This window comes from Salmo salar, chromosome ssa27 (assembly GCF_905237065.1).
Source record: "Salmo salar chromosome ssa27, Ssal_v3.1, whole genome shotgun sequence".
Lineage (NCBI taxonomy): Eukaryota > Metazoa > Chordata > Actinopteri > Salmoniformes > Salmonidae > Salmo > Salmo salar.
Window position 1 is genome coordinate 18,893,744 of NC_059468.1, and position 72,089 is coordinate 18,965,832.

At 43.8% G+C, this 72,089-nt stretch overlaps 2 protein-coding genes and 1 pseudogene across 2 annotated transcripts; all 3 read right to left on the reverse strand.

The window, feature by feature from the left end:
* Positions 1 to 9,814: 9,814 nt before the first annotated feature.
* LOC106588640 (endothelin-2) lies at positions 9,815 to 13,681 on the reverse strand. The gene is made up of 4 exons (XM_014177817.2): positions 13,460 to 13,681; positions 12,180 to 12,456; positions 11,421 to 11,525; positions 9,815 to 11,284 (listed from the first exon to the last, which is right to left on the reverse strand). Exons 1-4 carry the CDS (start codon positions 13,524 to 13,526, stop codon positions 11,191 to 11,193), a joined length of 543 nt encoding a protein of 180 aa, XP_014033292.1. The 5' UTR covers positions 13,527 to 13,681; the 3' UTR covers positions 9,815 to 11,190.
* Positions 13,682 to 27,777: 14,096 nt separating this feature from the next.
* LOC106588641 (transcription factor HIVEP3) lies at positions 27,778 to 47,794 on the reverse strand. Its single transcript, XM_014177818.2, has 7 exons — positions 47,386 to 47,794; positions 37,676 to 42,438; positions 37,144 to 37,343; positions 30,930 to 31,105; positions 30,593 to 30,676; positions 29,692 to 30,503; positions 27,778 to 29,020 (listed from the first exon to the last, which is right to left on the reverse strand). Exons 2-7 carry the CDS (start codon positions 41,978 to 41,980, stop codon positions 28,184 to 28,186), a joined length of 6,414 nt encoding a protein of 2,137 aa, XP_014033293.1. The 5' UTR covers positions 41,981 to 42,438; positions 47,386 to 47,794; the 3' UTR covers positions 27,778 to 28,183.
* Positions 47,795 to 66,409: 18,615 nt separating this feature from the next.
* Positions 66,410 to 72,089, reverse strand: part of LOC106588643 (serine incorporator 1-like) — a 12,355-nt pseudogene continuing 6,675 nt past the window's right edge.

A 72,089-nucleotide genomic window follows, 5' to 3' on the forward strand; every position in this document is an offset into this window, starting at 1 on the left:
TATGTGACAACTAAATTTGATTTGATTTGAGTATAGACCTCCAGCAGTCTGGAAGGAGATGGCCTGAGGCCTTGGTGGTGGTGACTGCTGATAGCTACATTACTGAGGGAAGTACTTACTATGGCTGTGATATGTGGTTGTCCCACCTAGCTGTCTTAAGATGAGTGCACTAACTGTAAGTCATTCTGGATAAGAGCGTCTACTAAATTACTAAAATGTAAATGTTGGCCTTATAGTCCATTCACATCTTCAATGAAAGCACCATTCATACTAAGCATTGTGATCTTGGTATTATTACTGGACCGTAGCTCAGTACAGTAACATAACACAGGGTTCACTGCACTGAAAGCATCCAACCAAAACCTCAGTGAAGTGAAATCATGACCACATAACCCAGTGTAGACAGATAATGGATGCCTCCCTGTTAATGATAGCACCTATCTATCTGCTGTATCTCCTCTGTGTTCCTCCCATCCGGGACCAGGGAATGTTCTCCTCTGCTCTCTGCTTCCTGCTGTGTACCAGCCTGCCTGCCTGCCTGCCTGCCTGCCTGCCTGCCTGCCTGCCTGCCTGCCTGCCTGCCTGCCTGCCTGCCAGGAGCTGTTCCTGGTGGACTTCAGACACAACACAAACACTACCACCTCCTGGCCTCATGTTAAGACAGAGAGTGTGTGGGGGGAGAGAAAAAGAAAGGGAGAGAGGGTTGGTGATAGAGGGGCTGTTGACTGTTGAAGTGTAGAAGGGTGTATCAAAGAGGGATGGAGAGGGCTACAGTAGTTCCTGGACACTGAGGAAACAGGCATTTCCTGTAATGGAGCCAGTGAATGGGGGATTCTGTCCTTTTGTCCCCACAGACATGTCTGGACTGAGACTACGTCAACACTCCGTACTGAAAATATGTATCACCTAACAATGACTACTGTTTGTTTCTTTTTATTTGTCCTTTCAATTTGACTTTAGGATTCTTTTTATCAAGATGTACAGAATGCTGCAACCCTGTTCAGTGCATCCATAATGTGATAATGAAAGTGATAGTGATAATGAAAAAGCTGTTAATAATTAAGGCAATTTCAGAGTTGTGAGGCTAGTTCTCTTCCTCTTCCATGCAACTCTACTGTTTCTTGGCAGCATCTCTACCTGCCTCTCCCTGCTCTGTAGATGGGAGTTCCATCCCTCGACTCAGAACATTAAAGTCAGGAAGCCTCTGGTGCCAGCCTTGTATTCTGAAGTCAGTCTGTCCTAAACAACACATATCATCATGGCCTTGCCGACCTTGTATTCTGAAGTCAGCCTGTCCTAAACAACACATATCATCATGGCCTTGCCGACCTTGTATTCTGAAGTCAGCCTGTCCTAAACAACACAGATCATCACGGCCTTGCCGACCTTGTATTCGGCAGTCAGCCTGTCCTAAACAACACATATCATCACGGCCTTGCCGGCCTTGTATTCTGAAGTCAGCCTGTCCTAAACAACAGATATCATCACGGCCTTGCCAGCCTTGTATTCTGAACTCAGCCTGTCCTAAACAACACATATCATCACGGCCTTGCCAGCCTTGTATTCTGAAGTCAGCCTGTCCTAAACAACACATATCATCATGGCCTTGCCGACCTTGTATTCTGAAGTCAGCCTGTCCTAAACAACACATATCATCACGGCCTTGCCAGCCTTGTATTCTGAAGTCAGCCTGTCCTAAACAACACAGACCATCACGGCCTTGCCGACCTTGTATTCGGCAGTCAGCCTGTCCTAAACAACACATATCATCACGGCCTTGCCGGCCTTGTATTCTGAAGTCAGCCTGTCCTAAACAACACATATCATCACGGCCTTGCCGGCCTTGTATTCTGAAGTCAGCCTGTCCTAAACAACACGTATCATCATGGCCTTGCCGGCCTTGTATTCTGAAGTCAGCCTGTCCTAAACAACACGTATCATCACGGCCTTGCCGACCTTGTATTCTGAAGTCAGCCTGTCCTAAACAACAGATATCATCACGGCCTTGCCAGCCTTGTATTCTGAAGTCAGCCTGTCCTAAACAACACATATCATCACGGCCTTGCCGGCCTTGTATTCTGAAGTCAGCCTGTCCTAAACAACACATATCATCACGGCCTTGCCGGCCTTGTATTCTGAAGTCAGCCTGTCCTAAACAACACATATCATCACGGCCTTGCCGGCCTTGTATTCTGAAGTCAGCCTGTCCTAAACAACACATATCATCACGGCCTTGCCGACCTTGTATTCTGAAGTCAGCCTGTCCTAAACAACAGATATCATCACGGCCTTGCCAGCCTTGTATTCTGAAGTCAGCCTGTCCTAAACAACACATATCATCACGGCCTTGCCAGCCTTGTATTCTGAAGTCAGCCTGTCCTAAACAACACATATCATCATGGCCTTGCCGACCTTGTATTCTGAAGTCAGCCTGTCCTAAACAACACATATCATCACGGCCTTGCCAGCCTTGTATTCTGAAGTCAGCCTGTCCTAAACAACACGTATCATCATGGCCTTGCCGACCTTGTATTCTGAAGTCAGCCTGTCCTAAACAACACGTATCATCATGGCCTTGCCAGCCTTGTATTCGGCAGTCAGCCTGTCCTAAACAACACGTATCATCACGGCCTTGCCGGCCTTGTATTCTGAAGTCAGCCTGTCCTAAACAACACATATCATCACGGCCTTGCCGGCCTTGTATTCTGAAGTCAGCCTGTCCTAAACAACACATATCATCATGGCCTTGCCGACCTTGTGTGAATCTGAGCACACATTTTTCTTGGAGGGAGTTTCAATGTTCTCTATCATTCTCCAAAGAAAGCACACGCCTGGTTCACTGTTTCACAGCCTTCCTCATTGACTCAATGTGAGTTTTGACAACTTTCCAGCCTCCAGCCTTCCAAAACCTACATCATTGGTCTGATAATGTCCCTAATTGACCTTGGATGGCAGTAAACACAAGTATGATGATTTCTACATTGTAAGCCACATCCAGGACATTACACACAGTAGCCTGTCTAGTAGTAGCACACAGCATGCAGATACATTACAGCATAAACATACAATGTACGTGTGTGGTCCTCATCCCAGGGATGTGTGTATGGTCTACACTGTCGCCATGGTGTGGTATGCGGGTATGGGTACTGGCCGGCCACCATCCCCCCTGCTCCCTGCGTCTGCAGTCTGCTGCTACATCCTCTGGTATGCTAGAGAGGACAGGAGCTGGCCATCATTCATACGTGTGAACGGGAAATGAAGATATCCATCTGTAGTCTGTGGGTGTACATCTGTGGTTATAGAGTGGAAGATGGTTGGATGTTTACAGAGTGTCTGGTTATTAACACTGGAGCACTGACATCAACACTATAAAATAACACAGATGGAATCATGTGGTAAACAAAAAAGTGTTAAACATATCAAAATATATTTTATATTTGAGATTCTTCAATGTAGTCACCCTTTGCCTTGATGACAGCTTTGCACATTCTTGGCATTTTCTCAACCAGCTTTACATGGAATGCTATTCCAACAGTCTTGAAGGAGTTCCCACATACACTGAGCACTTGTTGGCTGCTTTTCCTTCACTCTGCGGTCCAACTCATCCCAAACCATCTCAATTGGGTTGAGGTCGGGGCATGGTGGAGGCCAGGTCATCTGATGCAGCACTCCATCACTCTCCTTCTTGGTCAAATAGCCCTTACACAGCCTGGCGGTAGTGATAGTCCCACTAAGCGCAAACCAGATGGGATGGCAAATCGCTGCAGATTGCTATTGTAGCCATGCTGGTTAAGTGTGCCTTGAATTCTAAATAAATCACTGACAGTGTCACCAGCAAAGCACCTCACACCATCACATCTCCTCCTCCAAACTTCACAGTAGGAACCATACATGCGGAGATCATCCATTCACCTACTCTACGTCTAACATGGCGGTTGGAACCAAACTCTCAAACTTGGACTCATCAGACCAAAGGACAGATTTCCACCGTTCTAATGTCCATTGGTTGTGTTTCCTCGCCCAAGCAAGTCTCTTCTTATTACTGGTGTCCTTTAGTAGTGGTTTCTTTGTAGCAATTCAACCATGAAGGGCTGACTCACGGAGACTCCTCTGAACATTTGATTTTGAAATGAGTGTTACTTGAACACTGTGAAGCATTCATTTGGGGTGCAATTTCTGAGGCTGGTAACTCTAATGAATTTATATTCTGCAGCAGAGGTAACTCTGGATCTTCCTTTTCTGTGGCGGTCCTCATGAGAGCCAGTTTCATCAAAGCCCTTGATGTTTTTTGTGACTGTTCTGGATTGACTGACCTTCATGTCTTAAAGTGATGATGGACTTTCTCTTTGCTTATTTTAGCTGTTCTTGCCATAATATGGACGTGGTCATTTACCAAATAGGGCTATCTTCTGTATACCACCCCTACCTTGTTACAACACAACTGATTGGCTCAAACGCATTAATAAGGAAAGAAACTCCACAACTGATATTTTAATAAGGCACACCTCTTAATTGAAATGCATTCCTGGTGACTATCTCATGAAGCTGGTTGAGAGAATGCCAAGAGTGTGCAAAACTGTCATCAAGGCAAGGGTGGCTACTTTGAAGAATCTCAAATATAAAATATATTTTGATTTGTTTAACACTTTTTTGGTTACTACATTATTCCATATGTGTAATTTCATAGTTTTGATGTCTTCACTATTATTCTACAAATGATAAAATAGTAAAGATAAAGAAAAACTCTTGAATGAGTCGGTGTGTCCAAACTATTGACTGGTACTGTATGCCAGGACACAGTACAGAAACACAGATGGCTATTTAAACTATCAAGCAGGAATGCCATCCAGTACAGACGTTTCATTGACCGACAGTGTTTTATAAAAAGAACACATCGGGTTTATTGTCTTGTACGGATTAAGAAATGTTTGTTCTTGGTGGTCTGGGTTACTGTAAACTTGAATTACAATGACCAATTTCATACTGGCAAGTTACAGAAGATATACGATGGATAAGAATGTAACAAAAACTTGGACAAGAATAGAAAGCTTGGAATGTTGAGATCGTCGGCTAAGGAGGGCTCATTGTTTGACTGTGTGACTTCGTGAGTATGCATAGAGGAATGCAATACAGTACTCGTCACAAAAATGTCACCATGTTTGTTCTTTCTACTGTACTGGCGTTGTTTACCACAAAGAGGTTCCATTCCGCCTGCATGGCACGACAATCAGGCGGCTTTTATCCACTAAAACAACTTGACCTTTAACCTGATCCCTAACCCCTGTTTCCTTGTTGTGTTTCCTTGTTGCTCATCTCAGCTACTCTCAGCCCAGACACATAGCTGAGAAGTATCAGAAGAGACGGTGTCTGGCTCAAACAGCCGTGATAGCCCTGTCAGAATGTCCCCTCCGGTGCCTACCAGCCACCTACATTAAAGTCCCCTGGCTGAAACAAACCCAGGAAGTAAAGGAATGTTCAGATACCGGTCTGTTCTGGAACCACAGTCTGCAGTCTGGGTACTGCCGGACCTTAAGGCTGGAGTTGAATAACAGCAAACATTCAAACACTGAGGCAAACCAACATGCATATATACACACACACACACACACGCACACACACACACACACACAGACACACACACACACACGCACACGCACGCACACGCGCACACATGCACACACACGCACACACACGCACACACACACACACACACACACATACACTGAGTGTACAAAACATAAGGAACACAAGCTCTTTCCATGACATACTGTAGACTGACCAGGTGAATCCAGGATAAATCTATGATCCCTTATTGATATCACTGATAAACCCACTTCAATCAGTGTAGATGAAGGGGAAGAGACAGGTTATAGAAGGATTTTAAGCCTTGAGACAATTGAGACATGGATTGTGTATGTGTGCCATTCAGAGGGTGAATGGGCAAGACAAAAGATGTGTGTGCCTTTTGAACGGGGTATGGTAGTAGGTGCCAGGTGCACCGGTTTGTGTCAAGAACTGCAACGCTGCTGGGTTTTTCATGCTCAACAGTTTACCGTGTGTATCAAAAATGGACAACCACCCAAGGGACATACAGCCAACTTGACACAACTATGGGAAGCATTGGAGTCAACAATGGCCAGCATCCCAGTGGAATGGGATGCCCCTACGAATGAAGGCTGTAGAGGCATGGAGGGCAAAGTCAATATTAAGAAGGTGTTCTTAATGTTTTGTACACTCAGTGTATATGCAAAGAGAACAGACAAAAGCATGTATTCACACACAGGTATACTGTGGGTAAAATCCCACAACACATAATGTTCCCACAAAGATAAACAAATGAGAGGTGAATAAAAGAAAAGAAAACAATACAGCAATGTTATGACAACCAAGTGATTAACTGGGCCACAATCAGTCTCCATCCATATCAGCTGTGTATCAGTGACCCTGCCAGCACACATGCCCCGGTTTTTCCACTGTTTTTTCCCTCCTGTTCTCTTCTGTTCTCTCCTGCGCTAGAGGAATGTGTCGGGAAGTTTTCAGGAATGTAGGAAAAGCATCCTGTTTTGGTTTCTTACATTAAGTAATCTGTTTAACCACAGTTGGTAAAGCCTCGTTGGGGGACTGTAGTATCTATCATGAAGTCTGTGTGTAAATTCGAGAGGAAGAGAGGAAAGGAGGTGACTGGGTGAACTACGAATGCTGACCCAGGTGCAGTCAGAGAGTATTGTTTGTCACAGCGTAACCCTCTTCCCCTCACACACATAGCCACAGGTGGAAAGCAATGGAAGCTCTGACTGAACGCTTGTTTCCATCTATAATTCTGTAAGGCAACGAGGGTCTGAACGGTGTTAGCTTATCAAAATAACACCATCAATTGTATTTTAATACACAACAAATTGATGAGTTGAGTTGCCCAACGATATTGCATAATGCATGCAGTAAGTAAATCAATCGCAATCAGAGCATAATGGACGAGCTTGGCTATAATTCTGTTTGGACCTTGGCTGTCCTCCATATGACAATACTGGTCCTCATCCTATTTCTGAACTCAACTGCATGGCTCCTAGAACAGTCAACACATAGTCTATAATCTAGAGCAGGTATTCCCAAACTGGGGTATGCAATGCCGTCGGGGATAAGATAAATAAAAATGTGATTCACATTATATATTTTTTTAATCAAACAGTATGTTTGGGTGAGGTTTTTTTCTCACCTGAGTAGCCTCGTTTCACTGCCAAAAATAAAATTAAACCATCTAGTGTTCAGCGACATAACAACACAATGTCAAATACAGATAGCCTAGTCAAATAATTAACATCCAATCACATTAGCCGTTACTCTCTCGTGGGAAACCTTCACTCGTGCACAGACATTTTGAAACGAAACATGACAATTAGAAAAATAATCCACGGGAGTTTTTGGAGCGAGAATAAAGACGACTTTCGAGTGGTAAGACATGTATAAAAGCAACAGATACCATTAATAAGAAGGGGCTAGAAGCGTCTTATATGGTGAGCTACTGAGTGGCTAGGACAGGCAAGCCCCATACTATTGTGGAGGACTTAATTCTTCCAGCTGCCGCAGATATGGCTGGAACAATGCTGGGGGAAAAGGCCAAAGAAACTATACAGACAATGACTTCATCAAACAACACTGTTTCATGATGCATCAGTGACACGGCAAGAGATGTTTTGCAACAATTATTGCTTCGCATACAAGCCAGTGAATTCTATGCGTTACAGCTGGATGAGTAAACAGATGTGGCGGGCCTGGCACAGCTCCTGGTATATGTCCGTTACGTTTATGGGGGGTCAATTAAGGAAGACATCCTCTTCTGCAAACCACTGAAAACCAGAAGAGGATATTTTTAAAGTACTGGACAGCTTTGTGACATCAAATGGACTTTGGTGGTCAAGATGTGTTAGTATCTGTACTGATGGTGCAAAAGCCATGACCGGTAGACATAGTGGAGTGGTAACGCGCGTGCAAGCAGTTGCTCCCGATGCCAATTGGGTACACTGTATTATCCACCGAGAGGCTCTTGTTGCCAAGGGAATGCCTGACAGCTTGAAAGACGTTTTGGACACTACAGTGAAAATGGGTAACTTTGTTAAAGCAAGGCCCCTGAACTCTCGTGTATTTTCTGCATTATGCAATGATATGGGCAGTGGCCATGTAACACTTTTACTACATACAGAAGTGCGCTGGTTATCAAGGGGCAAAGTATTGACACGTTTATTTGAATCGAGAGACAAGCTTAAAGTTTTCTTTACTGAGCATAATTTTCACTTGTCTGACCGCTTACATGATGACGAGTTTCTCACATGACTGGCCTATGTGGGTAATGTTTTTTCTCATCTGAATGATCTGAATCTAGGATTACAGGGACTCTCCGCAACTACATTCAATGTGCGGGACAAAATTGAGGCTATGATTAAGAAGTTGGAGCTCTTTTCTGTCTGCATTAACAAGGACAACACACAGGTATTTCCATCATTGTATGATTTTTTTGTGTGCAAATGAACTCAAGCTTACGGACAATGTCAAATGTGATATGGTGAAGCACCTGAGTGAGCTGGGTGCGCAATTACGCAGGTACTTTCCCGAAAGGGATGACACAAACAACTGGATTCATTATCCCTTTCATGCTCTGCCTCCAGTCCACTTACCGATATCTGAACAAGAAAGCCTCATCAAAATTGCAACAAGCGGTTCTGGGAAAATGTATTTAATCAGAAGCCACTGCCAGATTTCTGGATAGGGCTGCGCTCAGTTTCTTGCCTTGGCAAATCGCGCTGTTAAGACACTGATGCCCGTTGCAACCACATTTCTATGTGAGAGTGGATTCTCGGCCCTCACTAGCATGAAAACTAAATACAGGCAGACTGTTTGTGGAAAATGATTTAAGACTGAGACTCTCCAATACAACCCAAAATTGCAGAGTTATGTGCATCCTTTCAAGCACACCCTTCTCATTAACCTGTGGTGAGTTATTCACAATTTCTGATGAACAAATAAGGTTTTATATGTATGATGGCTAAATAAAGAGCAAAAATATTGATTATTATTATATTATTATTTGTGCCAGGAGCTGGGTTGTGACAAAAACTCACACTCATTCTTATGTTTAATAAATGTATCGTGTAGTGTGTCTGTGGCAGGCTTACAATGATGGCAAAAAACAAATTTGAGAGTGCGCTGACCCTGGTGCTAGAGGGGGTACGCAGCTGGAGTTTGAATATTTGAAGGGGTACAGGACTATAAAACGTTTGGGGACCAGTGCTATAGATGAATACTGTAAACTTTTAATTATATTTGCTGACACCCTACAGTCAGATTTTGGCACCAGTAGAGTAGCTATCTAGCTATATAAACCACGTCCCTCTGCAAACATGCCTTCTCCGATATTGGTTACAAGGCAGTACTTATTTAAATTGGGTACAAAATATGATGTTACTTACCATTGGTGTTTTCAAATGTGAGTTATGGTGATGTCACCCTATCCCCTTGATAATCCCACCTCCTGAATCCAAGACTTTGACATGGGGGAGGGGATCAGTAACTTTATGATCAAACTTTATCAATGTAGAATCAACAGTCATTTTTCATACTTTGTCATAATTTAATCTGGTTTCATCCAAATATCATCCACGTTCATGAAAAATATGATGTTGACTGTTCATGACCTTTAAAAAATTGAGGTATCTGAGATTTGTGTTAAGGATTCTTTGAATTTAGCTTTCATTCAGTTTTTTTGTTACTGTACTAAACAAGAATCAATTATCATGGTTAGAAAATAATCAAACAAAGCAAGAGCATTCATTTTAGTATTTATTTCATCACACATTAAAAGTGATAAACTCACACAACACAAATATATAAATATATGCCAAAAATAAGTTAAATAAATAATTGTTGATAATAGATAATATGAATAGCTTGGAATAGAACAATTCGTAAGTAAACATTTCTTTCAACGTCCTATAGTGTATTTGACTGCTAAATAGACTATTGTGGGTGAATTGTCCTTCTAGAGACAACAACAGTACGTCAAACAAAAGCGCAGTCCAGCATTTTGATACACAAATTCCTAAACAAAACACAAACAAATAAATAAATAATCATATCATAAATATACAGCATTGTGATATTGGACTTGAACATCAGTGGAAGACTTGTTTTTCGATGTAGTGTTTCCAGTAAATGCCTTATGGTCAGTCCAATCCATCTAAAGTCTACTGGACATAAAAACACATTCCTTTGACGGCATTAGAACAGAAGTGCAGTGTCCTAATTTCCCAATGTGTAATAACATGGACATTAATGGATATTTGTTGAAAGCAGAAAAACAGTCACTGCATATTTGGCAAGGAGCAGACCCATTGAAATCTGCTGCCTTGGCTCCGTCTACAATCAAAACATTCAACAGTGGCTATGCAATAAATACTTCCGCCACCACAATAGACCTGCTTTTATCTGCTGCTACAGGAAGGCTGTGTGTGTGTAGTAATTCCCTGTCCCTTAAAGTAATGTCCCTCATGTGCCAAAAATATTTCAAGTATTTTAAATGCATGCATGGCAATCACTATAAACTGGCGATACATCTCTGATACAGAGGAACAATCTTCTTTTATGTTTTATTCTATGATATAGTAGATGTCGTGTGACAGGTAAAGTAAGGATAAAAATCCAAATGAGAATAGTGGTCAATATTTTCAAGGCACTAATGAAGTAAGCCTGTAAAGTAAACATAGACTAACATCACTCCAGAATGCCTTGGCTTGCATCCACCAATTTCAGGTGCTCAGACACAGAAAGTGTATTTATGTTTGGGACATGAAGACAACCCATGACCAGCAAACAGTCAGTAACCATCCTAGTCCAGACTGTCACAGTTCACAGAGGACACACTTGATCCTCCCTAGTCTTCCGAATCGGACTCTTTGCCAGATTAGTCCAAGACGCATATCCAGATAATGTCCATATCCAGTCTACTGGGTGTTATACAACAATCAGTGGGCAGCCAGTGTTCCATCTTTGCCCTCTTCTCAGGGTCTCTCCTCTTAGGAGACCCTCCTCTCTTCTATGTCTTCCCTGGGGAGGACTCCCTAGTTTCCTCCAGGGGGTCTTTGTTCGGATGCTCTGGAGCTCTTAAAGCTCCTCTTTCAGCTCCTCTTCCTCCCTCCTCATCTACCCGATGTTCAGTCTGTTGGCTCTGGACGCGTTCTTCCTCCTGGAGGGAGCAGCCTGCTCTATGGCAGCCATGTTGGATCGGACCGTGTTTCTGTAAAGGACAAAGAGAGAAACATCAGGTTAACGTCCTCAATGGAGACAGGAATAAGATTAATGGATACAGGAATAAGATTAATCTAGGCCTGGGAAACTGTCTGGTCCTTAATGATATTTTGTTTTTCTCTTACCTGAGAGAGGTCAGTAGGTCGTTGCTGGTTGTGTCTGGACTGCTAACAGTCTGTTCCAGGGTCTGGTCTGAGGGGCTTACCACTACGAACCTGGGGTTCTCTGAGCTGCAGACAGAAAGAACTACCATGTCAAAATGAGAGCAAACCAAGAACACATTATCTAGACTACTCCTAAAGGGCCATGAGACTGGATTCTACATTAGTACATCATTCTACAATGCTAGCAGTGAGAGACGGTTGGCTATGGACTTCAACCCAATAATGTCTGTACTGCATGCCCTACAGCCTGTTCTCAGTGACTTTTCACAGAGCAGGATAAATCCTTGTTGAGACACACAGACTAATCCTCAACCTTGGTATGTCATAACAGCAATAACTGTATTAATACAACAGACATTCCCGCTGGTAAAACATTCCAAAAATAGTGTCATGACTAATGGATCTGTCTGTAAGGGGGCTCTAAGCCTCCAGAACATGCAGGCTATTCCCCCATCCATCCATCCTCCCTCCCCCTCCTCTCTCCTCCCCCATCGCTAGTTACACATCTAAGCCATAAAAACAATACGCCTCCTCCCTGCATCTCCTTGACAAGCAGCCCTGATACAACCTGATACAGGCTGGTCACAGACGACTGACTGCCACAGATAGTCACTGGCTTGATACAATCTGGTATCTAACAAGGCAAGGAGGGGAAAGGGTAGGGTCGGATGAGGAAGGGAAGGAGGGTAGAAGTTCCTTGTCTCTTGAAGGTGAGCTCACCTGTTGTGGCAGAATCCAGAGCAGGTCCTGTCGGCTGGGTGGGCACATTCACATCGCCCGGTGGAGCGGCGACGTCGGGACAGGGGGCTGCCAAGACCGTAGGGGATGACCTTATTGGGAGTGTTGACCCAAATGATGTCCAGGTGACAGAAGTAGATGCATTCGTTGTCCAGCCAGTTACTGCAGGAGCATCGTTTAACCCTGGTGTGGTGTGGGCTGTTCTGGGAGGGTGACTGGGCAGGGAGCTCAGGCTGGCTGGATACAGGGAGCCCAAAACCTATAGAGACAGAAAGGATCATTGGTTAAGAGCCTGGTTATAACTCAGCAAAATCACTGGATGACTGTGCAATTTGACAATCAGCAACGAGCAAATACACGTCACCACATCCTAATCAAAAGCCCTTTTCACTAATACAGAGAAGTACATGTGGGCTACCCGCCATCCCGTTCTCCTATGTATCAGGTCTTGTTCAACACATTTGAACTTTGATTCATAACTCTGTTATGAAATGTTATCCAAGTCAAACAAAGACTGTGTTGGTTGCCAACTGGGGTTATTTCAAGTCAAATGCAGTGATAGGAGTTGAACCGTGCCTATATAATCTGCATCTTTTCAGAGAGAGTGTGATTGCATGTATGGCCTAGCAGGATCTCTCATTGTATTATATCTCTGTAGGGCGAACAGTGGGAGTAGGTCAAAGAGTCTGGCATCAGGCAGCATGTGTCATGCAGTAACTTCACAACATGGTCATTAGCCACCCACCCATTAGCAAACCTGCCAGAGCCGTGATTAACTGAGCTATCATTCAGAGAGTGAAACGAAGTAATGAGAAAACCAAACAATCATGCTGCAGCAGGAGTTTTAGCATCAGGGTGGCAGGTGTCCTAGAGGTTAGAGCGTGGAGCCAGTAACTGAATGATCCCTGGTTCGAATACTCGAGCTGACAAGGTGAAAAATGTCTTATTTTTTAAGGTGTTTCTCCATCTTTCATCGTAGGTTTTATCATGTTATTCTGATCTATCCCCACCACCTCAACCAACCCTGAGCTCCAATTCTACATCTCAACTGAACTATGACCCCTCATATTCAATTTAACAACCTAATGAAAAGAAAATGGAGCACTTGCATAATAAAACTTATACACACTCACTGTCAGTCATCTTTACGACTAAAGATTACAAATCCGCATTTTCATGTACCACCCATACACCTTAGAATACATTCTAAAAAAGTGATATAAATGTTGAATAAAAAGTCAGTATAAAGGATGAAAACTTACCCTCCTGCAGGAGCACACAGAGTGTTATGATGGTGAGAGACAGGATAGAGCTCAGTGAGAGAGCCATAGTTATTCTCTGGCAGAGTATCTCTGAAGACGTAGTCTGCAATAGTATCCAGAGTCCACAGGACAGTAGAGTACACGCACAGTAATAGTAGCTACAGCTTTACAGTCCTGAGTGACGCAGCTAGAGAGAGAGAGAGAGGCAACAGGTGCTTGGTGCTGTAGTGATCTCCATGACTTATACCCCTATTCTGTGATGTCACCTACCTAGCCACACCTACTATCCATGTTCTTACACAATGCTCACCGTTCAGCAGCTGCCTGCCTCCCTCTCACTCTCTACACATTCCAGATCAACAGGAAGAGATAGGGAAAAGGAATGAACTGCTATTGGGTAGTTGTTGTAACCCTTATGGAGTATGCAGGTCATTGTCACTGACAGAAACAGGAAATCACCAGAGAAGGCTTGGAATCTGGGAATGCTTTGGAGTTTTCCGAGACGTAAGGCAGGCAGGAGAAGGAAACCTGTAGGCAGAGGGAAGACCTGGTGTCATCAATAAAAGGAAAGGCTGTAAAGATAGTGTCTGATGATGGGGACTGTTGTTTTGCATGCTGCCACTACAGGGCCCCAGGGCTGGTGATGTTCATCCGGGACGACCCCACTGTCACACACGCTATCTCAGTATCGTCACTTTGACACACATGTGACATGACCCCTGATACAGAGATACTGTAGAACACGCCACATGACCCCCAGGGGACACACACATTAACACAGACACACAGTCACACACACGCACACACACACGTACCCACACACGTACCCACACACAGAGGTACACACACCCTTCTGCCGGTTTGCATGGGCAATCACACAGTCCTTCCACTCTGACAGGAAAGCTGTAAATCTTGATCGGCCTGAGGGACGGAACTGCCCTCCTACAGAGTGGAGTGTCAATCTAGATAGACAAAATACTAGTAAAGTCATGCAAATCCTCCTGGGTATTCCTACTCCTATCGGTGGTGAAGGAAGACTATGCGATTCAGTGGTAAACTCCAGCAGCAGATGATCAGGCAGTAGAAGTGAAAACCCCTATGTGCATCAGATAAAGGATTACCACCGGATAATGCATGCAAATACATAATTTAAAGGATTACTGCAATGAATACTGTTGATTAGAGTGGAATATAGGTACGTTCATTCATGCACAAAGGACAACATTGTGCTGTGAGGTTCAGAGGGGTAGGCTATGTGATGCCATACTCCAATACCATAGTCTACAGCTAAAATATAAAGATTTTACAAAGTGTTATTGAATACACCAAATAGCACTGGCTGCAATGCTTCCAATTCACCTGTGGTCAGTGAGAAATAAATTGCACTTGGATACTGACACCTCCTATCTTTCTAGTACCCTCACAGACAAATGTTGAAACTATTCCCTGCAGAATGTCAACAGCAGTTAAGGCACAGTAATCACTGTGCTTTATATGCCAGTGTTTTAACTTTAAATCCCCCAAATGTTCAATGAGGGAAAAGCCAGCAGTGCAGTAGGCTACCATTTACCCAGACATGATATAGCTATACCATCAAAGGCAAGCTAAGGGCACACTGGGAACAACCTCATCTCAGAAAACAACCTTCTTCAATTAAAGGGGGAAAACACTTTGTAGGAACACGCAGTCTTTTTAGGGGGAGGGGGGCCTTGGAGGAAATGCCAACGTGATGTCACAGTCCACAAAACAATGGCATTTTAGAAATGATTTGTTCCATTAGGGGAAAAAAAAGTTGTCCAAAGCAAATATTTGTCCAACATTGCGCGGGCTGGCGAAGTGGAACCAGTCTGGAGATAGACCCCCCCAACCCTCTATCCTCCTAAACCCTGCTCTCCCTTGATCTTTCTAGACAACACGGGGGGGGGGGGGGATGGTAGTGATTTTGCATTCACAATGTAAAAATGTGCCCTTATCCATTTCCACTTCAGAGAGGGGAGAGAGATAAATAATAAGGGAATGTTTTATTTTCAAGAAAATATCTCAATCAATACCCAACTTCTGTACATGTTCTAATGTTCTAATAACATAAAGCTGGGAATTATTCTGGGTGAGGGAGAAACTGCAAATATTACTGCCAGATATGTATATGATTTCCGTAGCATGAGGGACATCCCATGACCATGAATTCCCTGAAGTGTTTTCCATTGTATATAACTGACAGTAACACATAGTGTAACCATCATCCATGTACATTTTGTTGTTTATTTCACAATACAACAGCACTAATGTTGTACCTGTATACATTATTATATTTAACTGCATTTACTAAAATGCTGTACCACTATACTGCTTTGGCAATATCTACTAATTCTATTTCATGCCAATAAAGCAATCTGAGAGACAGAGAGAGAGAGAGAGAGAGAGAGAGATGTATCTTTAAGAGTGGAGATAAATTTGACCATAAAAATGATAGAGGCATCTGTGTGAACAGTAGCCTGGGGAAGGTACTTTGTAGTATTATAAATTATAGACCTTATTGAACACAGTGTCCTGACCTAAAGCCAAATAGGACTTTTTACCAAATTACCACACATCTGATCATATTTACACCCTGAACTCCCTTATTGACACCCATGTGAACCAAATTAAAAACAAAATATACTCCTGCTTTGTTTATTTTGAAAAAGCTTTTGATTCCATTTTGGCAATGAGGGTCTCCTCCTCAAAGCGGTGTTGGGAGGAATACATATGCTTTTATCAAATCTATGTGTACAAACAGTAAATGTGAAATAAAAATGGGAAGCAAACAAACAAACTACTTGACTTAGGGTCGGGAAGTTAGACAGGGTTGTAGCTTAAGCCCCACTCTATTTAACATATATTTAAATTAATTGGCAAAAACTATTAGAAAAGTCCACAGCACCTGGTCTCGCCCTGCATGAAACGGAAGATCGATTCCTGCTTATAAGCAGACAATCTAGTTCTGTTGTCACCCACAAAAAAGAGTCTACAACAGAATCTAAATATCCTACATCAGTTCTGTCAGACATGGTCCATGACAGTAAACTTCAAGTAGACAAAAAAACATGATTTTCCCCAAAATATCAAATTCCCAAGACTTCGAACAAAGTTTCACAGTAGGAACGAAAGGCATAGAACACGCAAGTCTAATCATATCTGGGCTTCAAAAATAAGCTCCATGGGTAATTCCGGCTTGGCTGTCAATGAACTGAAAGAGAAAGCAAGAAGGGATTTTTACACTATCAAAAGACAAATTCAAGTAAACATACGAATTAAAACCTGGTTCAAAATATTCAAATCTACAATTGTACCAATTGCCAGTGGTGTAAAGTACTTAAGTAAAAATACTTTAAAGTACTACTTAACAGCTAACATTAAACACACAAACATTTCAAAAGAGAAAGACATTTGAAATGTTATATTATTAACTATGTACAAAAACAAACACAAATACGAGTGTATCGGTCTGGACCTGTACAGGCTGTCGGTCTATACACTCTAAATAGTCTATAAATGAAGATAAAATAGTGCACAGGCAAATTTAACTAGTCGCTCCACCAGGGCCCGCTCAGCCAGCTGGTGCGTGTGCTGTGTGTGAAAAAAGTCAAAGTATAAATGGGAAAATAAATGAACAGATAAATATAGAGGTTCTCTTTACTTTGGTGTTTCTGCTCCACTGTTTACTCTTTTCTTATCGCAACAGGTCAAAAATGTTGCTGCGATGATTGCACCCTACGCCATTTTACCTAACAGATAAGGAAACTTGTCAATATTTGATTTGTTTCAAAATCTTTTTGGGTCCCTGTAATCTGAGGGAAAAATGTGTTTCTTATATGGTCATACATTTGGAAGGAGGTTAGGAAGTGCAGCTCAGTTTCAACTTAATTTTGTGGGCAGTGGGCACATAGCATGTCTTCTCTTGAAAGCCAGCTCTGCCTACATCGGCCTCTCTCAATAGTAAGGCTATGCTTACTGAGTCTGTATACTGTCAATTCTTTCCTCAGATTTCTATGTTAATGTTAAATGATAGTCGGCCACCATGTACTTTCTGTTTAGGGCCAAATAGCATTTCAGTTTACATGTTTTCCCAATAGGTAATGTCATTTTATTTTTGTTTGGTTATAATTTGATTGGGCCAGATTGTCTGAGTGTTGTTCTGAGGCATTGTTGGGTTGGTAGTTGTTTGTGAATTTAGTGTCAGGACTAGCTGGATGAGGGGACTTTTCTCTATGTTAATCTTATGGCATTTCAGGGATTTGTAGCGGTAGGCGTAGGGATCGCTTGTTTTTAGGTGGTTATAAAATTTGATGGCTTGTTTTTGGATATTAATTATTAATGGTTATTGGCCTAATTCTGTCCTGCATGCGTTATGTAGGGCTTTTCTTTGAACTCTAAGAATACTTTTGCAGAATTCTGCATGCAGAATTTCAATTGGATGTTTGTCCCATTTTTTTCAATCTGTATTGGTTTGCGGACCCCATACTTCACTTCCATACAGGGCAATTGGCAGTTTTGGAAAAAGTACTAAATTGTCATACTTGAGTAGAAGTAGAGATGCCTTTATAGAAAATGACTCAAGTAAAAGTCACTCAGTAAAATACTACTTGAGTAAAAGACTAAAAGTATTTGATTTGAAATATACTTAAGTATTAAAAGTAAATTGAATTGCTAATATGTACTCAAGTATCAAAAGTAAAAGTATAAACCATTTCAAATTCCTTATTTTAAGCAAACAAGATGGCACAATATTCTTTCTTTTTTTTATTGACGGATCGTCAGGGGCACACTCCAACACTCAGACATCATTTACAAACTAAGCATTTGTGTTTAGTGAGTCCACCAGATCAGAGGCAGTCGGGATGATCATGGATGTTCTCTTGATAAGTGTGTGAATCTGACCATTTTCCTGTCAAAATGTAACGAGTGCTTTTGCGTGTCAGGGAAAATGTATGGAGGAAAAAGTACATTATTTTCTTTAGGAATGTAGTGAAGTAAAAGTAAACGTTGACAAAAATATAAATAATAAAGTAAAGTACAGGCAGTTTACTTTGGGCACATCATTTAGGCGGAAATTGAGAAAAAAGGGGCCTAGCCCTAAGAAGTTAATTTATGATAGTTTATTTCACATGTTATTTCACATGAACATATGTTTCCTATGCCAATTCTGAGAGAGGGAGAGGGAGAGAGAGCGTGACGCAGAGAGGGAGAAACACAGGGAGAGAGAGAAACAGAGAGGGAGAAAGAGAGAGAGTGAGCGAGAGACACACACAAACAGAGAGAGACACACACAGAGAGAGAGAGAGAGACACACACACACAGAGATAGAGAGAGAGACACACAAATATATATACAGTGCAATCGGAAAGTATTCAGACCCCTTCCATTTTTCCACATTTTGTTACGTTACAGCCTGATTCTAAAATGAATTCAATAAAACAAATGAGCTGGCCCCCTTCCAAACTGAGCAAATGGCGGAGAAGGGCCTTGGTCAGGGAGGTGACCAAGAACCCGATCGTCACTCTGACAGAGCTCCAGAGTTCCTGTGTGGCGATGGGAGGACCTTCCAGAAGGACAACCATCTCTGTAGCACTCCACCAATCAGGCCTTTATGGTAGAGTGACCAGACGGAAGCCACTCCTCTGTAAAGGTACATGACAGCCCTCTTGGAATTTTCCAAAAGGCACCTAAAGGACTCTCAGACCATGAGAAACAAGATTTTTTGGTCTGATGAAACCAAGATTGAGATCCTTGGCCTGAATGCCAAGCGTCTGGAGGAAACCTGTCACCATCCCTACAGTGAAGCATGTTGGTGGCAGCATCATGCTGTGAGAATGTTTTTCACCGGCAGGTAATGGGAAACTAGTCAGGATCGAGGGAAAGATGAACAGAGCACTGTACAGAGAGATCCTTGATGAAAACCTGCTCAAGAGCGCTCAGGACCTCAGACTGGGGTGAAGGTTCACCTTCCAACAGGACAACAACCCTAAGCACACAGCCAAGACAACACAGGAGTGGCTTCGGGACAAGTCTCTAAATGTCCTTCAGAGGCCCAGCCAAAGCCTGGAATTGAACCCGATCTGAAAGAGAGACCTGAAAATAGCTGGGCAGTGACGCTCACCATCCAACCTGACAGAGCTTGAGAGGATCTTCAGAGAAGAATGGAAGAAACTCCACAAATATAGGTGTGCCAAACTTGTAGCCAAGAAGACTCAAGGCTGTAATTGCTGCCAAAGTTGCTTCAACAAAGTACTGAGTAAATGGTCTGAATACTTAAATAAATGTGATATTTCCATTTTAATATATATATTGGAAAGAGAGGTAGAAACACACAGAGAGATAGAGACACACACATACACACACAGAGAGACAAAGCAAGAGAGAGACACACATAGAGAGAGACAGAGAGAGACACACACACAGAGACAGAGAGAAAGAGAGAGAGTGAAAGAGAGAAAGAGACACACAGAGACAAAGAGAAAAAGAGAGAAAAAAGAGAGAAAGAGACACATAGAGAGAGAGAGACACACACACACACCTGAGACAGAGAAAAAGAGAAAGAGAAAGAGAAAAGTGAGAGAGAGACACAGAGACACACAGAGAGAGACAGAGAGAGAGAGAAACAGAGAGAGAGAAACAGAGAGCGAGAGAGAGAGAGAAAGAGAGACGAGAGAGAAACACAGCGAGAGAGAAACAGAGAGAAAGACAGAGAGAGAAACACAGCGAGAGAGAAACACAGAGAAAGAGAGAGAGATGGAGAGAGAGAGAGAAACACAGAGAGAGACAAGGAGAGAGAGAAACACAGCGAGAGAGAGACACAGAGAGAGTGAAACACAGCGAGAGAGAGGAATGCAGGGCTGCGAGATGACAAACAGAGCAGAGCGCTGGATTCCATGGAATTCCTTAGAGCAGAAAGAATGTGCTAATTGGCTGATCTTTGAAATCATGATGATGGCATAATCATCATCACCTCCCTTCATTAAAACATGTCACAGACAGAGAGACAGACACAGAGAAAGAGTCAGTGACTGAACAAAGTGGAATAATCCGCCAGACGTGGGTAGACACACACTACATGGCCAAAAGTGGACACCTGCTCGTCGAACATCTCATTCCAAAATCATGGGCATTAATATGGAGTTGGTCCCCCTCCTTTGCTGCTATCACAACCTCCACTCTTCTGGGAAGGCTTACCACTAGATGTTAGAAAATTGCTGCGGGGACTTGCTTCCATTCAGCCACAAGAGCAGTGAGGTTGGGCACTGATGTTAGGCGATTAGGCCTGGCTCGCAGTCGGCATTCCAGTTCATCCCAAAGGTCTTTGATGGGGTTGAGGTCAGGGCTAAGTGCAGGCCAGGCAAATGTTTTCACACAGATCTCGACAAACCATTTCTGTATAAACCTTGCTTTGTGCATGGGGGCATTGTCATGCTGAAACAGGATAGGGCCATCCCCAAACTGTTGCCACAAAGTTGCAAGCACAAAATCATCTAGAATGTCATTGTATGCTGTAGCATTAAGATTTCACTTCACTGGAAGTAAGGGGCCGAGCCCGAACCATGAAAAACAGCCCCAAACAATTATTCCTCCTCCACCAAACTTTACAGTTGGCACTATGCATTCAGGCAGGTAGCGTTCCCCTGGCATCCGCCAAACCCTGATTTGTCCGTAGGACTGCCAGATGGGGAAGCGTGATTTATCACCCCCAATTTTGTGGTATCCAGTTGGTAGTTACAGTCTTGTCTCATTGCTGCAACTCCCGTACGGACTCGGGAGAGGCGAAGGTCAAGAGCCATGCGCCCTCCGAAACACAACCCAACCAGGCCGCACTGCTTCTTGACACAATTCCCACTTAACCCAGAAGCCACCCGCACAAATGTGTCAGAGGAAACACCATACACCTGGCGACTGTGTCAGCGTGAACTGCACCCGGCCCGCCACAGGAGTTTCTAGTGAACGATGGGACAAGGACATCCCTGCCAGCCAAACCCTCCCCTAACCCAGACGACGCTGGTCCAATTGTGTGCCGCCCCATGGGTTTCCCAGACATGGCCGGCTGCCACAGAGCCTGGACTCGAAACCCAGAACCTCTAGTGGCACAGCTAGCACTGTGATGCAGTGCCTTAGACCACTGCGCCACTCGGGAGGCCCAAAGAACACATATCCACTGCTCCAGAGTCCAATGGCGGCAAGTTTGACACCACTCCAGCTAACGCTTGGCATTGTGCACGGTGATCTTAGGCTTGTGTGTGGCTGCCCAGCCATGGAAACCGATTTCATGAAGCTCTCGACGAACAGTTGTTGTGCTGACATTGCTTCCAGAGGCAGTTTGGAACTCAGTAGTGAGTGTTGCAACCGAGGATAGATGATTTTTACACGCTTCAGCACTCGGCGGTCTTGTTCTGAGCATCCTATGACGGTGCCACTTTGAAAGTCACTGAGCTCTTCAGTACGGGTTATTCTACTGCCGATGTTTGTATATGGCGATTGCATGGCTGTTTGCTCGATTTTATACACCTGTCAGCAACTAGTGTGGCTGAAATACCCGAAGCCACTAATTTGAAGGGATGTCCACATACTTTTGGCCATGTAGTGTAGGTGGACAGTCATTATCTTTGACACATGATATATGTAACTCATAAAATGATATTTGACTCATAAATGAGCATTTGAATGCTCCGTATCAGTCAATACTGTACAGCGTTTGAGTATCTGCAAAATTACTAATCTGCCTGCACCCAATAAAACCCCCTTAATATTATTTGCATGAAGGAAACCACAGACAGGGTAGCATAGACAAGCATACCGAGAGGGAAGTTAACAGCACGTAGGCTTAAGTTAAATAATGTCTATAATGACAGACAGGAAATTCTCCATTGCAGTATTAACTGAGCAATTTCATGGTCAGTTTGGAATGTGTTTAGAATGTGGGGGGTTTGTGACTTACTAGATGATATCACAGGACAGGATGTTAGCATTATGTCGTACTTCTCTGAGAGAGATAATGATTTCTAGAAAACAAGAACAAAAGCCAACATCAGTTTCTATGGGTTGGGGGGGGGGGATGGGGGATGGGGGATGGGGAAACAATTAAAACACACACCTGCCTTTAAGGACAGAGTACAGACTACCCCCCCCCTCTTCCTTTTCCTTTTCCTGTCAATTCCATTGGTGTGAGAGTGTGGAGATGACACAGGGTAAAGAATGTAAACAGGCCCTTTTAAAGTGGGCCCAACACCTCATTATGACTGGGGGTTGAGAGTGTAACCATGAGGGCTGAATCTTGAAACCATAACAAATCCCATATCAAGCCTGTATTATAAACCAACTCTGACTGTAATATCCAACATATCCACCAGCATATCATATCACATACATATCTGTGAATTACTACACCTTCAAAGAAATCAGATAATAGCAGCTTCTGACTCAAAGTTTTGGATCAACACCCACCTCAAAAATAAAACAAATGTTTGATGATAGTTTAGGTGTTTCCATGGTGATATTCTGCTATGTGCAATTCAGGGGCACTAACTAGGCATCATATCTGCCCAGGGGCAATCCAATGCTTGTATCACTCCACAGACACTATAAACATATGGGAAAGTGTAACTAACTTCTAGCTCTAGCCAGCCAGATGTATTGGTACAATCTGGTTCACTGCTATGATTACATCCCAATGTCCATACAAGCATATTTAGATAGAATGTGTGCCCAATACATTACTTGGGTGATATGCTAGTATGAATGTTTGGAACACGGCCCATCTCACTGAACAACCTCATTGACCTAATGAATATCATGGCCAAGAACTAACACTTGAATCTTCCATGTTATAACTGGTAGATGAGGAATTCATATAATGAGATTCAACACACATTTCAACACATCAGTATGTCACTTCAACACCTCCCTCAGGTGCAAGGCATTTCCTTAGTAATTGGCGAGGAGAGAATGGATAATAAGCAGTACAAATTATGTGTGGCTCCTGCTCTTTCCATCCATGTAGACTTATACTGAAAATATACTATATACAGTATATATAATACATTTTCCATGTGATAGCCAGAATGACCTGTTCACTACATGTCCCTGTCTCTGAAAATAAATATGATGGTCAAATGAACCAGTCTGGTAGCATGTTTCCTCTGCAATAATTATTTCATTATTTCATTTCAACGTGTTCTCATTTGAATGACCCTACTGCATTACCAAGAATAAATTACACTGGGAATATGTAGATTGAAATGCAAGCATGGCTGAAATAATTGGAAATGTATAATCATGTCAATTATGCTTTATGTCAATTTCTGGTGGAAATACAGTAGGGACGGATGACTAATATCTTAACTACATGATGTCATGGTTTTCAGCAAACTGCAGTCCCGAGCATCGGTCTCCAGTGGCTTGATGCTAGTGACATCTAGTGGCTGACAGAGACATTGTCCTCATAGTGAGAAAGAAACAGCCTGAAACACCCAAGTAACTCCAGGGCATAGTGTAGATGTCCCATACCAAATCAACCCATATAACCCCTATGCCCCCTATACACTAGTGTATATCTCAGAGAAGTGGATAGGTGTACACAATATAGGAACAATTCCAACTGGCTAGTGGTGCTATTACTATGTTATATCTATTTATAAACTGTGTGGGTCGAGCCCTGAATGCTGATTGGCTGACAGCTGTGGTATATCTGACTGTATACCACGGGTATGACAAAACAATTTTATTTACTGCTCTAATTACATTGGTAACCAGTTTATAATAGCAATAAGGCACCTCGGGGGTTTGTGATATATGGCCAATATACCACGGCTAAGGGCTGTGTCCAGGCACTCTGCATAAGAACAGCCCTTAGCCGTGGTATATTGACCATATACCACACCTCCTCGGGACTTATTGATTAAAGGGGTAGGGGCTAATAGCAGTTGAGTCATTATCCCAAGTCAAGCCCATAGACTCTGAGGGAAGGAGATAGGGCCGAGCAATATAGCTTGTCATTTAAGGTGGCACTATTACCATATTGGTTACATATTACATCATATAGTTCCTCTCTAGGTTTCTTCCTAGGTTCTGGTCTTTCTAGGGAGTTTTTCCTAGTCACCGTGCTTCTACATCTTCTACATCTGTTTGGGGTTTTAGGCTGGGTTTCTGTACAGCACTTTGTGACATCGGCTGATGTAGAAAGGGCTTTATAAATCAGATTTCTTAAAGAGGAAGTAAACTACAGGTTCAATTTGGAATAGAGCGATAGGATACTCAGTAGATGACAACGTTTGGAGGGTTGCAGATAGAAATCAAACTTCTAAAGGGTTTGAATTGCTCCATGGCATTGTACATGAATAGTATCAGACTAGTGTCTGACTGTGATATGTGGTTGTCCCACCTAACTATCTTGAAACACTATCTGTAAATTGCTCTGGGTGAGAGCGTCTGTTGAATGACTCAACTATACAAATGTACTAGACTAGTGAGTGACTAACACTAGCAGCCACACGGTAGCGATATATCATTCAAGATAAACGGTAGTACTGTTGTGTGATCATGCATAGAATTATACAGAACCAAAATGTTTAGGTTGAAAGAAAATATACACAGGGACACCATTTCATTATAAATCTGTAAAAACGAGTTTTATTAATGGCAAAATACATGAAAATGACAAATATGGAAACTGCCTCCTTTATAAAAACGACTGTTATTACTGTATTTATGACAATAAATATAGACTGCACCATGTACAGCAGATGATCAAAACAAGATAAATGTATGACTATCCAATGAGTGCAGTAAGCTTTTCTACCACGAATGCGTATTATTATTCCAATATTTTGTCTCAACAAGATAGTACAAAATAAGATATTATTCTGACCCTGATTCTTAAAAAAAAAAAAAAAAATCAGATAACATATTTTTTTTAAAGAACAATCTTTAAAGATGGAATCCGTAGTGGGGAAACGGCGCCACTGTCGTTGCTTTTGTTTTGTTGACGAAGCAGAGCGGCGAGCGTCGCACAGCGTGGTAAAAGAACATGCAGTACATATTCCACCGTTCTAGCGCGCGTCCAACTATGTACCGAGTGAAGAAAAGAAAGTGATTATTGTTTGCAGTGACTTCTTTATTGTTATAATATCGCAAACGGACGTGGCTGTTTCACCATTAAGGATTCCAACTTAGCATTAAATAAAAAATAATCACAGCCATTAACAATGATATTTCAAGCCACAATCTTTACAGAAATTGCACTTCAAAATACTGGTCAGAGTGAGTAGATTTATAGTACTTTTCTATTTGATCGTACCTGTGTAGGATCTTAATTTGACCACTCTTTTTGTTGCTGAGAATTTTCCTGCACCACAGGAAATGCAGATGAGCTTTGTGATTTACATGAATTCACTGAAAACCCACATTAATACACGGTTATATTAACGGTATTGCACTTTTCTTGTAGCCTATTTTTGGCCAGCTAATAGCCTAACCACCGATCAAGCAACATTATGGTGTAAACGTTCAAATCCTGGTGCTGGAGGATTATTTATCTGAGACAATATAGGTCAAATGAAGATCCTACATCTGTAGATCATACAGTATTAACACAGCAAGGCTAGTATAATGTATTAATTAGAGTTATCAAAGGTGTCGACGTGGGGAGAGTTGAACTAAATAAAATCTGTATCATCTACATTTCATTCCAGGTCTCACAGAGGATAGTACAGAATTGCATAAGAGCACATCAATAATAAATTAACATCAATGACATCAAACAAAAGAAGAGGGTAAAAAAAGATTACAAAACATATACTGCATATTCAACATACAGTTGAAGTCGGATGTTTACATACACTTAGGTTGGAGTCATTAAAACTCGTTTTTCAACCACTCCACAAACTTCTTGTTAACAAACTATAGTTTTGGCAAGTCAGTTAGGACATCTACTTTGTGCATGACACAAGTCATTTTTCCAACAACTGTTTACAGACAGATTATTTCACTTATAATTCACTGTATCACAATTCCAGTGGGTCAGAAGTTTAAATACACTAAGTTGACTGTGCCTTTAAACAGCTTGGGAAATCCCAGAAAATTATGTCATGGCTTTAGAAGCTTCTCATAGGATGATTGACATCATTTGAGTCACTTGGAGGTGTACCTGTGGATGTATTTCAAGGCCTACCTTCAAACTCAGTGCCTCTTTACTTGACATCATGGGAAAATCAAAAGAAATCAGCCAAGACCTCAGAAAAATAATTGTAGACCTCCACAAGCCTGGCTCATCCTTGGGAGCAATTTCCAAATGCCTGAAGGTACCATGTTCATCTGTACAAACAATAGTATGCAAGTATCAACACCATGGGACCACGCAGCCGTCACACCTCTCAGGAAGGAGACGCGTTCTTTCTCCTAGAGATGAACGTGCTTTGGTGAGAAAAGTGCAAATCAATCCCAGAACAACAGCAAAGGACTTTGTGAAGATGCTAGAAGAAACAGGTACAAAAGTATCTATATCCACAGTAAAACGAGTCCTATATAAACATAACCTGAAAGGCCGATCAGCAAGGAAGAAGCCACTGCTCCAAAACCGTCAAAAAAAAGACAGACTACGGTTTGCAACTGCACATGGGGACAAAGATCGTACTTTTTGGAGAAATGTCCTCTGGTCTGATGAAACAAAAAATTTAACTGTTTGGCCATAATGACCATTGTTACGTTTGGAGGAAAAAGGGGGAGGCTTGCAAGCCGAAGAACACCATCACAACCGTGAAGCACAGGGGTGGCAGCATCATGTTGTGGGGGTGCTTTGCTGCAGGAGGGACTGGTGCACTTCACAAAATAGATGGCATCATGAGGGAGGATAATTATGTGGATATATTGAAGCAACATCTCAAGACATCAGTCAGGAAGTTAAATCATGGTCGCAAATGGGTCTTCCAAATGGACAATGACCCCAAGCATACTTCCAAAGTTGGGGCAAAATGGCTTAAGGACAACAAAGTCAAGGTATTGGAGTGGCCATCACAAAGCGCTGACCTCAATCCCATAGAAAATTTGTGGGCAGAACTGAAAAAGTGTGTGCGAGCATGGAGGCCTACAAACCCGACTCAGTTTCACCAGCTCTGTCAGGAGGAATGGGCCAAAATTCACACTAACTTATTGTGGGAAGCTTGTGGAAGGCTACCCAAAACATTTGACCCAAGTTAAACAAGTTAAAGGCAATGCTTCCAAATACTAATTGACTGTAAGTAAACTTCTGACCCACTGGGAATGTGATGAAAGAAATAAAAGCTGAAATAAATCATTCTCTCTACTATTATTCTGACATTTCACATTCTTAAAATAAAGTGGTGATCCTAACTGACCTAAGACAGGGAATTTTTACTAGGATTAAATGTCAGGAATTGTGAAAAACTGAGTTTAAATGTATTTGGCTATGGTGTATGTAAACTTCCGACTTCAACTGTATCTATATATCATTCATATAATTACATAATATAATTACACATTATAGTCAGAAGCCGTACGCTCCTGAGTGCTCTACTTGGATTCCTTCCGTCTTCTTCAGTCTCAAAACCAGAACTGCTTTTTGCTCTGAGACCATGTCTGTGTCTGATATGGCACTGTATCCCCTATGTAGGAAAAACGCTGCCATATCAGATGTACCCAAGACCAGTCTGTTGCACTGTTCCCTAAAGGTGCTCCTTCCTATCAGAGTTTAGTCTGGAAAGAAGATGGCATCTTTTGGCATTGGTTAGTCACTGGAAAAACACTTCCTCCTCTAACGTGTGTATCTGCATCTCTTTCTGTGTGTGTGGTTCCCTTGGACAAAGTGCTCATTCGGACGCCTGTAGTGTGTGAGGTGCCTCCTAGCTCTGTCCCAGTGAACAGTAGTTTAGTTTCTTCCCTTTGACTCAAACTCCCATGATTCTCGGGTCTCATGGAGCACACCTGTACATGGGCCGTACCTGCCTTGTCTGGGAGAGGTCCTGACAGTCTGCCCCCGGCCTCTCCCTCTCCTACCCTGTTGTCCTGGTAGCTGGTGTGCATGCTTGTGCTAGGCCCAGCAGCCTCTTTCAGAGGGTTTTGATGGTGCTTCAGCGATGAAGGCCTACTAAGTGCCCCTTCTTCCAGTCCAGCTCCCCTGGTCCTGGAGTGGTCCATCTCTGCTGGGGTAGGGGTATTCTGGGCTGTCATCAGCCGGTCCATTCCTGTTAAGGTAGAAGTGTGCTGGGATGACCTGGACCAGTCTATTCCTGCTTGCGTAGGGGTGTTCTGGGCTGCCATGGATCGGTTCATCTTTGCCGGGGTAGGGGTGTTCTGTGATGCCTCAGGGCTAGTCACCAGGCTGTAGTGACGACTGTTCCTGGGCTGTACCATGTGGATCCCCCCAATGGGGATCATCAGGTTGGGGGTCCTGGCTAGCTGCTGAGAGTGGAGAGGCAGGTGGCTGAGGACACCACCGTGGCCCCCTCGGGATGGTCTAGTCCTGGGGGACAGGAGAGGGAGACGCACCTCGTCGTCCTCCTGAACAGAGTAGCTCTTCAGCTGGGTAGGGATGAGGGGAGTAAGGGTGTAAAGGTTAGAACCACAACGCAACCAAACCACAACGTCAACACGACTTGTGAAGAAACATACCATGTTTATATCAGGTGAGTTGACTGAGACATTGACACACATTTAGAGGCTGATGGCACAGTCCTTGTGGTTACAATCTCAGACATCTAATGATAGGCGTGTGTCTCGTTTTATCACAGACTGCCCAGAACAAACACATTTGCGTCTATTTGGGAACCATCTGTCATTATTTTCAGGTTTTGTGTTGTTGGTTAGAATCATATAAAAGTAGAGCGTTACCCTTCCTTCCTTTTCCTGTATGACTTTAAAATAACCCTGAATGTACCACGCTACGTATCTATATTTGTTTTGGATGTTTATTTTACTTGTATTTTGCTGTTTAGCCCTCACAGGAACTGCTTTGTGTGTAGAAAAGGGTTTATTTAATCTCTGAACCCAACCGGCTAACCAAATAGAGACAGATCACGTCGCAGGTGAGTGAGTAGCACTGTGGTTATCAAACCAATCCGTCCCCACGTTATAGACATAAAATTCAATTATGCAACAAAAATACAAGAGAGCCAAGCAGTCTTCCACAGGTCGGACACAAAGTGTGTCTGTGTTGTGTTCTAGGGGTGACAGAGAGAGACTGAAATACTCACCAGCCTTGCCTTGGAGCTTGTAGCCGTAGCAGGTCTGTCCCTGTGGGGATTTGAAGATGGGTCTCTGGGCAGACAGGCTCTGTGTTGAACAGGGAGGGTGGCCTGAGGGGCAGGGGAGCCACCGCTGGGGGACTTGGGCCTGATAGGCGAGAGGCCTCTTAGGGGGGACGGATGTCTCTCTAATGAGGGGGAGACATGACAACCTAGCAGGGACAGAGAGGAGGATGGGGAGGGGTGGGAGGGGGCAGGGGATAGGTTATGCCTAGGAGACAGGGATGAGAGTGGTGGAGGGGAGGGATGGCAGGGGACAGGGGAGAGGTAACGCTTGGGGGAAGGGCATCGGAGAGGGGACAGGTCCGCTCTAGGGGATAGGGAGTGAGCAGGAGAAAGCTGATGGGTTAGGGATAGGGATGGAGACAGTTCTGGAGTTGGTGATGGACAGTGCAATGGGGAGCAGTGACCACAGGGGTCCAGGTGCCTCCTCCGAGAGAATAAAGCGCTCTTCTTGCTGTGGGAACCAGCAGTGTAACAGAGACTTGGCTCCTGGGGATTCAGCCTCTGAGGCTGGCTACCCTGGCTTGACCCAGATGGTCTGGTCCTGTCCCGGTCTGGTGTGGTTCTGTTCTGGTCTGGGGGTTTGGTTGGCTTCAGGTGGCTTGTTGAGGTGGTGGAAGGGTCTTCATGGGACCAGGACTCCACTTCACCATCATCTTCTTCATCATCATACTCGTTGTCATCGTCGTCTGCTTCAGTTTCGCTGATGTCAGAGTACCGGTGCTCGTCCTGTCCTGTCTCTGGCCAGACTGAGCAGTCTGGGGGGGATCATTGTAAGAATTAGGCAACATAACAAAGTATTATTGGATATTTTTAATGTAGACACAGCAACATTACATCATCTGACCTTCTTCAGCCTCAGAACCAGTCATTGGCCCGTCATGGCACTTCTTCCCATGGGCCTTGGACTTCATGTGTTTGGTGAGGTTCCCTGGAACAACAGAGAACCATTACATTGCCATCATGAGACATCCCTAACAACACACTGGATGAACAGAGATGTCAACTCCGAGCAGGTCAACAGTACACTTTTCCTTCAAAATCTATTTTATAAGAGAGGCCTTGTCCCAATAAGGCAGCCATTTCAGTACCTATCCACCTATCCATACCCACTAGAGAGTCACAGTCCTGTGACTATCTATAACCTCAGTAAGGCAGCAATCCTGTGTCCATCCATAGCTCACCTTTGGTTTTGAAGGCAAAGTTGCAGTGCTTGCAGACGTAGGGTCGTGAGTCGGTGTGCAGGCGGATGTGTTTACGCAGCATACTAGGCTTCTTACAGCGGATGCCACACTCCTCACACACATATCTGCCCCTGCCTCGACCCCTCACGTACACATACTCCTCACTAGACCTGTAGCTGACGGACGAGAGAGAGAGAATTTTACTTCTATTTTAGTGTTGTTTTATTATGTATAGTTAATGCTACCACCATAAACCTTGTGAATTGATGCTAGTGTTCTTTCAATAACATCTAGGAATGGAGAGGAACCTGAGTGAACAGAGTACCCAAAGTTTAGATATTTGGATCTGAATCCCGGGTCAAATTTTCAGTGGTGAGTTAATTTCCACCCCTGATGAAAACCACAGTCCATATGGCTGCACTAAAAGCATTGGTTCTATATACTGTATATAGCACCTGCAAGCTGCTATAATGTTTATATTTATTGCTGTATCTGTTTGGCACACACCCTTCTTACACAGTGAACTCACACTCTGGCAGTTGGTTAGGGGGTCCACCCCTGTGTGTGTGTGTGTGTGTGTGTGTGTGCTTTTGGGGTGGAGGGTGTTCTGGTTTGGGGTTATAAAAGCCCCTCTGTGTGATGCTGAAGTGGGTGCCCTGCAGTGGGACTCTAACCCCCATCACCACCCTCTCACACCACCACCACCCAGCCCCAGTCCTAACACAGAGAGCCTGCAACATCAGCTGGGGTTTGGAACAGCCAGCCAATAAAAACACACCAGAGAGGGAGGAAACCCTGGGCTCAGACCAGCTGCTCCAAATAAACAGAAAACAAAAACGTCTTTCTATTAATATGATCGGTAATTACAATAATAGCTAACATGCTTAATTTTCTCAACTTAATCACTGTTTGGTGCCTTAAAAGCAATGTTTTGACTAAATGAATGAGACAGGTGTTGCGAGGTCCTTACAGGGGTTCAATGTAGAACTTTCATGGACCCATATCAGGTGTGTGTGTGTGTGTGTGTGTGTGTGTGTGTGTGCGTGTGTGTGTGTGTGTGTCGATTGTTGCATTGTTACAGTGTTACATAGGCCATCATGGTGAATAAGAATTTGTTCTAAACTGACTTGCCTAGTTAAATATAGGTTAAATAAAACAATTTAAAAAATGGAGCAGGTCTTTTCTTAAAAGCTCCTTAAATACCAGCCCCTCATATCACGCTTGGACAGCCTAAGATACAAATGCAAGTTGGTGGCATTGAAACTTGGCAGTCTTGGCCATGTACATAGGCTCAGATTAGGTAGGCCTGACTAAGAGTAGCCAAAACAACTGGCTAGGTACTGCTCTGTTTCAGCCGTTATGGGCAGCCTAGCTATGTGGAGGAGAAGGTACTGCTCTGTTTCAGCCGTTATGAGCAGGCTAGCTGTGTGCAGTGGCGTAAAATACTTAAGTAAAACTACATTAAAGTACTACTTATGTCGTTTTTTGGGATATCTGTACTTTACTATTCATTTTTTTGACTACTTTTACTTTTAATTCACTACACTCCTAAAAATATTTTTTTACTTTTTACTCCATACATTTCCCTGGCACCCAAAAATACTTGTTACATTTTGAATGCTTAGCAGGACAGGAAAATGGTCCAATTCACACCTATCAAGAGAACATCCCTCGTAATCCCTACTGCCTCTGATCTGGAGGACTCACTAAACATACATGCTTCCTTGATAAATTATGTCTGAGTGTTGGAGTGTGGCCCTGGCTATCCGTGAATTCAAACAACAAGAAAATGGTGCCGTCTGGTTTGCTTAAATAAGGTATTTGAAATTATTTATGCTTTTCCTTTTTTATACTTAAGTATATTTGAGCAATTACATTAACTTTTGATACTTAAGCATATTTAAAACCATATACTTTTAGACTTTTACTCAAGTAGTATTTTACTGGGTGACTTTCACTTTTACTTGAGTCATTTTCTATTAAGGCATCTTTACTTTTACTCAAGTATGACAATTGGGTACTTTTTCCACCACTGGCTGTGTGGAGAAGGTACTGCTCTGTGTCAGCAGTTATGGGCAGGCTAGCTGTGTGGAGGAGAAGGTACCACTCTGTTTCAGCCGTTATGGGCAGGCTAGCTGTGTGGAGGAGAAGGTACCACTCTGTTTCAGCCGTTATGGGCAGGCTAGCTGTGTGGAGGAGAAGGTACCACTCTGTTTCAGCCGTTATGGGCATCTGTTTGAATTATGTTTGAATCTTTTATGATGTAATGTGATTCAAATAAAGTATTTAAAATGTGTGTGTGTGTGTGTGTGTGTGTGTGTGTGTGTGTGTGTGACATGCCCACTGACAAAAAGTCCCACATGCCGAACTGATATACAGCATGTAGGCATATTGATGGCCACCAACCCACGCAATTCATAGTTTACTCTGACAGCCATTCACAGATCCTGCCCCTAGCTTTATCTTCAGAGAGACAGCCTACACTAAATCTTCCCTCACTCAGCCTTCACTCCTCCGTAATGTAGCCATACTGAAAGGTCATTGTTTGACTTCCTCTCGTTCACTGCTTTGTCTTATCATCCCGCACACACACACAACGGCCCAAACAGATGGAATTGGCGGACTCAGAGCTCCACACAGCACAGCAGGGAAGAGAGATGAGTCATTCCCAGGTAGCACATTGGGCTTATTGGAAGTTGTGGGAATGTATGTTTTTGGTTTCACATTGGTTGTGGGAACAAAGCCATACATTTCCTGACCGGTAAAACGGAACAATTTTTTTAAGTTCTGAGAACAGAAGTGGACATTTAGCCTATTCTGAGAATGTTTTACTCTGTTTCCTTGAAAGATTTCTTGGGAGTTTTTATTAACACTCTGAGAACGGAAATTATAGGTTATTTGGAGTTTTTTTTATAACTTCCTGAATCTGTGGCCAATTATTGGGCGCGGCCAACACACCTGAACACACTTAACAAGATAGAGGATAGAGAGTGTTTTGTTGATGCTGAGAACGGACTGTATACATTTTTAAATAACATTAATAGAACATTCACTGAATGTTACAAAAGTTTTCTTGTGGTTTTTAAAGAAAGTTTTCTTAACATTCTGAACAGGGGCGTCATGCACCCATTATTTAAAAGGGGGCGCGAAGTACATGAGGATGGAGGGGAGGTGGTCCAGTGGACGGCTCCGTAAGTCAGAGAATTTAACATTTTTCAAACACCTTTACAGCCTTTTCCTGCAATCTAGAGGCATAATCATTATGCCTTATTCTAGCTCACAAATGTCTCTTTTTCTGTATAGGTTATCTAAGCATACCTCTTGACAATTTTAGTATTTGTTTGCCAGCAGGGATGCCAGCTAATGGCCCTGCTACACAATAGCCATCGGGCGTCTGGCATTGCCATCAGCCATCGAGGAAATGCTTCCTTTAAAATCAATAAAAGCTGCTATACTGCATCCAATTCTCAATGGTTCAATTCTCGAAGGCTGACGCATGCGTTCATTCCATCTTGTGAATTGAAGTAATGAGAAATAAAGTTTATTTTGGTTGCATATGGCCTTGACTATACACCACTGGTTATTGTACTAAGGTGTATGAAGTCAAGAAGCTACTAGCTAGCAGAAACTCTAGCTAACTAGCTACATTGAGTATGTTCACAATGTAAACAAAAGCAACTTGTGTAATTAGAGGATCATTTAGTACAAGCACTAGCAACAATTGAATGAGTACTTGTGAAAAACTGGACCAAAGCTATTGTACTTATGCATAAATAATGAATATGGTACAGTGGGGACAATAGAATAAAGACGCGCTTCCCCTCTGCTCCTCACAGTTCTCAAAACAACGCGCTCTGTGTAGCAAGTAGAACGTCACATTGACACAACACTGATGGCAAAGCAACGCAACGCTTATAGTGGAGCTGAGGTGTAAGATAGTTAGACAAGCTACTCTAACTTGATTGACAGCCTGAAATGGCTTGGTAGCTAGTTATGAGTTTGGGAGATTGGGAACCTATTTAGCTGACTAGTTAAAGCCAACTTCATAAAATTGCTAGGTGGCTGTATTACAGTTTTATTTATTAATCAAGAAGGAATCAATAGGCGACATATCTTGGGGGGGGGGTACTCTTTGCCTGGTCCAGTCAGTGTGCCCCCTCTGCAAAATACCGCTGACAGATGTTTTTATAAATTATTATGATAAAAACGTGGGCTTGTAGGTCTAAGCCCTTAGATCGCAATATCTACTAAGCTAATGTTTCGAATTGTTTTAGGATGGTCATAAAATGGATCATTTAGCTATTTGATTTGGAATTTTAGGACCCCTGTTGATATATTAGTTAGCCCAAACGGTTTGGTCCGGACAGTTGCTTTTGTGAGAAGACATCTTTGAAATTAGGATGTCTGCATCAGAGAGTTCAGACGACTGCCGTAAAGCTTGCGGATGTCGTAGAGCAAAACAAACAACACTGTCGTGTTCATGAGAGTCTCCTCTTTCATCTCATTAGTTTGTAGCTCTAACGGTTCGGGTTCTACAGACGATTTGGTGACCATTTTCTTGTCCGGATCCTCTCAACTGTAGAAAAACAGCTTTTAAAAGCCCCATGTTATGAAGTAGGTAGAAACTTTATATCGGCGGAAAGAGGGGATTGAGCTGCAGCCACTGCAAGAAACTGTAAGTCTCTAGCATAAACACACAGGTAGCTATTGAAAATGACATCGCGGTGTGACGCACGGGTGCGTCAATCGACTCTAAGGAGTTTTAATTTAACAACTGAAAAAATGAAAAACAGGACAATGCTGACGGGGCGCTTGCCCTTGTGCCCCGCATGGGAAGCTTTTCTGAGACGTTTAAATAACATTCTTAGAATGTTCTCTGAACATTACTAAAGTTTACTTGTAGTTTTTATGGAAAGTTTTCTTAATGTTCTCGGAACAACTTGAGAACATGACTTTAAATAAAACCATGAGGAAACCTGTAGGAAACATTATGTCGAATTACTGAAATTCCCACAGAAGAACGTTGTTTCTTAACGTTCTCTGAACTATTTGAGAACTTCCCAATGTCAAACCAGTAGGAAAACGTTCCTAGAACATTACCAAGATTGAAATTGAATGTAACCATGTTTGAATGTTTAGGAAACGTTCTGTTAAATTAATGAAATACCAAGAAAAATAAAGACATTTTTTGTCAAGTTCCTTAAATGTGCTGGGAATGTTCCCAAGCCAAGCAACTATTCTGCACTATTCCCAGAAGGTCATGGGAAGGTTGTATGCAAAATAACTATTGGACAAACACACTCTCACCAAGCTCTAAGAAACATATTGTTCTCAGAACGTTATGCGCTAGCTGGGTTGTGACTGATGAGAAGAAGGCTGTGAACCTGAGTCACGACAACAACAACAGGTTCCCAGCAGTACTCAGAGAGATGCAGAGGAACACACAGATGGCACCTCAGTAGCACATGCACAGATAAGATGGAGGAGACCAAGCGTTCTCATAGCAATGTAATTCAATCTAGCTGTGTGGATTACTGTAAATGAAGACAGATGAATCAGAGCGCTCTCTCCTATCTGACACATCCTACATAAGTCCCATTACTAGAGAAGCAGAGTTAGTATCAAACACCTTCCACTCTCTCCTCTGAAAATAGTGCCCCTCTTGTCCTCTGTCTACAAATAGATACACATAAACCCAGATGCACAGAGAAATCATGTAAATAGACTCAAGGTTCTCATTCATTCAATCAATCCCCATCTAAAATGGGAATGAAATCGGGAATGAAATTGGCCACTATTTCCCTCTACAGCTGAATGACCAGAACCATTGACTGTGTTGGGTGTAACTGAGCTTCTACATAGGGTACAGTAGAGGAAGCTGGGTAGTTGTTGGTCATTTCCTGGCAAGGGCCACTCAACAGACGGCCTCTGTTGGTGTAGTCAGACAGACAACCCTTAGCCCCTCATGTCCTGCAGAGGGGAACGACAACATTTCACAGCTCTCCATACACAACACAGAGACCAAATACCCTCACTGTCTATGACAAGTAGCTTACAGTACCATGCCCTGTACTGTATAGAGCAAAACTTGTAAGGCTGAGTGTAGTTTCTCATGTCTTTATGAATGTAAAGCCAATAATGCTTTGCATCTTTAAATGTGTAAGTGTTATTTCAAATGTAAAATGTAAAATGTAATCAGTCATAGCCTACTCACCCTCCCTCACAGATCCAGATTCGAGGTGGAGGTTCTCTACATTTGCTGGTTGACTGGGTCTCTGCTTCTTTTTCCTCCTCTTCCTTCTCTTCCTCCTCTTCCTCCTCCTCTCGTTCCTTCTTTAGCTCCTTGTCCTCTGCGGACTGCTCTTGCTCTGTTGTCTCGACACGGTGGCTGTCGCCGGGCAGAGTGGCATGTACCTACACTCGAGAGAGACATGCAGGGCAAATTCACCAACCCTGCTCCAGCAAGATCAGGCCAAGGAGACAGGGATGGGGGGGAATTCATCATAACTTATGTGTTTCAGTACTTATCTAAATTATACTGTAGCATTACAATTTACAATATAGGCCTACACGCTTGAAATGAGAAATAAGGCCAAACTGTATTGGGTGTATTGGGTCATATACAAAATAAAGTAAAAAAACTACAGCACATAGTACAGTATGGGACAAGGCTAAATAAATACATACAGTACTGCAAATTTCACATTGACCATTCTATGAGGAGGCCTCCAGTAAAGTCTCTTTACCTCAGAATGGCATGGCGTCTTCATGTCGGTGGGCTCTGGTGGGGTCTCTGCCGGGGTGGATGACATGGGAGACATGGTGTAGATGGTGGGGCAGACCCTCTGCTTGCAGTCCAACAGGGACAGGGCTGTCTTGCTGGAGAGGCCTGGAGGGTTGGGGTCATACTCGCTGGTAGACCAAGAGGAGTAAACTGAGGGCTGGTGATCAGTCGAGGTGGAAGGATTTGGCTTGACGTAGTTCAGATAACACCAGCTGTGAGAGGTGGTGGACTGGAGGGTCGGATATGAAGGTCTTTCTTGACTTATTGGAGTACACACCTTAGGTAAACATGTTGGAATCTCAACCTTTTCTTCTTTTGTGGATGTTTCTGTGATTACGTTTCCTACACAACTCTCCTCATCTTCCCCCTCCTTCACTCGTTTCTGCTGCTGTTTGGACTCAGGGCTGAAATCGACACTGTTTGAAGGGGATAACAATCGCTTGTTGCTCCCTGAGCCTGAAGATCTACAGCCCTCGTCAGACCACAACTGGCTGCCTGAAGGCAGAGGCAAAGCCAAGTGGTTGCCTGGAGGCAGAGCCAACTGGCTGACTGGTAGCAGAGTCTCAGACAACATCTTGCTACTTACAGGCAGAGTCATGACCAGGTGGCTGTTATGTTCAGGCATTGGGGAATTTCTATTGCCACTGTTTAACCCAGAACACACAGGTTCCTGGGACCTAGATGTTGTGGTTTGGGACAGAGTGGTGTATATGGCACTGGCTAGGGTGTTGGTGTCTGCCTGTAGCCGAACTACTGCTACTGCTGGTGATATAGAGGGCCGGAGTAACTCTGGGCTACGTGAGATATTAGGGTGAGGGTGGAGTATCTGCGGAGGATGTGTTACAAACTCTGAATGTCCATCATGACTGTGAATTGAGACTGGTATCTCCAGCTTCAGGCCTGTGGACATTGGAAGGTAGTGGGCCCTAGCTATCCCTAATGGGCACTGGGTGGAGAGGGGGTGGGGAGGGTAGACAGGGCGGAGTTGGGGTTGGGCAGGATGGATGTAGGTGTGGACAGGACGGAGGGAGATAATTACAGGTTTCCCTGAACAGAGAGGTTTTGGGGCTACCCTCTGGAGGGGGTCAGGAGATTCTACAGAGTTCTTTGAGGGTAGGACTTCAGAGCAATGTCCAGTCAACTGAATACTTTGACTCAGTTTCCATTGTGAGGGGGGCTCTTGGCAAAGAGTTTGTACAGGGTTACATGATGTGGGTTCGCCTGACAGAGGGGAACCAGCAGTCGCACTAAGGTATCGAGGACCTGGGCTTAGTCTGGAAGAAGTGCTTGGACTGACAGAGTCAGGACTGGGGCTACAGTGAGAAGGATTGTTCACCTTTAGTGCTGTGTGTTTGGCAGAAATGGAGGAACTGGGGTTCCGCTTTAGTTCTGCAGGTTTGACAGGCTGCTCCTCCTCTGGGTCCTTGACCGCAGTGTGTCTCATGAGGAGACATTTGCGTCTGTCACTCCAGCCGGCCGCGGAGCGCTCAGGGGACAAACTGCTGTAGTCAAAGGACTTGCTTCGCATCTCCAACATCGCCATCAGGACAGACTGCTGCTGTGGGTCGTGAGGTGCTTGCTCTGAGACCGACCGCCGCATCTCCCTTTTGTGAAGATGCAGCCCTGGGACGGTCAACATGTTAGGGGCCCTAGACCTCCTCAACGGTGTCCCAGCCAGGGTCTCCATGTCTCCAGGTCTGATGGACTCCTCGAAGGATGCAGAGCGGCTAGACGCGTGGGATGCACAGCTATCCTGGCTGGGGCTGCGAGGCAGGGAGACGGAGTCAAAGCTGGACATGGACTCCCCTGAAGACTGGGCGGCCTCGGCCAGGCGAATACGTTTCTTCTTCGGGGGCAGCTTCTCGATGGGGACCCCAGACAGGGTGAGGCTCCTCTGTGGCCACTGGAACTCGTCTGTCCTCTCAGTCTGTTTAGGCATTATGGATGCTGTTTCTGACTGTGTCTGAACAGACTCAATAAGATTGGTGTTGGAATCCTCAGTGACGAATATCTCCGGGACTTGAACATTGTGTTGGCGCACCAGTTTGCGAGGTGTTGGTTTGGACGAGTGTTTCTGCGGTTGTTTCTGAGACACATCCTCATGAGATGGAAAACTAAAATGCGCCTCCTCTTTACCTTGACTCTCTGTAAACAAAGGGTCTTGTCTCTCAAATGAACTGGTATGCTGAATCACTGAGAAACATTTCGATGTGTCTCCCCGATCCTGCTCTACCCATGGCCATGAGTTTCTATTGCAGGCTACACTTTTTCTGTCTCTGCCTTGCACCAACGTGGAGAAGGTGGGTATGGATAAAGACACAGGAGAGGATGGATCATCAGATTCAAAACTCTCCTCTTTCCTTCTCTTGCGCATTGCCAAAGCCCCTGGTTTGCTAATCGGATAGTGTATCAACTGTGAACGGTCCAGCTGGCATATTGTTGTATCAAGACTCTCTTGGGGAAGTCGTGCTATACAAAGACTTCTCTTGTGTGCCTTATAACCTTCCCAGTTCTTACATCCAATGCCGCAGGACTCACACTCGTATGGCTCTGGTTGACATTGCTTGTGATCAGGAGGCACGATGGACATATTGTGATTGTAGAGTGTGTTGGAGCTACTGTGTAAACTATGTTCCACTTTAGTGAATTCAGCACCAGGTTGTAGTTCGATAGCAGGCTGGCGTCGTAGCATCCCAGTGCGGCGAGACTGGGTTTCAGACCGTTCATCGAAAGATTGGCTAAGGCGGAAGTTTCGTGGGAAGACGTCAGAGGAGGCATCAGTTGAACTAGCAGCAGAGGGCATAGAAAGGCTTCTCAGAAGAGGAGCCATGGAAGTGGATGACAGGCCTGCCGTTGAATCCACGTGTAGTGACTGGTGATGATGGAACTTCTCACACGGAACTCCCATAGTGATAGAACCACTGCTCTTAAAGCCTGGGTCTCCAGGGTTTTTGGTGCTGTGGTGGACTACCGGCGGCTCTTTCAGAGATAAAGAAACCTTAGAGTTAGACTCATTGCTACTTCTCCTAGGCAGAGAGAACCTCCTGGGCTTAACGCTGTCTATCTTACTTGTGTCCACCACAGCCTCGTTGATGGTGATGAGGTTGGTGATGTGGTCAATGACCTGCTTCTTGGGCACTGTGAACGGGCTGCTCTTCTCCTGCTGTCCCTGGCCTCCAGAAGGCTGCTGGTCCTGATGCCGGGACATCTTCTGGAGGTGGCCCAGATGGCCATATTTCCCCATGATGATCTCTGCGTAGCTTTTGGCACTTGTTGCATTGGGTGGGATGTCCTGCGACTGCTCAGTGCTCTCAGAGCGAGAGAAATAGCCAGACTCTGTGCTACCTCTACTCCCTATACTCGCCATACCCAACGAGGAACTGATCGAGTCAGACGAGCCTAGAGGGCCACGTTTCCCTCGGCATAAACGCATGGCCAGCCTCTTCTTGACGGCGTAGGAGTTGTCCATCCCACTGGACTGCTCTTTAGACCTCTCTGTGTCTTTATGGGTCTTCTCGTTGGCTACACTGTCATGTCTCTCCAAGTTAGAGGAGGCAGCAGACGATGGCTGTCTGGTTTCATCTTCTGACTCTGGCATTGGTTCTTCTAAAGCACTGGGCTCTCCAGAGGCGAGGCCAGCCTTCACCCTGTGGGTATGGGATTTCCGGTGCTTGTAGAGGTTGCTCTTGGTCTTGAAAGAAAAGCCACAAGGAGCACAGGGGTAGGGCCTCTCTCCAGTGTGGGATCGGATGTGTTTCTGCAGGACGCTGGGCTTGGCACAGGCACGGCCGCAGTAAGAACACACATATTTCCCAGGTTTTCCAGGCTTATGCTCCCGTTTCTGCTTCAGGGTGCCCTCCTGGTTCTCCTCTGTGGCAGGAGCCTCTGTAGACTGGGTGGAGGTGGTTGATAAGGAGGGAGTTGCCGGGGTCCCTCCAGACGGGGTCCGAGACACTGTAGTCGGTGTTGCCTCTGCCTTTGCATGCTTACCCTCTTCCGACAGTGGGGTGTCTGAATCAACACTTTGCCTCTGATGACGGAGACGCTTGCGCTCCCTCTTATTAGGCAGTTTGTGGTGTTGTTGATGTTGAGGGCCTCCTTGTTTGGAGCGAGTCTGTTGTGTCGGCAGTTGATTTTTCTGGGAGGAGGGAGATTTGGGAGGCTCAGGGTCTGCGAGAGGCAGAGCAGACTCTCCTGGCTGAGGCTGGTCATGACCTCTGGACTGCTCCCCAGTCGGCAAGTGGCTGCAGCTGTGCAACGCCTCCATAAAACGGAACAAAAACCTCAGGTAGACACCTGGGATCCCTCTGCCTGAGGCAGGCCACACAGGACAAGCCTATTCATTCAACGGACTCTGGGATTGATGTATGATGAGTATTTTGTTGCTTAGTTATATCTGTCTTGTAGTGGATTTCAGGCTGTCTGTACTCATACTTAGTACTTACTCCAGTCAAGCCATTCATTCAATGGATCCTGGGCAACAACTGAATTGTCATGTGGTGATGAGGAAGTCCTTTTCCATCCTGAGCCAAAGAAGCTTCCCATCTCGGACCTCTGTTGGCTCCCAGAGTGAACAACTCTGCCCTCAGTCTCTGAGCCAGTCCCCGTTGTCCGGTATTCAGATACTGGGTTGAACCCGTCCTTGTGTCAGGCCTTCAGGTCTTCAGATCCAGTTTTCAGGACTTTTTTTGGGATGTCTGTGTCCTCTGGTTCACTCCAGAGGACCTGAAAGGAAAAATAAGAAAATATTATATGACTGACAGACCCACCTGAGGGGTAGTCTCTATCTCTCCTTCTTTCTCTTTTTCACACACACAGTGTGCACACATGGACACACACACACCAAATGAAATTACATCATGAAGACAGATGGCAGAAACAGTCTCTCTCCGCCCACTATGATCTAAAAACATTACTGTCGAAGGGAGGGAACGAAACAGCTAAAAAGCAAGGTTTTAATCACTTATTTCATCAAGATGGATGATCAAGTTGGAAACAAAGCTTGGGGTTTGGTCGTATTAAAGGGGCACATTTCTCATAGCGACCAGTTTCACTTCGTCAACAACAACAACAAACATTAGCATGATATAGAAAGTTCTTCAATGCAGAAAGAAGTCTACTTCAAAAGTTAAAAACTGTACACCTAAAATGTAGGTGTTAGCTACCAAACTGTGATTTGGAATCTGGCTACAAAAACATCTAATTTACCTGATTATTTATTATGAAGAAAACGCTCCAAGTCATAGCATCCATTTTCAGATTCTGCAACAAATAGCGCCTTGAATAGTTCCCAATCAGCCGTGTGCATTGCACATTGCTCAAACAAAAGCTACTACGTGTTTCTCAGGGATCACACTCCCAAGACAAGATGACAGATTTTTCCTTTTGATTACCCAACTCATGAGCTTTTGTTGCAGCCAGAAGAGTCAATAGTGTCATTCATCCAGATTCCCCCAAAGTCTCCCAACCCCAGCTGCTAACTCTAGATAAAAAGAATTAGGCCAAATGCAAATGTTGTAGTCTGTAGATAGATACCACCGCAAGATAACACCAACACTTACTTCCTGATGGTGTAGTCTGCAGATAGATACCACCATAAGATAACACCTCTCCTATTGGGAAGTGGGTTACATCATTCAGCTGTGAAAAAAATACACTACCGTCATTTAGTCAAATACTCATCTACAATAACACATTTCATTTCCAATTTCTCCTTATTCTAACTTTACACTGTCAAACAAGCTGACTTCTCTAATGATAGCAATTCACTGAAAGCCCATGAAGTAATATCAATTTCACTAGATAATATGTTCTTTAATAAATATTTACTTTCATACACCTAATGGCTCCAAAACTAAAGGGCTCCAAAACTCTAACTGGTGAAGTTAAAGATTTCTAAACGCCAGGCAGCCAAATACAAACAATCTTCCTCATCTTAGCTTTGTATCATCTCTGTTTCTCATGAGGATAATATACAGTGGCTTGCGAAAGTATTCACGCCCCTTGGCATTTTTCCTATTTTGTTGCCTTACAACCTGGAATTAAAATAGATTTTTTGGGGGGGGTTGTATCATTTGATTTACACAACATGCCTACCACTTTGAAGATGCAAAATATTTTTTGTTGTGAAACAAACAAGAAATAAGACAAAAAGACAGAAAACTTGAATGTGCATAACTATTCACCCCCCCCCCCCCAAAAAAAAAGTCAATACTTTGTTTAGCCACCATTTTCAGCAATTACAGCTGCAAGTCTCTTGGGGTATGTCTCTATAAACTTGGCACATTTAGCCACTGGGATTTTTGCCCATTCTTAAAGGCAAAACTTCTCCATCTCCTTTAAGTTGGATGGGTTCCACTGGTGTACAGCAATCTTTAAGTCATACCACAGATTCTCAATTGGATTGAGGTCTGGGCTTTGACTATGCCATTACAAGACATTTAAATGTTTCCCTTTAAACCACTCGAGTGTTGCTTTAGCAGTATACTTAGGGTCATTGTCCTGCTGGAAGGTGAACCTCCGTCCAAGTCTCAAATCTCTGGATGACTGAAACAGGTTTTCCTCAATAATGTCCCTGGATTTATATCATATGTTTGGGGAGTTGCCTTTTAGAGAACACCAAACAGGTTCTCTTATTTTTTTCTTTAAGCAATTGCTTTTTTTCTGGCCACTTTTCCATAAAGCCCAGCTCTGTGAAGTGTATGGCTTAAAGTGGTCATATGGACAGATACTCCAATCTCCGCTGTGGAGCTTTGCAGCTCCTTCGGGGTTATCTTTGGTCTCTTTGTTGGATCTCTGATTAATGCCCTCCTTGCCTGGTCTGTGAATTTTGGTGGGCGGCCCTCTTGGCAGGTTTGTTGTGGTGCCATATTTTTTCAATTTTTTGATAATGGATTTAATGGTGCTCCGTGGGATGTTCAAAGTTTCTGATTAAAAAAAATATTATCCAAACCTGATCTGTACTTCTCCACAACTTTGTCCCTGACCTGTTTGTAGAGCTCCTTGGTCTTCATGGTGCCGCTTGCTTTGTGGTGCCCCTTGCTTAGTGGTGTTGCAGACTCTGGAGCCTTTCAGAACAGGTGTATATATACTGAGATCATGTGACAGATCATGTGAAACTTAGATTGCACACAGGTGGACTTTATTTAACTAATTATGTGACTTGGTTGGACGAGATCTTATTTAGGGGCTTCATAGCAATACTTATGCATGCATCACTTTTCTGTTATTTTTTAAGTCATTTTTTTCATTTCATAATTATGTGACTTCTGAAGGTAATTGGTTGCACCAGATCTTGTTTAGGGGCTTTCCTAGCAAAGGGGGTGAATACATATGCACGCACCACTTTTCCGTTTTTTTTTTTAGATTCTTTTTTTTTCTTGTTGAACTCCCTCTACTTTCTCTGCGCCAACATACTGCACTGTAGCAACAACACGTTCATCCCACACACTAGGTACGTTCCAATATCCACACTACCGTACTACCTAGAATGCATGCCCAATACATTGCTTCTTACTAAGGAGTATGCTAGGATGGTATTTGAACAGAGCCACTGATCAGCTGGTTGCAGCCTGCACCCAAGCTCCTCCGGAAGAGGGCAAAACTACAAGAGGAGCTAGCTGCTGGTCAATGTAAAACAACTGATGACATGTTGCCATTCTTACAGTAGTACTGTAGAACTCTTATATAGTAGCATTTTACTGACGGTATGCTACTGTGATAAACTAAATAATTAATTGTAAAGTTTTTTGGGCCAGTCATTTTAATTCTGTTTCCAAATGCCCTTAGTAATAGAAGACAGTACATCTGTATGGACTGTCAGTGTGTTGGGTGTTTATCTGGCATGTACATCAGTGTCCAGGACAATGTCTAGAGTGCATTTCAAGAGTGGATGATGGAATGTAGGTCAGACAGGTACTGTACTGCAGGTGGACTAAGAGACTACAAAACGGTTCATGTGAGGACTATCAAAGAGTAGAGCTTTCTACAGTAAGAGATTCATTTAGACTTTGAGAAAGAGGTGACATTCTTCTGTTAAATCTGGAACAAGTGTGAGCGGTGCAAATTGTCAAACAAGTGGAGTGTGTTCATTGTGTGTATACATTTTGCTCGTTGTCAGGAGGAGGTGTTGGCGTCTCACAGTTATTGCATGGGCTCAGAGAAGCAGGTCATTTTCAAAAAGATGCTTGTTATAGGCAGCAGCAAGCATCCTGATCTACCCGATATTCAGTCTAATATCTCACACAGTCCTTAAACTCCATAACACACAGCCATATCTTTTCTAAGATCTCGTTCAAACACTAGAAATGGCATCTCATTCTCATTGCCAATGAGAGTAAACTGGGTTAGTAGCATTGCCTAGTCTCCTACATTTTCAAATAATATCCCCCCCAATAATTTTTTTGTGACACATAACTGAATTTATTTGAGTTGAAAACGCTTTTTAAAAAATCCAATAAATTTCCCTCCTCTCGTACCAATATGCACCCAGCGGTGGTTGCTATGGCGACGCCCCTAAACCACGCACAGCAGATGGAGGGAAGGAGAGCTAAATATATCTCCCAGCATCCTCGCTGAGAGAGGGAGAGATGGAAAGAGAGAGTGAAAGAAAGATGGAAAGGAAGAGAAAGAGAGAGAAGGATGGAGAGAAAGAGAGAGGGAGAAGGATGGAGAGAAAGAGAGAGGGATGGAGAGCGAGAGAGAGAGAGATGGAGAGAGAGATGCAGAGAGAGAGCGAGAAAGCCAACTGAGATGCCTCTCTCCCACAAAGCGTATCTCTTTGGACAAAAAATGGTACAAATCCAAAAATCAATACCTGGCATTAATCCTAGCTCTACAGACACATATCCCACCAGAAGAGAAACTGAGAATATGATCCAGTTCTTGAGATAACAACGGAGAACTAAGAAACCATTGTAAATACAAAATAGAATATCGAAATCTGAAAATACATTTTGACATCAATGATTTACAAAATAATTAAACAGCAATAACAACACCGTGACACTCTGCGAAATGAAATTAACTTGTCAAAGAACATTTGTTCATTTTATATTTCTTGTCACCAAACAAGTGTTTTACAAATACTCTTTGTTGTGACTTATGTAACAAGAAATGTTTTCCAATAACAACACAAAACATTCCCTCCATTTCTCTCTCCCAGACATAATGTATTATTTCAAGATGATGTCTCTTTTTTCTCTCTGCCAGTTCTCTTTTTTTGTCTTTCTCTTTCTAGCTCTTTCTAGCTCTCCCTCTCTCCCTCTCTCTCTGTTCCTTTGTTACATTATCCCAGGAACACTATTAGCAGGGCATTTAGTCAGAAAGCGCCCGTAGCTTCATCAGCAGTCAGTCAGAGAGACAGGGAAGTAGAGCCCTGGGGGAATCACACGCACAACGCTGACATTCCCAGGGCTGTGTGTCTGTGTGTGCGCCTGCATGCGCGCACGAGCAGGTGTGTGTTTGAGGCCCAGGGGTCTCTGGACACTCTGTCCCTGACAGCTGCTGGAGCATGGACGGACAAACAACACACATGGAAACCAATCACAGAAACACTACACACACACACACACACACACAAGCAATAACCAGGCAATAATCCAGTAAATGAACAATGTGGAATAAAACACAGCTATGAACACTAAATGGTTAGAGAATAGCATTGTCCTTTACCTGGTGGCAGGTGGTTTTCCCTCCACATCTGACAGAAAGAGGGGCTGGGAGACGGAGTGGGAGAGAGAGCGAGCGAGACAGCGAGGAACAGAGCGAGAGAGAGATTGTGAATGAATGAGAGCGAGAGCCCGCTCTGTGACTGTGAGGAGAAGGGTAATCGAGACACCACTCTACTGTACGTGCACTGAGCTGACAAATAGTTAGCTAGCAGAGTATATTACTCGTCTCCTGTCTGTGTCTATGAATGAATGGGGAGGAGGGGACTCTCTCTCTCTTTCTCTCTCTCTCTTTTTCCCTCTCGCCCTCTCTATCCCTCTATCCCTCCCTATTCGTCTCTCTCCGTCTCCCTCAGATAGTAAAAGTGAAGTGGAATATCCTTATTTGGAGGGTGACGTCAGGCCATGTTGTTCTTGGCAGGAATCTCAGGCTCCTCAGCTGGCAGAGAGGGAGAACAGAGAGGAAGGGTGTGTGGTGGTGACTTATATTTTTAAAACACAGTTTCCCCATTCAGTTCTCACTTTCCATAGGCGGGGGAAGCAAGGCAGCAGTTGCCTATTGCTGATGCTGCGTTCTGACAAAAACCTGGAAAAGCTGAAAACACAGGACCCAGGTGGAAAAAGGCTCACAGGGTTCCAATTTTTCAGAGTGGTTCTGGAGAATGTCCACACACACACACACACACACACACACACACACACACACACACACACACACACACACACAAACCGTTCCCCTCTGCATACTCCTGACAGAGCCAGCTGAACACAGTCCAGGAGATTCAGTGATTCTGACATCACTACTCCTCTCTTTATACCACAGGAGGGAGGGAGGGAGGGAGGAGGGAGGGAGGGAGGGAGGGAGGGAGGGAGGGAGGGAGGGAGGGATGTTATTTTCCCTTTTTTCCCTTTTCAAGAGGCTGAAAGCTTGCCGACGTGTGGAGTGTTGAGGTAATGCCATCAAGACAATTGGTAGCTAAAGGACGACCACTCACACACACAGACTGGCTGGTTTTGAAAGGAGAGGCAGAGAGGCAGTAGGAGAGTGGAGAGAGAAACAGGAGGCAGCCCTAACCAAGGTCTTCATCCCTCTGCAGCATTAGCAGGCAGTACAGAGAGAGTCCTTGTCAACATCACAGCCATAACGCCAGTGACAGAGCTGCTAGTGTGCGTGTGTTGTGTTTCCTCGCCCTCCACGGGCAGCTGGGCCTTGAATGGGACGGCTATTCGCCATAACGTGATGCCAGCCTCAATCTGCCCCTCAACTGGTCCCTTCAGTTGCCATGTTGATTGGGGTGGGGGGGGGGGGTGGACTGAATAACAGCACAGAGATACACCCAGCCTGTCTGAGTCTCCCTAGTCCCCACCCTGTCTCTGCTTATCCTCACTGACTCAGACACTCACTGCATTCTTTGTACTGTGCTGTACTGCCTCAGAGCAAGACAGTAAATTCACTAGCGGTTAACTGGGAGAGAAGATGAGGAAGGGGTCAAATAAGAAACACACGCACACACACACACACACACACACACACACACACACACACACACATAAGAAACCCACACACAAGGAGAATTAATCCTGTGCAATCACGTTGTGGCTATTTTTACACGTCTGACTGCTTTGAGAGTGTTTGTGAGTTTATATTTAGCTATCCTTAAGCAAAAGCAGTGTTTATATAAGCTCTTACATAAAATACAAGGCTTACTCTCCTGTCTCTCACGGTTGTTGCTGTCTATACCCGTGCTCGAGTTTCCATTGTCCATCATGTCAATCAATTAACTATAGGCCTAATGGTCATCCACTCAATAGGCAGCAGCAGCCGTAGCAGGAGACAACCAGGATAAAAGAGAGATAAACTTCTGCCTGGTAGAGCACACACCACAAGTAGCAGCTCAAAGGCTTATACTATCTCTGTTCCCAATATCCACAGTAGCCCACTGCGTAGAATGAATCAATGTACTGGGCATGCGTACGAAGTGTTACGTTAGTATGGACAGTGGAACGAAGCAACAGTGTATGACCGTCTAATGTCAGCTAGCCAGGCGGCATGTGGTCCGACATGTACAGACACCCACACCCAGACACCCACACCCAAACCCAAACACACCCAAACCCAAACACACCCATACCCAGACCCAAACACACCGAAACCCAGACCCAAACACACCCAAACCCAGACCCAAACCCAGACACCCACACCCAAACCCAGACACACCCAAACCCAGACCCAGACACACCCAAACCCAGACCCAAACACACCCAAACCCAGACCCAAACCCAGACCCAAACACACCCACACCCACACCCAGACACAAAACACACCCACACCCAGACACCCACACCCAAACCCAGACCCAAACACACCCATACCCAGACACAAACACACCGAAACCCAGACCCAAACACACCCAAACCCAGACCCAAACACACCCAAACCCAGACCCAAACACACCCAAACCCAGACCCAAACACACCCATACCCAGACACCCACACCCAAACCCAGACCCAAACACACCCAAACCCAGACCCAAACACACCCAAACCCAGACCCAAACACACCCAAACCCAGACCCAAACACACCCACACCCAGACCCAGACACAAACACACCCAAACCCAGACCCAAACACACCCAAACCCATACCCAAACACACCCACACCCAGACACAAACACACCCAAACCCAGACACACCCAAACCCAGACCCAAACACACCCAAACTCAGACCCAAACACACTCAAACCCAGACACACACACCCACACCCAAACCCAGACCCAAACACACTCAAACCCAGACCCAAACGAATGAGCTCACTAACTACAGAACAGAAGAAAGCAGAACCCTAAAGCAGACCCAGTACCACACCCTGCGGTTCTAGTCATCTAGAACGTTCCTTTCACATGATGTAATAATGCACCATCATGAACCATTTAGTAGAGCTACTATGACGATGTTCCACAAGTATCTAACAATAACGATCAAAGTTTATCACATTCAATCTCGGCCAGCAGTTTCTGAACAAAATATACAGTAATGAGTCTTACCACAGGGCCATCAATCCGCAAATAAGGGTCTCTTATAGGAAAGTGTTCTAAATACAATTAGACAGACTGAGAAGTGGACCGTGAAGGGAATCCCAAAGATGACATGAATGGGAGGCGTTGTGTGGTTAGAGAAAGCATGTTGAAAACAGAAAGAGGAACTGCTACTTTCAGAAAGTGTCACTGCACTAGTTATTTCTTGGAACACACGCGCTTCACTTTACCAGGAAGAAGGCGTTATGAGGACGTCAACATTTACATTGGGCATGTCTGCACCTGCCCCTGTCATCACTGGGGAAGTAGAAACAAAGAAGAGATACAGGTGACACTGAAGGTGAAAAGAATTGTGTAGCTGGTCCGCACTCAAAAAGGAGAATGAAGGTTTTCCAGAAGATAGCACACGCACACCAACCCCTAGGAACAGAGTCAGGAGGCTGACTACGCAGTGTTGATAACAACAGTCATACAGAAAGGCAGTGTGTTCTGGCCTTCGTCGATGGGAAGCAGCGTTATATGATGTAACTCAACGTCACTAAAACACACACTCACACTGGGCAGCGGTGAGGCTGACAGAGCGATGATGTAACACTTCCATCAAAGGGATTGATCCAAAGACATTTAGCTGGCTGAGGGGTTCAGCAGGATGTACAGCAGTAAACTGTTGGGAAGACAAGGGCCACACATCAGCACCAGGTTGGATCCCTCTCTTTCTCTGTATCAAGTACACTTTGACACCGATCCTTTTGACTCTGCGTGATTTACGAGGGTGACCAACCAGGGTTTCGAACCCGGTTCTCCAGCATGCCACAAGACTATGTTTTTAACCCGCTGAGCTAAAGCGTAGGCATTAGTTCAACGAGAAACACAAGTCTTTAAGTATCTGGCCAGGTTACTCATCACAAGAGTGCAGTTCACCAAACCACCTGTTACATGAGCACATTCTGGTTGAACTGAGTTCCAATAACACACTTTCAGATCCAGTTCTTTATCCTGGTCCCTTTGGTCTCACAGAGCAGTAATGTCAACCCAATCGGCTCCCATATCAAGGTGATGTAATGAGAGAGAGAGAGAGAGAGAGAGAGAGAGAGAGAGAGAGAGAGAGAGAGAGAGAGAGAGAAGCCATATGTTCTCTTATTTCACCAACAGAAAACCAACACACTGGCTGAGAGCTGAGCTGGGGCAATCTGCCAACAAGCCCCTGTCCAGGAATCTATAGCAATCACAGAGAGGAGGAGGACGTCGAGAGAGAAAGAGAGATTGAAGGGGGGGGTGAGAGAAGGGAGAGAGAAAGAGAGAGAGAGAGAGAGAGAGAGAGAGAGAGAGAGGGGTGGGGGTAAAAGGAGGTAGAGAGAGAGAGGGAGCGAGAGAGAGTGAGACAGAGGAAGACAAAGGCAGTGATACTGTGGACAGGGAAGCACTAAGGAAAATATTTTGACATCTGTCGGTGAAGCCTGCAACAGATATCGATGACAGCTGTTTAACTTAGAGGGGGACAGCTACGCTTGACACTTTAACATTTTAACACTTGATATAAGAAAAATTATCAAAAAAAAACGATCCTCCACAAAGCTGCTGACCAATCTGCTGGCCTTGGTAGCCAACCCAGAGAACCCATGACCTTCTTCCACTATGTAAGCAGTGTGTGTCCATGTAGGTGACTTGTGAATGAGCCCTACAGCTGATGGCCTTCTGGCCTGACAGGCTGCTCTCTCCACAGGACAAAGGGAGAGCCTGGTCCTGCACCTCACAGAGAGAGACAGAGAGACAGAGAGAGAGACACAGAGAGAGAGAGAGACAGAGACAGAGAGACAGACAGAGAGAGACAGAGAGAGAGAGAGAGAGACAGAGAGAGAGAGAGAGAAAAAGAGAGAAATAAAATACCCTCCAGGATCACACAGAACCAGCCAACCTCTTCACCTTGGTGATGAGGCAGGCTGGGCAGAGAGAGGGCCTTCCACCTCACTGTGAAAGCAGGCTTTGTCCATATGCTCCCCACCATGGTCACAGAGCACCATCCAACCCCTGACAGGACTGGGCTATGGGTCGGGGTCGGGCTCCGGGCCAAACACAGCACCCAGTCAACATGTGAGCTCATTCCCATACATTCTGTAAACACATGAGCATACGGTGTGGTGTGTCCACATGAACGCACACACAAATACAAACTGTCCACACATTTTTATGTACACACATGCGTGGGCGAGCAAAAACACACACATATAAGCGAGTGTGCCCTTTCATTAATGAGGATGATATAGAGAGAAGGGGGGGGGTAATTTCCACTCCCAACGTCTTGTAAGCTGGTGCCAACAGGGAGGAAGTATGTTCACTTAGGGCTATTTGAACATTTCCGATGTCGCCGTGGTGACCCAGGGAAGTCCTCCTGATGAATGGCCAAGACAAGACAAATCCCCTCTCAGAACAGGTCCTCCTCAACCTCACTGTGGCTTCTGTCTGCTTCAATAACTGGCATAGTAGATATGTCTGAGTGTCTACAAAATGTCACTTGGTTAAGAGAATAACATTGATACAGTAACAATACACTCTCTCTTAATCTCTCTCTGTCTTTCTCTCTCTCTGTCACACACACACAAACATTTACAGAACTCACGATTTCCTGGTGACTGTTTTGTTTCGATAGCAGTGGAGTGTGTGAGTGTGCTGGTTGGTTAGGACAGTGGGCAGGATTTTCAAGATACTGTCAAATGGAAACAAACAGTTGTTCCAATCGGATGTCCAAGTTAGTAGAGTAATGAGTTCTGGACATAATGTATCCTACTGGATCATATAGATCAATGGTGGACTGAACTGAAAGTCATTTCCTGTTGATTATTATCAGCATTAAGTAGGCCCAATGCACTGAGCTCTCTAGATGAAGGATTTGTCAACGTGCTGCTACTGTGAACTCTTATGTCTAGGACCAAGGATTACGAGTTTGTGTGTGTGTGTGTGTGTGTGTGTGTGTGTGTGTGTGTGTGTGTGTGTGTGTGTGTGTGTGTGTGTGTGTGTGTGTGTGTGTGTGAGAGAGAGAGAGAGAGATAGAGAGAGAGGCTGACACTGCAGAGAATGTTTCCTCTCATTCACCTGCTCCCAAGTTCCAATCTGCATCCCACTACTGGCTTGCTTGTTCCCTGGATAGGAGACCAGACTAGAGGTCGACCGATTAATCGGAATGGCCGATTAGTTAGGGCCGATTTCAAGTTTTCATAACAATTGGTAATCGGTATTTTTGGACACCGATTTTCCAATTTATTAATTTTTTTACACCTTTATTTAACTAGGCAACTCAGTTAAGAACACATTCTTATTTTCAATGGTGGGTTAACTGTCTTGTTCAGGGGCAGAACGACAGTTTTTTACTTTGTCAGCTCGGGGATTCGTTTTTGCAACCTTCTGGTTACTAGTCCAACGCTCTAACCACCTGCCTTACATTGCACTCCACGAGGAGCCTGCGTGGCAGGCTGACTACCTGTTACACGAGGGCAGCAAGAAGCCAAGGTAAGTTGCTAGCTAGCATTAAACTTATCATATAAAAAACAATCTTATTATAATCACTAGTTAACTACACATGGTTGATGATATAACTAGTTTGTCTAGTGTGTCCTGCCTTGCATATAATCGATGCGGTGCCTGTTCATTTCTCATTGAATCACAGCCTACTTCGACAAACGGGTGATATTTACATTTACATTTAAGTCATTTAGCAGATGATGATTTAACAAGCGCATTTGCCAAAAAAGCATTGTCGTTGCACCAATGTACCTAACCATAAACATCAATGCCTTTCTTTAAAATCAATACACAAGTATATATTTTTAAACCTGCATATTTAGTTAATATTGCCTGCTAACATGAATATCTTATAACTAGGGAAATTGTCACTTCTCTTGCATTCCGTGCAAGCAGTCAGGGTATATGTAGCAGTTTGGGCCGCCTGGCTCATTGCGAACTGTGTGAAGTCCATTTATTCCTAACAAAGGCCGTAATTAGTTTGCCAGAATTGTACATAATTATGACATAACATTGAAGGTTGTACAATGTAACGGCAATATTTAGACTTGGGGATGCCATCCGTTAGATAAAATACGGAACGGTTCTGTATTTCACTGAAAGAATAAACGTTTTGTTTTCGAAATGATAGTTTCCGGATTCGACCATTTTAATGACCAAAGGCTCGTATTTTTAAGTGTTATTATGTTATAATTATGTCTATGATTTGATAGAGCAGTCTGACTGAGCGATGGTAGGCACCAGCAGGCTCGTAAGCATTCATTCAAACAGCACTTTCATGCGTTTGCCAGCAGCTCTTCGCAATGCTTCAAGCATTGCGCTGTTTATGACTTCAAGCCTATCAACTCCCGAGATTAGGCTGGTGTAACCGATGTGAAATGGCTAGCTAGTTAGCGGGGTGCGCGCTAATAGCGTTTCAAACGTCACTCGCTCTGAGACTTGGAGTAGTTGTTCCCCTTGCTCTGCATGGGTAATGCTGCTTCGAGGGTGGCTGTTGTCAATGTGTTCCTGGTTCGAGCCCAGGTAGGAGCGAGGAGAGGGACGGAAGCTATACTGTTACACTGGCAATACTAAAGTGCCTATAAGAACATCCAATAGTCAAAGGTATATGAAATACAAATCGTAGAGAGAGTAATAGTCCTATAATTCCTATAATAACTACAACCTAAAACATCTTACCTGGGAATATTGAAGACTCGTGTTAAAAGGAACCACCAGCTTTCATATGTTCTCATGTTCTGAGCAAGGAACTTAAGCGTTAGCTTTCTTACATGGCACATATTGCACCTTTACTTTCTTCTCCAACACTTTGTTTTATTTAAACCAAATTGAACATGTTTCATTATTTATTTGAGGCTAAATTGATTTTATTGATGTATTATATTAAGTTAAAATAAGTGTTCATTCAGTATTGTTGTAATTGTCATTATTACAAATAAAACATATATATATATATAAAATCGGCCGATTAATTGGTAGCGGATTTTTTTTGGTCCTCCAATAATCGGTATCGGCGTTGAAAAATCATAATTGGTCGACCTCTAGACCAGATGCTGCTGGAAGTGGTGTTGGAAGGCCAGTAGGAGGCACTCTTTCCTCTGGTCTAAAAAAATATCCCAATTCCCCAGGTCAGTGATTGGGGACATTGCCCTGTGTTAGTTGCCGTCTTTCGGCTGGGATGTTAAACAGGTGTTCAGACTCTCTGTGGTCACTAAAGAGCCCATGGCACTTATAGTAAGAGTAGGAGTGTTAACCCCGGTGTCCTGGCTAAATTCCCAATCTGGCTCTCATACCATCATGGCTACCAAATCATCCCTAGCTTCCAATTGGCTCATTCATCCCCTCTCCCCTGTAACTATTCCCCATGTTGTTGCTGTAAATGAGAACGTGTTCTCAGTCAACTTACCTGGTAAAATAAGGGTTAAATAAAATAAAAGGTTGGCTTGATGACTGACACCACACACACACACACACAGTTACTGACACCTGAGGGATGAGGAAGCTGACAGGACTTCCAGAAGCAAGTGTAGGATGAATATCAATGTTGTCCTCACCAGGCTAGACTAATCTTGCCTGAACAGACCCACACTCACAAAACACCCACACGTTCAGGACCCCACCAATCAGGCCTTTATGATGGAGTGGCCAGACAGAAACCACTCCTCAGAAAAAGGGACATGAATGGCCTGAATGTCAAGCGTCACATCTCGAGGAAACCTGGCACCATCCCTAAGGTGAATCATGGTGGTGGCAGCATCATGCTGTGAGGATGTTTTTCAGCGGCAGGGACTGGGAGACTAGTCAGGATCGAGGCAAAGATGAACGGAGTACAAGAGAGATCCTTGATGCTGTAATCGCTGCCAAAGTACTTAGTAAAGGGTCTGAATTCTGATGTAAATGTGATATTTCCTTCTTTTTTTTTTACATATACATATAAATTAGCAAAAATGTCTAAAAAACAGTTTTTGCTTTGTCATTATGGTGTATTATGTGTAGATTGGTGAGGGGAAAAAACTATTTAATCAATTTTAGAATAAGGCTGTAACATAACAAAATGTGGAAAAAGTCAAGGGGTCTGAATACTTTCTGAAGGCACTGTATGTGTTTTGACTCGATCAGGAATGGATTGTGAGACTGTGTTGGTTCTCAAAGTGTGCTCATGTTCAGTATCAAGAATAAACCGTGCCCCATTCTAACCCTAATGGCAAACACGGTAAGCTCCATTTGGGCCCTGGGCCTATCAGTGTCACAATCACAGCATTATGCTCCTGCATTGGCTAAACACTATAGTTCACAGTGGAAAGTTAAACTCAGTGCTCCCTCAGTGGCTATTAAAGTATTATATAAAGGTATTGCACCTGTGTGAATGTTCATGTCGTTATTGTTTTACATCCATCCCTTAGGCTTTAAGGTCATTTGGTCCTGGATGTGTTTTTCCTCAATAGCATCTAGCGTGATTGTCCTGATGTCTTTGGTCTCTCCTCTCCACAGTCACCCCCACAGCTGTGAGAGGGGCATTTATATTCTACCACACAAATAGAATCTGGGCCAGGCGTCTACTTGTGTTGTTAGAGGCTAGTTGAATACGGGGTCACAAAATATTCAACCCAAATATGACATCATCCTCAAAGAAAATAATAATACAGCAGCAGCCTTGTGACCCTCTTCATCATCAACATCATCACCCATAACTGGGTCCTAGTGGAGGTTTATGCAACGGCACACAATCAACATTGACCATCAGAACAAGCAACTGTATGATCACACACACACACACACACACACACACACACACACACACACACACACACACAAGCCTATTCCTGCGGTCATATGTCTAAGATTAAGGAGGAGGGACGCCTTGGAGGAAATAAATCATATTGTTGCCACTGGGCTCTCCATGAAGCCACGGGGAGATTTCCTCTCCATGCAGTCACACACACACACACACACACAAAATCTGTCAGAATAATGCCAAACATCCCACCTCTCCACAGCTAGGGAGTGAGACAGTGTGCCCTCTCCTCTCTTTGCATGCCAAACTGACACCCAATAACCCAGCACTGAATTATGTGCAATGGGATGTCAGGACTGATCATTTTCAGGGCACCAGATCCCTGGCCCTAAGCGTCAACTTTAAATGCCAGGTTGAGTTTAAATTCAGCAAAAGCTAAACCAACTAGTCAAAAATGCTAGTCGAAAATGCCAAAAACAAAAAGCAGCTTGGATAAAGTAATCATGGTTTTGGTGTTGAGTTTGGATCCTTGGGAAGCATGATTTCAAGGTTTTACTGCTAACCTACAAAGAATTACATGGGCTTGCTCCTACCTATCTTTCCGATTTGGTCCTGCCGTACATACCTACACGTACGCTACGGTCACAAGACGCAGGCCTCCTAATTGTCCCTAGAATTTCTAAGCAAACAGCTGGAGGCAGGGCTTTCTCCTATAGAGCTCCATTTTTATGGAATGGTCTGCCTACCCATGTGAGAGACGCAGACTCGGTCTCAACCTTTAAGTCTTTACTGACGACTCATCTCTTCAGTAGGTCCTATGATTGAGTGTAGTCTGGCCCAGGAGTGTGAAGGTGAACGGAAAGGCTCTGGAGCAACGAACCGCCCTTGCTGTCTCTGCCTGACCGGTTCCCCTCTCTCCACTGGGATTCTCTGCCTCTAAACCTATTACAGGGGCTGAGTCACTGGCTTACTGGTGTTCTTCCATGCCGTCCCTAGGAGGGGTGCGTCACTTGAGTGGGTTGAGTCACTGACGTGGTCTTCCTGTCTGGGTTGGCGCCCCCCCTTGGGTTGTGCCGTGGCGGAGATCTTTGTGGGCTATACTCGGCCTTGTCTCAGGATGGTAAGTTGGTGGTTGAAGATATCCCTCTAGTGGTGTGGGGGCTGAGCTTTGGCAAAGTGGGTGGGGTTATATCCTGCCTGTTTGGCCCTGTCCGGGGGTATCATCGGATGGGGCCACATTGTCTCTTGACCCCTCCTGTCTCAGCCTCCAGTATTTATGCTGCAGTAGTTTGTGTTGGGGGGCTAGGGTCAGTCTGTTATATCTGGAGTATTTCTCCTGTGTTATCCAGTGTCCTGTGTGAATTTAAGTATGCTCTCTCTAATTCTCTCTTTCTTTCTCTCTCTCGGGGGAACTAAGCCCTAGGACCATGCCTCAGGACTACCTGGCATGATGACTCCTTGCTGTCCCCAGTCCACCTGGCCGTGCTGCTGCTCCAGTTTCAACTGTTCTGCCTGCGGCTATGGAACACTGACCTGTTCACCAGACGTGCTACCTGTTCCAGACCTGCTGTTTTCAACTCTCTAGAGACAGCAGGAGCGGTAGAGATACTCTCAATGATCGGCTATGAAAAGCCAACTGACATTTACTCCTGAGCTGCTGACCTTTTGCATCCTCGACAACTACTGTGATTATTATTATTTGACCATGCTGGTCATTTATGAACATTTGAACATCTTGGCCATGTTCTGTTATAATCTCCTTGCGGCACAGCCAGAAGAGGACTGGCCACCCCTCATAGCCTGGTTCCTCTCTAGGTTTCTTCCTAGGTTTTGGCCTTTCTAGGGAGTTTTTCCTAGCCACCGTGCTTCTACACCTGCATTACTTGCTGTTTGGGGTTTTAGGCTGGGTTTCTGTACAGCACTTTGAGATATCAGCTGATGTAAGAAGGGCTATATAAATACATTTGATTTGATTTGATTTCTTGTCCAAGGCCTATACTTTTGAAAATCTTATTTGCAAATTAAGAAAATACACCATGATGAGGTCAACATATGTCTTGTTCTCTCTATAAATTCAACTCAGCAAAAACAATTCCTTATGTGTCTAAAACCGACATTTCAACAGCTTGGCCTGAGATGACCTACGTCTTTACGACATTCCAACCTTCTTGATTACACGCAAGATGACAGTTAATACTATATAAGGGGCACGTGGTATCGAAAATCGAAGCACTCTTTAGCTGTTGATGGACTCCAACTGTCACATGGGTAATTCTTCTTATGATGTACTATTATTAACTAACGCATCGCAGGACAATATAATGTGTCCGTATTTCACCCGGAAAGAGGTACTTGCAACACAGAGAAGAAGGCTATGTGCGTGCTAGATGATAATGGAGAAGCGTCACATGGGCGCATGGACGGACGCAGCGTCGTCCACAACATTGTCACTGACTGCGATGCGGCAGCGTTACGACACCGTTCATTCCGAGGAACCAACGCTGTCAGAGTCAAATATAGGCTACTCTCTGGCGATCTAATTCTTATCATTGTCATTTTATGAGTAAAATCTGATTTTAGGCTAATATCAGTGGACGGGGAAAAGATGCAATGCACCTCAAAGAACATGCTCCGGATTTGTTGCAGATAGACAAGCACATTAAATACTGGATAGATATTGAATGTTAGGAGACTGTATAGATATAGACTATTGACAATGCATTGCTTCAATATATCCAATAGTATAGCTAAATATTCTACCACCGCAGTGACACAATAATAAACCCACACTAGCCTAATCTGAGCCGAGCAGTTGTGATTTTCTAGGCGAATATTTAGTGATATTTCGCGTGCGGCTGACAATCTCGCGGACTGTACGGGATGCCGTCGTCAGTCACATTGAATTCTAGCAGGTTAGAATTCCATTCACAGAATATGTCAATTCATAGGGCATGCTGTGCAGAATGACCACTATATTTCCAGCTATTCTAAAATGGATATGAAATAGGCATACATTATGTGACCTCCATTTTATGTTGTAAAGGAATTTCCCTATTCTCGCTTTCGAAGATTGGAGGGGAAAAGGAGGCATCCCTGTCCCGCGGATGCTGATGCGGGGTTGTGGGTTCTTGCGTTCCTGAGAGAGCGAATCACAACAGTGAGATGCACGTTGGCAAGACCTAATCGAACGACAAATAATTCGAAAAAGTAATGACATAATCTTTTATCAAGTTGTCTTAAAAAAATAAAAACACAACGAGAGCGTTGTGTTAGTAATACATTATTATTTCCATGATGAATCAATAGCCTAGGCTACTGTAAAATAATGGCTGATAAAAAGATAAAAACACATGGCCTTCCGATCGCGTGTTGTTCCGTTTCCTATAAACATAATGTAGCCTAGCGACTGTGTGTGTGGCAAACTGAACCACTGGTTTCGCTCTTCCTTCTCTCTTCTCTACCTATTTCACTTGAACAATGACAACCCCAGTCTTGGAACTGTCCCAAGACTGTACAAAATAGAGGCAGCCGGTATAGGCTACACATGCACACAACACGCAATCCTTGAGCGTCACAAGGCATGCTGCCTCATATTCTGCTTCACAAACACAAAAACATAACAGCAAATCTCCCAAAGGTCGCCGTTTTGTTGGAAAGATTTTATGCACGCGATCTGCAAAGCGCGAGAATGCACAATACCCTGTCGTCATCTCATGTGAAAAACAGTTACTCTGTCGCTAGCGAGCTCTTGAAGGTTCCAAACAATGATACACTGTCCCCAGCATTACTGTACCTGCAGAGCCGCTGAACTTCACTTCGTTGCAGTGCCGTGTCTCCGCCACATATCACCACCCCTCATATCAGCCAGGGGCATACCGGTATGCTAAATTATGGTAATAATGACAGATGCTAAAATGTGAATACCTGTCAACATTGCTGCACTGTTTGAGCCATGTAGGTTATTCCGCAACAGAGCAGACTTTTTCATAATCTAGTCTACCATGTAAACGGACTTGCTCCAGCTTGAGAAGTGTTATTTTTCTTCTGGCGGTGGTGGGATAGGGATGGAGGGTCCTCCTTATCCCTTTTCAAACTGATGCTGCGATTTCACAAAGCAGCGCGCGCCAGTGTACCACACACACACACACACACACACACACACACACACAGCTGGTCCTCGCGACAGAACATGCTGCTTCGATCCACGTAGTTCCAGAGACCAGAGAAATACCCCGCCCACTTTAACAACTGGCAGTGGCATACTGTAGTCACTACAATGGAGAACACAGGCCTATGCCTTTTGTTGCTCTGCAAAGGCTCTACTATGGGATCAGCCTTACATTTACTTTTTAGTAGGCCTATGATATATATTTCATATCTCAGTTTGAAAAAATCCTGGCGGGGGACTCGGACAATGGATAATAGTACACTGTAAAGGGGTTGCCATGAATTTGACAGTAATTTACAGGCAGCGTTGTGGCAAGTAAAATGCTGTATTGTAATATAAATGTGGTATGAAAGCAGGTACTGTGTAATGACACACAGTACAATACTGTAAAATGTACTGCATTATACTGTAAAAAAATAACTTCATCAGATTGAATGAATGGATGAATTACATTTATTGAGGGGAGGGGTTTGTATTTCACAGTATTTCCCTATAATTACAAGGAATTGGTGCAAGCTGGTTGGTAAAGTGTTTACACATTACAGCATATTAATAAATATTTTGTATTTTATATCACTTGCACCAAAGGCTTCCAAACTGGCAGCGACCACAAGGCAAAACAGACCAAAAGGACATGGCAAAATATTCAACCATTTAAGGTTTAAGACTTGCTGCCACTCCAATGTGCCCCCTATAGATTTTAAATTGATAGGGCACTATAACCACATAGGAGTTAAATTGATACAGCATTCTCATTCACAACTGCAACAAATATCCTCTTACAGTGCAAGCCTCAAAATATGTTAATGAGCTGGAAACAACAATACCCACTAGTGGTCAAGGTTTTGGGCACTCCAAAGATACAGTATGGTACTGTATTCTCTGGGATGGAATTACAGTACCAATTGAAATACAGCAACTTCCCACAATGCACCATAATTTACAGTATGCTGCAGTTAAATGTTTTTTTTTTTTTTTACTGTTGATAATACCTAAAATGACTAACAGTGTAACACAATAGACCTGTTGCGTAATGACTTTTCTGTAGCCTAATTCAATAAATAATGACTGCTTGAACCCCTAATTACATGATGGGCATACATCAGAATTTTTTATTTTACTAGGCAAGTCAGTTAAGAACAAATTATTTTCAATGACGGCCTAGGAACAGTGCCTTGTTCAGGGGCAGAACGACAGATTTGTACCTTGTCAGCTCGGGGATTTGACCTTGAAACCTTTCGGTTACTAGTCCAACGCTCTAACCACTAGGCTACGCTGCCACCCCAAGAGGTTCAATATTATATTGCATTGTCTAAATCAAATATATAAACCCGAAACAAAAGTATTATCTTACAGTGCCTTCAGCAAGTATTGTGTTACAGCCTGAATTGAAAATGGATTACATTTTGATATTTTTGTCACTGGCCTACACACAATACACCATAATGTCAAAGTGGAATTATGTTTTTCGAAATCTTTACAAATGAATAAAAAATGAAAAGCTGAAATGTCTTGACTCAATAAGTATTCAACACCTTTGTTTTGGCAAGCCAAAATGGGCTTAACAAGTCCCATAATAAATTGCATAAGTGCAATAATAGTGTTTAACATGGTTTCTTAATGGCTAACTCATCTCTGTACCCCACACAACATTTTCTGTAAGTTCCCTCAAACACAGATTCAGCCACAAAGATCAGGGAAGTTTTCCAATGCCTTGCAAAGAATAATTGAATATCCCTTTGAGTATGATGTAGTTAATTACACTTTGGATGGGGTATCAATACACCCAGTCACTACAAAGATACAGGCGTTCTTCCTAACTCAAATGCCGGAGAGGAAAGAAACCGCTCAGCGATTTCACCATGAGGCCAATGGTGACTTTAAAACAGTTACAGAGCCTAGGATAGGAGATAAGTGAGGATGGATCAACAACATTGTAGTTACTCCACAATACTAACCTAATTGACAGAGTGAACCTGTACAGAATAAAAATAATCCAAAATATAGATCCTGTTTGCAACAAGGCACTAAAGTAATACTGCAAAGCAATTATCTATTTGTCCTCAATACAAAGTGTTATGCATAGTGGTGGCTGCATCATGTTATGGGTATGCTTGTAATTGTTAAGTACTGGGGAGTTTCAGGATAAAAAAAATGTAATGGTGCTAAACACAGACAAAATCCTAGAGGAAAACCTGGTTCAGTCTGCTTTCCACCAGACACTGGGAGATGAATTCACCTTTCAGCAGGACAATAACCTAAAACACAAGGCCACATCTACACTGGAGTTTCTTACCAAGAAGACAGTGAATGTTTCTGAGTGGCTGAGTCACAGTTTTGACTTAAATCTACTTGAAAATCTATGGCAAGACCTGAAAAGTTTGTCTAGCAATGATCAACGACCAATTTTACAGAGCTTGAAGACATTTTTAAAGAATAATGGACAAATATTGCACAATCCAGGTGTGGAAAACTTTTAGGAGACATACCCAGCAAGACTCACAGCTGTAATTGCTACCAAAGGGGCTTCTACAAAGTATGGATACTTATTTAAATTAAGTATTTCTGTATTTAATTTTCAATAAATGGGCAGAAATGTCTAAAAACATGTTTTCACTGTCATTATTTGTATATGGGTGAGAACTTTATTTTTTGATGACCTCTGAGACCTCTCATTAAAACCTTCAGTAGCTAGCTGCTCTAAATTTAGCTTGTTTTTCCACACAGGTTGTTATTGTCTGTATCAGAGTGACCAGAGTTGCCAGGTTATATTCTATACCAGAGTTGCCAAGCAACCCTCCTCCTGGGGTGCTGTTAGCTATCCTCCCACCCGCAGGAATCTGATCTGACCCTACTACACACTTGATTCTAATCTATAGTAATAGATTCATGATAGAGCAGGGTTGGGAGAAAAAAAACCTGCAAGGCCAGTAGCTCTCCAGAACAGGAGTCCCTAACCCTGTTCCTGGAGAGCTACCCTCCTGTAGGTTTTCACTCCAACCCTGTTCCTGGAGAGCTACCCTCCTGTAGGTTTTCGCTCCGATGCCAGTTGAACTAAACTGATTCAGTTTATCAACCTGCTAATAAATTAGAATCAAGTGTGCTAGATTAGAGTTGGAGTGAAAACCTACAGGACCAGTAGCTCTCCAGGAACAGGGTTGGAGTGAAAACCTACAGGACCAGTAGCTCTCCAGGAACAGGGTTGGAGTGAAAACCTACAGGACCAGTAGCTCTCCAGGAACAGGGTTGGAGTGAAAACCTACAGGACCAGTAGCTCTCCAGGAACAGGGTTGGAGTGAAAACCTACAGGACCAGTAGCTCTCCAGGAACAGGGTTGGAGTGTGAACCTACAGGACAGTAGCTCTCCAGGAACAGGGTTGGAGAGCCCTGCTCTAGAACATACATTTTCCCTCTACCTGTGTGTTCACCTCAACCTACAGAGGTATCCGGATGCACAGTGGCAGTCCTCATCCCCAGTGAGAGCATGAGCCTAAGCGGCTAATGCAACCAATCTTTTCCGGATTCTCTCCTCTACCGCACCACAGTGGAGGCCCCAGACAGAGTGATAGCATGATGGGTTCCCCCAACCAGGCTGTTATATAACAGCATTATGTAGACTAGGTCTAAATGCCTGCTGTGAGGGGGACTCCACCACTATCGAACGGTCTGTCACAGAGACCCAGGGTCATCACACTAACAAGGTCACCCACTCACCAAGATCAGAACTACTAGTGTACAGGATTGAAAAATACTCATATATACAGTAGATTATTTTCTGTAAAAGAGCAAAAGGAAGGATCTCAAAGTGATTGAATGAAAGAAAGCATGTTAATTCAACTAAAATTGATTACCATAAAGCAGTCAGCTGAAATTAATATGGCATGGCACTCACTTCATTTTCCACTACGTGTACATTACTTCAGTGTGTGTCCGGGTGTAATTCTGCTATGCGTAAACTCAAACAGTCTGATTGCAGTGATTTGATTTGAGGCTGAATTCATGGACTAAGTACAGACCCATCTCTCTGTGCTCCTTCTCTACCCCAGTTGAACCCATTTGGTCCTCAATGAATATAACGTTGGTCTTGTGTTCAACCCCCTCCTCATGCCAATCTTGTGATGGGGAAATCGCATTCCCTCGTCGAGAGAGCGTGTGGTGTGGCTGCATGGGTAATCCTGCGTCACAAGGAAATAAGAATAATCCTGTTGGGAGTGTGATCATGGTCATGTGATCTGGGTGATGAATGAAGCCAGAGGGGTGGGAGGTTCTGGAATCCCTGTTGGCTCGGACTGATGACATCATGTGATGACATGTCTTTGGTCTGTTTCCTCAACTTCTCAGGTGCTGGAATGTCCTGACAAAATGAAGTAAGACTAGTGTTGAACAGAATAAAGCACATGATTCCAAGGTTGCTGCAGCTATTACATGGACAAAGCTATTTAACTAGTAGTAGGCATTGGGCTGTCCTCATGAATTGAGCTAACATTTTTCACTTTGAGGCAGAATGGCAGAGACAAAAGAAGTGCCACGGGCACTTTCTACTTATCTGAAAGAGGTACATAGAACTAAATCATCTCAAATAAAACCTAGCAGCAATATACAGTCATTTGAGGGGCAACAGTCCCACCTACAGGACCCCATGAACTCTTAAAATAACAATCTCACAATAGAAGACATTTCAGAGATGATCAGATGTATTACATTTGATCATGACAAGGAGGCACTAGAGATACCTTGACAGATATGACAAACCATATCTATGGTCTGACTGAATAGGTATTGTGTAGCAAATCTATAGGTTTAAAGGCACTTTTACAAATCTCCTTAGCTATAAAAAAGAATGTATATGTACTTTGTAATCAAAGACACACTGAAATGTATAAAACAAATAAACTAAAAACAAGGAAAGTGCATTGGATGAACATAATCTTGTACTGATATGTACACAACATCCTCGAGACTATGCTCATTCGGAACGATGGCACCCTGCCAAACATGTCGTGGATGGACTGAGCAATGTATATTGTGGAGAGGGAGGATCTAAAATGTATGCAAACAGGTGGAACAAGTAAAACATTAACACCTGAGTGGAGTTTACTTGGCTGGATTAACATATTGATCGTGTTCATACGATTTGAGGATTTATGAAGTCATTTTAGTAGATTCAGTGACCAGAGAAGATATTATGAAAGCATGAAACCAATCCCATTTTTAACAAAATCAACAACAAAAAAGTAAATAAGACCAACCTCAAGTATGGCTAAATGCAAATGAACCTGGAATCGGGGATAGACTTAACAGTAAATTAATCTCCAGAAAACTCAAATTAGTATCATACGTTATGATTGGTATAGTATGTATTAATTTGGGTCTGTCCACAATTTGTTGACTAACTAGGTGGCTAATGCTAATGTTAGCTAGGGCTAATCTTAGCTAGGCTAGGGGTCGATGTCAACACCCCTGCCGAAATCTAATTAGCATAATAATAAATAAAAAAATCCCCTTCAAAAGCAGTCTGTTTATTTCTTCATTTAACTAAGCAAGTCAGCTAAGAACAAATTCTCATTTACAATGACAGCATACACCGGCCAAACCCGGACGACACTGGGCCAATTGTGCGCCGCCCTATGGGACTCCCAATCACGGTCGGTTGTGATACAGCCTGGATTCAAACCAGGGTGTCTGTAGTGACACCTCTAGCACTGAGATGCAGTGCCTTAGACTCGGGATCCCCGAGTGCTAGAGATATACATTGTTTTGCACGGGCTGCATCTCAATCCACAGCATCCGTCAATGGTAGCCTTCCACATCTGCGGTGGAAGGTAGCTGAGCTACAGCGTGTTTGTCAGACCATGAGACACCCCGAAAATCAGTCTTCTCATGAAAACATTAGTAGCATCTGAACAGTGTGGCCTACAAAACTAATATGACCACTATGGGAAGAAGGACTCTCATGAACACGACCCCAACAAGCATCACGGGACTCGTCTGAAGTCGATACTGCCAACTTCTGTCTGTAGCGTCCAAACAGTTTGGGCTACACACTAATATGACTCCCCGATGGAAAGGTGACTCTCGCACACGTCGTTTGTTTTGCTCTAGTGCGCTTACAAGCCTCATCTGAAAGTAGCCCGGTACCAGTACATTTAAAAAAAAATCATAATAATAATAATAATAATAATGACATATGGAAGTAGTTTAGTGCCAAAACACTTTTGGTTAAAGCTGAAATATGTCACTTTTTGGGCGACCCGACCAATTTCACATAGAAATGTGTGTTATAGATCTGTAACTCATTTAAAGCAAGTCTAAGAAGCAGTATACCTGTTCTATGCTTCCTGTTCTTAAGTTTTGTTTTTGCATCTTACCTTCGGTTTTGGACACCAGCTTCAAACAGCGGAAAATACAATATTTTTGGTTATGAAAAATATATTTCACAGTGGTTTAGATTGTAGCGAATCATTGTACTCTATACTTGCTTGTTGTCACAAACTGAAATTAGGCGAACTATTTGTATTTTAGCAACCAGAAAATGGCAGTACAATTTCTGCATCTTTAAATATATATATATTTATTTTTCTGGGCTTATGTCTCTCAGACATAGGACAGACACTTTAAAAAACAAACTTCCTATTTATTTTTTACTATCTTATGCATCTGTTATTCAATCCATTTCTATGGGCTAATAGCGCTAAGGCCCAATTCAATGTTTCATCAAATAATGTGCGTGTGATATATTTATATAATACCTAAAGGGGGTCCTAATATTCAAGTCGATAAATGATCCTCGGTATGAACATCTTAAAAAAAATCCATATGTCAGCTTAATAGAACCCCTCCGCAGGCTTAGACCCTTAATAAGGATTAAGGTTAGCTCGCATGCTAAGTAGTTGCAAATTAGCTAAAATGCTAAAGTTGTCAGTGATTAGATTTGCCTACCCATTCACCCCGACCAACAACCCTCCTTTCGTTTGTCTTAAGTAAAAATACCAAACATAACATATACATATTTAAGTGTCCCTGATTTTCTTTTACTATGTTACGCCTAGTCAATGAGACCAGCCCGAAATAAAAATAAGACATGACAATGGTCCCTTCCTTCAAGCAGCACAATTCACATTTTTTTCCCAAATAGTATAAATCAAAACATGCCAAACAGTTAAGTCCCTCAGAAAATCTGAAAAGACACCCACCCTTTTCCTACTTGGGAACAGGGGTGCCATTTGGGACTTAGCCCTGGATGGAATGTATGTCTTTAGTTGAAGTCTCGGTTAGAGATGATGAGAGGAGCTACCAGGGTCCAAAGGTAGACAGCCAGGCCTATCCAGCTAGAGCTAATCTTCACCCACACAGCTGGCATACAGCTCTGCATGGCCTGGTAGTCTGCGTCAGGTCTGGGGAGAGAGCAGGACCAATCCAATCAATCACATTTTATTTACCATCACAAAAACGCATAGTAGACCATGTGCAATGGTTTGAAAATTGGGTCTTCGGAGTACCATAAGACTGTTAACCTAAAGCCCAGGCATTAGCTTGGGGAGCTGACGCAAGGTCTAGAACAACATCAATCACCTCAGTTATACCTGTACACATCCCTACTCATCCCCTTAGACATAATCAAAGAAAACAGAGCTACTTACTGGTACCAGTTGGTGAGTGTCATCATGATGTAGAGGGAGGCCAGGAACAGGCTGAAGTGGAAGAAGGCGTAAGAGTAAGTGACCCCCTCTTCCTCGTTGTCCACGGCCCGTCTGACCCCGTCCTCCCCCGTGGCCGCCGCGTGGACGTCTGCAGCCAGACCCTCCTCTGTCTGCATCAGCCTGTTCACCTGGGTGTTGTTGGACGAACGGATGCTGCAGGGGAGGAGGGAAAGAGCATGAAACCCATCAGGAAAAAGGGGAAGTGATGATGTGGACAGGCTCGAATAGTCAGGATTTAATTTAAAACATAGCTCTGAACCAGTGTCTCAAATCCAGTCCTGAGGACCCACAGGCTTGCATGTTTACTCTAGCCCAGTACTTCGATCAGGTGCCTATTCTACTGTATTTTAGTCTATGCCGGTACAACATTGCTCATCCAAATATTTATATATTCTTAATTCCTTTACTTTAGATGTGTGTATTGTTGTGAAATTGTTAGATATTAGTGCACTGTTGGAGCTAGAAACACAAGCATTTCGCTACACCCACAATAACATCTGCTAAACATATATATGTGACCAATAAAATTTGATTTGTCTATGGTCTGCTACAAAGCGTGCCCAGACCTGTGGGTCCCCAGGATTGGCGTGAACCCTACTCTAGGTTGCAACTTCATACCTGGCGTAGAGAGTGCAGAAGAAGAAGATGACCAGTCCTATGATGCCCTGTGCATCCCACCACTGGACCCCTTGCCCTGGGGCAGGTGTAGGTGTAGGGGTGGAAGTGTTGTGTACCAGATTCAGCAGGCTGGGGTTACACTTACGGTCTGTAGGGAAAGAGGTAGAACATTGTCATTCTGATGAAGGCCATTGAAAGAGAAAATGTTATGCTTTAAACATAAAGAAAACTACAAATGATCAGCTTTTAATTATGAGAGATTCACATCTATTTGATTTACTTCTTCTCTTGTGATTCTTGGCTGCAACTCATCTCATGTTGGATGAAGTGATCACTGATCTTTTGGGTAAAATATGCATCGTCACATAAATTTGTTGTTCCAGACTTCCCATCAAGTGATTTCCATGAGTCAGTATGCAGCTATGCGAGTCATTGTTACATCAGGTCATCTTTCATGCATGACCTGAACCATGACTCTTAACCAATGACTGAACAGGGGCATCAGCAGGGTCATGACGATACTTACTGGGGTTGTTGGTCATGGCGGACCATGTGACATACATGGTGTAGAGGGAGATGAAGGACGCTTGGAGCAGGCCTGAACTGGGCTGGGACTCCTGGGGGACAACACATAAATGAACACAAAACATCAGTGTCTAACTTCTGTTCAAATGCATTCACATGAACAAATAGTTCACTGTGTCATTGTTTAACATTTTCACCCCTGAATGAACTTCAGGATGTGTATGTATTTCAAAGAGAGAGGAACAAGACTGAAACAGCCTGCAAAGAAACACTGTACTCAAAAAAACTGCAGGAACTTTCAGTGTGCTGGTATCAATCTTTCTTGCGAGACTGAAACCTCACCTGAACTTTGGGCAGGATGGCAACAATGGAGACAATGATGCAGAAGATGAAGTTGAGGCTGATGAAGACCTTGTGTTCAGTGCAGTCGTCTCCCGTGGTGTAATAGACATAGAACACCACCACAGCAGAGAAGGCCAGGGCATAGTGCAGCACCGTGAAGGACAGGAGAGCTGTGGGAGGGGAAACATAAGAAAACATCCCATTATGGATGTTAGGAAACATCTTTCCATTTCCACTAGGAGGAAACCAGGATAAGGGTCAATTCATTAAATTACACTGAAATTCCTATTTTCTTCAGGGAATTTCAGTTTACTTCCAGAACAGACTGAATAAATGAGTTCGACTACAACTTCTTTAATCAGTAGACTGTATTAACGATAAGTACCTGAGAACCAGCACTTGCCATTTCCCTCCTCAGCATTCTCCAGCCAGGACTGGTTCCAGGTGTGAGAAAAGTCCACAAGCAGGATTAGCTGGATGATGATGATAGATGAAGGATCCCACCATGCCAAAGTAGAACCACACTGGAACACACACGGCGAGTTTGTTAAAAGACTAAGTGTGCAAGGTGTGTTTAATTGACTTCAAGTTCTTGGCAGTGGCGATGCGTCACGTGGGCCATTCTGTCATTTAATGTCACAACAATATCAGTTAGCAAACATTTTAATTGTGTAAAACAAATTGCTTGATCAAAGAAAGCACATGTGCTGACCAACTGGCAGGTGTCTTCACTGACATTTTCAACATGTCCCTGACTGAGTCTGTAATACTAACATGTTTCAAGCAGACCACCATAGTCCCTGTGCCCAAGAACATGAAGGCAACCTGCCTAAATGACTAAAGACCCGTAGCACTCACATCCGTAGCCATGAAGTGCTTTGAAAGGCTGGTAATGGCTCACAACACCATTATCTCAGAAACCCTAGACCCACTCCAATTTGCATACCGCCCAAACAGATGCAATCTCTATTGCACTCCACACTGCCCTTTCCCACCTGGACAAAACACCTATGTGAGAATGCTATTCATTGACTACAGCTCAGCGTTCAACACCATAGTGCCCTCAAAGCTCATCACTAAGCTAAGGACCCTGGGACTAAACACCTCCCTCTGCAACTGGATCCTGGACTTTGACGGGCCACCCCCAGGTGGTGAGGGTAGGTAGCAACACATCTGCCATGCTGATCCTCAACACGGGGGCCCCTCAGGGTTGCGTGCTCAGTCCCCTCCTGTACTCCCCGTTCACCCATGACTGCATGGCCAGGCACGACTCCAACACCATCATTAAGTTTGCAGACGTCACAACAGTGGTAGGCCTGATCACCGACAACGATGAGACAGCCTATAGAGAGGAGGTCAGAGACCTGGCCGGGTGGTGCCGGAATAACAACCGATCCCTCAACGTAACCAAGACTAAGGAGATGATTGTGGACTACAGGAAAAGAAGGACCGAGCACGCCCCCATTCTCATCGACGGGGCTGTAGTGGAGCAGGTTGAGAGCTTCAAGCTAATTGGTGTCCACGTCACCAACGAACTGGAATGGTCCAAACACACCATGATAGTCG

What these genes read in the sequence shown, in the direction of transcription:
- LOC106588640 (XM_014177817.2), bottom strand. Translation starts at nt 13,526, where the DNA reads ATGGCTCTCTCACTGAGCTCTATCCTGTCTCTCACCATCATAACACTC. An exon ending in CTGTGTGCTCCTGCAGGAGG is followed by an intron (nt 12,457 to 13,459) that starts GTAAGTTTTCAT and finishes CTGTCTCTATAG; the next exon opens with GTTTTGGGCTCCCTGTATCC. An exon ending in TCTGGATTCTGCCACAACAG is followed by an intron (nt 11,526 to 12,179) that starts GTGAGCTCACCT and finishes TTCTGTCTGCAG; the next exon opens with CTCAGAGAACCCCAGGTTCG.
- LOC106588641 (XM_014177818.2), bottom strand. Translation starts at nt 41,980, where the DNA reads ATGGAGGCGTTGCACAGCTGCAGCCACTTGCCGACTGGGGAGCAGTCC. An exon ending in CTTTGCCTTCAAAACCAAAG is followed by an intron (nt 30,677 to 30,929) that starts GTGAGCTATGGA and finishes CTGTTGTTCCAG; the next exon opens with GGAACCTCACCAAACACATG. An exon ending in TGGTTCTGAGGCTGAAGAAG is followed by an intron (nt 30,504 to 30,592) that starts GTCAGATGATGT and finishes GATCCCCCCCAG; the next exon opens with ACTGCTCAGTCTGGCCAGAG.